At 38.3% G+C, this 59,016-nt stretch overlaps 2 protein-coding genes and 1 pseudogene across 2 annotated transcripts; 1 reads left to right on the top strand and 2 right to left on the bottom strand.

The window, feature by feature from the left end:
- Positions 1 to 11,952: 11,952 nt before the first annotated feature.
- On the bottom strand, positions 11,953 to 12,897 carry LOC103276136 (olfactory receptor 51I2-like). Its single transcript, XM_008073542.1, has one exon. It carries the CDS (start codon positions 12,895 to 12,897, stop codon positions 11,953 to 11,955), a length of 945 nt encoding a protein of 314 aa, XP_008071733.1.
- Positions 12,898 to 34,820: 21,923 nt separating this feature from the next.
- Positions 34,821 to 35,877, top strand: LOC103276135 (olfactory receptor 52D1). The gene has a single exon (XM_008073541.1). It carries the CDS (start codon positions 34,837 to 34,839, stop codon positions 35,791 to 35,793), a length of 957 nt encoding a protein of 318 aa, XP_008071732.1. The 5' UTR covers positions 34,821 to 34,836; the 3' UTR covers positions 35,794 to 35,877.
- Positions 35,878 to 39,322: 3,445 nt separating this feature from the next.
- Positions 39,323 to 40,171, bottom strand: LOC103276140 (annotated as a pseudogene).
- Between the last annotated feature and the right edge of the window lie 18,845 nt (positions 40,172 to 59,016).

Below are 59,016 nucleotides of genomic sequence, written 5' to 3'. Positions count from 1 at the left end.
TTCTTAGACCTAGAAAAAACAACACAGGAATTCATATGGAAACACAAACATCCATGAATAGCCAGAACAATCCTCAGCAAAAAAAAAAAAAAAAAAAAAAAAACAAAGCAGGTGGTATCACAATACCAGACTTCAAACTTTACTATAAAGCTACAATCATCAAAACAGCTTGGTATTGGTACAGGAACAGGCATATAGATCAATGGAACAGAATTGAGATTCCAGAAGCAAAACCTCAATTTCTCAACCAACTCATCTTCGACAAAGCCCCCCCCACCTACCACTGGGGAGAGGAGAACCTATTCAGTAAATGGTGCTGGGAAAACTGGCTGACCACATGCAGAAGATTGAAACAGGACCCCTATCTATCCCCATGCACAAAGGTTAACTCCAAATGAATCAGAGACCTAAATGTAAAACCTCAAACCATAAGAATCTTAGAAAAGGAAGGAAATACCCTCATGGAAATTGGAACTGGCATCCAATTCCTGTACAAAACCCGAAACCCACAGGACTTAAGAGAGAAGATAGACAAGTGGGACCTTATTAAACTGACAAGCTTCTGCAAAGCCAAAGAAACCATCAAGAGAGCAGAGAGACAGCCTACAGACTGGGAAAAAGTATTTGCCAACTCTAGGTCTGACAAAGGCTTAACATCCTGGATCTACAAGGAACTGAAATGTACTGAAAAGAAGAAAACAAACAACCCCATTATAAAATGGGCAAAAGATATGAACAGACACTTCACAAAAGAAGACATCCGAGCAGACAACAAACACATGAAGAAATGCTCAACCTCACTAATCATCAGGGAGATGCAAATCAAAACCACACTGAGATACCACCCAACTCTAGTCAGAATGGCAATTATCAACAACTCAAAAAATAACAGCTGCTGGAGAGGGTGTGGTGAAAAGGGAACACTTCTACACTGTTGGTGGGAGTGTAAACTAGTACAACCTCTGTGGAAAGCAGTGTGGCGATTCCTAAAAGCTCTAAAAATCGACCTTCCATATGATCTTGCGAAATATACCCTGAAGAACTCAAATCACTCTATAAAAAAGATACCTGCACACATATGTTTATGTCAGCATTGTTCACAATAGCAAGAACCTGGAAACTACCATGCTGCCCATCAAAAGAGGACTGGATTAAAAAAATGTGGTACATATACACGATGGAATACTACGCATCCATAAAAAAGAACAAAATCATGAATTTCGCAGCAACCTGGATGGAACTAGAGTCTATAATACTGAGTGACCTCTCACAGCAACAAGGAGCCGAGTATCACATGTTCTCATTCATATAATGGACCTTGAACATCCAATGTAATACTATAAGAAAATGACTGACGGTACTGGGAAACTATGGGGGAGAAGGGGATGGGATTAACAGTAGCAAATATCTGTCTGGGGATGGGAAAACACCTCTTATCAACAGGGTGCCTAAATGAAATGTAATTGTACACCTAACCCTTAACTGTACCCCACAAAACCATAATAAAAAATATCGATTAATTAAAAAAAAAGAAAAAAGAAGAAAAAAGGAAAAGACTAAAAAGAGGGAAAAAAAAGAAAGAAAACGTATTTGCTCAGACCAAACCTGTACCAACAAAATTTGACTCTCTTCAGGTAGGTCTCAGCATTTGTTTGAACATCCAGGAAATTTTAACAGGCTGCTAAGTTTTAGAATCAGGAGTTTAGATCACTCTTGTCAGTATTCAGACGTGTCTTACAATTTTTTTCGATCTGAAGGATCAATTTCAGGAGTTACTGTCATCGGAAACAAACAAACAATAACAGCAAATTTCTTTACTACCCCCTCATATTCTTATAGTAATCTCCCATTTCTCTGCTCCCTTTCACAAATGATATTCTCAAAATTATTTTCTACTCATAATTTACCCCTTGCCTCTCTTCTATACTTTAATGATTCCAAATTTAAGTCTCCTACCCAGGCTTCCTTTCTTGCTATAGATTCACACTCTCAATTCCTTGCTTGACAATCAATTGTAAGAACTCAATGGCATCTCAAGCATAATGTAATGCAAAGTTGAATCTTTTGTGGATCACCATGCTTGATGCTCTTCAATAGCCATCATCTCATTAAATCCATCACCATCTATTCCTGTGCTCATGTAAAGCGTACACACAGACATACACACACACACACACACACACACACACACACACACACACACACACACACGCAATCTAGGAGGCATCCTTGACATATCTCACCTTATCCCAGTCACAATCTTATTAATCTATTGTCACCTTTCCAATATATGCTAAATCACTCCCCATCTCATTTCCAACTGTAACACATCCCTCAGCATCTTTAGCCAGGATGCCTTCAGAACCTTCCTGATTGGACACCTGGCTTAGTGTCATGCCTTTCCCTAATCCATCCTCCACAAAGCAGCTAGATTATTTGTTCATAATATAATGAAATAAAATAATGTTATGCTTCTACTAAAAATTTTTCTGGCTGGGCTCAGTGGCTCAGCCTGTTATCCCAGCACTTTGGGAGGCTGAGGCGAGAGGATTGCCTGAGCCCACAGGTTCGAGACCAACCTGTGCAACTTGATGAGACCTCATTTCTACAATAAATCAAAAATTAGCAGGGCACAGTAGCACATCCCTGTAGGTTCCAGCTACTTGGGAGGCTGAGGTGGAAGGATCGCAGGAGCCCAGCAAGTCGACACTGGGTTGGCCGTGAGTGTGCCACTGCACTCCAGCCTGGGTGACAGAATGAGATTCCAACTCAAAAAAAAAAAATTCAAATTCTTACCATGACATACAGAAGCAGCAACACTACCTAGGAATTTGTCATTTTTCAATTATTCTAACTGTTCATTATTTCTCTGTTCATGGTTGTCTCTCCTATGTATCCCCAAACATATTTTTCTTTGTGGCTCTTCTTATCACAACTCTTTTTTAGTTTGGGTCTCACAGGCTGGAATACGTAGCATGATCTCAGTTTACCTCAGTCTCCACTTCCTGGACTCAGGTGGTCCCACCACTTTAGTCTCTCAAGCATCCAAGACTACAGATGTGCCATCACGTCCAGCTAATTTTTTTATTTTTTGAGGTCTCACTATGTTGCCCAAACTAGTCCCAAACTCCTAGACTCAAGTGATCTTCCCGCCTTGGCCTCCCAAAGTACTGGGATTATAAACATAAGCCACGATGCCTGACAGGCGCACTTTAGATTATAGCACATTATTATATGTGTTTGGTTGTTTTATTAGTATCTTTCTCCTCCAATAAATTATAAGTTTCCAAAATTGTCTGTGTTTCTCCTCATATTATCCTCAGTGATTAGGCAAGTGACTGGGCAATAGACCCCTGGATCAGGACTCAGAGTTAATTAAAAAAATACTCGATTAATTAGATAAACTATCTTACAAAGATGGTATTATGAGCTACATTTTTAAGAAGAAAGTAATTCGGATAAGTAAAATAAGTCCCCTAACATCTAATAACCGAGTTTAATCTCAGCTTTGCCACATACTATCTGTGAAGTTAGTTAACTTTTTTATATCTTATTTTTATATCTATAGAATAGAAACAGGTATACAGAGTAAGACATAGAAAGTGCATATTCAAGTTCTTGGTACAAGGCATGTACTGAGTAAGTGACAACAAAAACAGTCATGGTAAAGAGAAATATTTAGGGACTGAGGGTCCCTGGCTATGTCTACAATCTGTCTTTTCATTTTCAGTTTCCCAATCAAAGGCTCTTTTCTTTTGTCTCAGTATTGTATTCATTGTCTAACGAGAATCTTGGAGTATGGGTTAACCACACCAAACAAGTACTTCAGAAGATGTCCTTCTGAGCCAGGTTGACGCATGCTAGGAACCCTAGAGAAAAGCTGTAAGAATGAGTCCAGGACAGTGGGACTTCAGGTACCGTGTCTATACATGGGGAATATGTGTGTGGGGACAGAAATGGAGTGCAGAGAAAATAAAATCTCTAAACATAAATCATAGACAGTCCTTCTTCCTGATATCTTAGTCAATATAGGAATTTGAAGCTATGAATGGGGTTCCCACGGGGCTCTGTGGGGTAAGAGCTAAGGTGCCCACTTACCTGTTCAGGTAGCTCTGGTGAATGGAAGAAAATAAGTAGGTGATGTGTCCACTGAAAACAGAAACACCAAGCACTTCACACACTGCACACAGCCCCACTGCCAGCCATTACCTACTCCCTGCACTGAGCTCTATAAAGCTGCATCTTAAGAGTCCCCTGGGTCTGTTAAGTCCAAGGGCTCCAAGAGGTAGGTAGGCAGGAAATATGAAAAGTCTTGAGTGGGTGGATCCTCAGGGTCTGTCATTTTTTCCCTTTAGAGGTTTTAAAGAAATTAAGAGTGAAGACTGGGTTGCACTTGAGTGATCAACATATCCAGCTCTTCTTTTTATAAAGGAGCTGAGACCCAGAAAGATCCCATTCAACAAGTCAACAAAAGAGCTAAATTGAATAGCAGACCCACTGATTCTCACTGATTTTGAGATTAGGGCTTTTTTCACTAACCATGCTGCAACTCAAATTAATTTCAAAAAGTAAAATAGCATAACCACTAATTATTTAGAGTCAGCAAATAATTCTGGTCTGGCCAGAAATTTACTTGTTTTAAACTTGCCAATTTCTCATCTGCCATAAAAGAACATGAATAGAAGTTAGAAATGCCACTTGGCTCTCAGAGATCTGGGGCATCTGAGGGCAGGCTGATTTTTAAAACACTAAGTCTTAAAACTAAAAGTGTTTTTGGGTCATCTTATTTCACATCCAAACTTTTGTAATGAATAATTTGAGATTGTAAGGGGTAAGAAGCTTAGTAATGTGCACAGAGAAATTATTTACAGAGTTAGAACTTAGACATAATTATCTTGATGCAGACCCAAATTATTCCCAGTGTTCATGCTATCTCTTAATATCATGACTGGGAAAAAAGAGAGAACAGCTGATAATTACTGAGCAGCAACTAAATGTCTGTGACTCTGCTAGGTTCTTTGATAAAGGTTAGCTCATTTAATTGTTAGAGAAATCCTTATGAATATATTTCATCATGCCTAAAATCAATACTTGATTATTCAATAAACTGAGTAAGCATATACATTCAGAGCGTCAGAAAAGTCAAGCATTCAAGTTCATTATATATGGTGTGTACATAGATACATTTACGCATATATACAATATAGGATTTATTTAAACATAAAAGTCTTCCTAATGAAAAACTAGAACTTTATTAATCTTCTTTAGACCTATTTAAAGTTTAATTTTAAAAATTGTTTTAAAAGCTATGTAGAACAATACCAGAATTGTTCAGTATTTAGTGCCTCTAAAGGCTTTTGTTAGTGTCTGCTTGTAGTGTCCATGTTTGTGTTCATTAGTCGTATATGTGTATGTGTAAATGTGTATATGAGAATGGGAAAAGTCTATGCAGGGGAAATTATCTCCCATTACCTGGAAATGAAAAAAATAGGTCTGTCTTCTTAGAATTAGTTAGTATATTAGTCACAAGAGATCAGAAGAGGGAAATAAAAATGGCATCTTTATAAAAGATGATTTCCAGACATTTAAGATTTAACTGATTTAACCTGATTACAACAAATACAGAATACAAAAAATAGTTACCACTTATTGATCACCTACTGCATGAAATATGAGCTATGGCCACCATGTTTCTTAGCTTTGGCCCCCTCCCCTACTTTGGGGAGGTGAATCTCCAATCTCTCTCTCTCAAATTTACTTTCTAGCTATTGTTTTGTTAAGCACTAGCCAGGTCATGTATTCTCTGAGCTACGGCTGCCATGTTTTCTTTGCTTTGGCCTCCTCCCTTACCTTGGGGAGGTGAATCTCCTCTCTCTCTCTAATCTATTTTCTAAATAAACTATATTTTCTAATCTAAAAAAAAAGCAGGTGCTGGTCAAAGGGTGCATAGTTTCAGTTATACAAAATGAGTAAGTCCTAGAGATGTACTGTACAACATACATAGAGCCTGTAGTTAGCTATACTGTATTGTATACTTAAAAACATGTAGAGAAGGTAAATATTAAGTGTTTTTATCACCAAAAATAAAGAAAGAAGAAAGATGGAAGGTAACTTTTACAGGTGATGATGGATATGTTTATGGCATAGATTTTGGTGATGGCTTCATGGCTGTATACTTATTCCCAAACCCATCAAGCTGTATATACTAAATATGCAAGCTTTTTGTATACCAATTATGTACAAAATTACATACTAATTTACTCAATAAATTAGTCCAAAAAAAGAAATTTAATTGTTAGTATTACTTTGCACCTGTTAAAATGAGCATCAGAGATTTTAAATGACTAGTCAGTCCAGACAGATGAAGAGATCAGATGAGATTAGCAGTACTGATATCAGGTCTACCCTACCCTATTATCAAATGTTCTGTTACTTTGTTTCAGATTAATCATCTGATATTCTCCTCCAACTACACATGAAATATTCTGGTGAGCAAGACTTCTGATGAAGAGGAATTTGGGTAAAGTATAATATATTCCCGATATACTGCAAACTCTCTGAGTGTCAGGAGGGCTGAGTCTCTTGGGGCCTAGAATCAGGGCCTCATAGGTACTGATGGTGGGCCCTCTGCAACTCATAGTCACGACTGGAAGGGAATGACTTTGCTAGCAAAAGGAAACACTTGTCCCTTGAGACAAGAAAAGCAGTGCACTTGGAAAGCACTCAGTGGGGTCTATTAAGCAGGGCACCAACACTCAGATCTTTCCCTTTGTGGCTCACCTCCTTGGAGCTCTGTTCCAACATTACTTGGTTGCCTGCATTCCTCTCTCTTCCTCTCTCACTCTTTCTTTCTCTTTCTCTTTCTCCCTCCTCCTTTTCCCTCCTCTGTCTCTCTTTTTGGCTGTCTCTTCTTATTGCAAATATAATGTATATATATAATAGATAAGTAGAAAATACATCTTCCCAAATCTAATCAGGGACTACTAATCAAATTTCTGCTACTACTTCCGAATACTTTTTCTAGACAAAAGAGCAATTGTTTAATAATAATATGATATGTATTTTATTCAAAAAGTCAGAATCTATAATGATTTTTGATAATATGTATCTTATTTTTAGAAATTTCTTTACAATGGTTTATACATTCTTCTCAGTGATCCTATATTAGAAACCCATTTTAGCAACATATCTTCTATTTTAACTAGTATAGCTTTTTTTGTTTGTTCCTTCACATTTTAACACTTTGGAGGTCTACTATATTTCTGTTTCCATTTTCTCATTTTTTTGGAACATTTTTCTTTATTTTATTATAAAGATATGGGGAACAAATCATAATTAGGTACATAAGTAATCTATGTGCAGGTGAAGTTTGGGCCTCCAACGGGTCTTCATTTCCCCCGGTTTAAAACCAGGTACCTTTTGTGTTGTTACCAGTCCCGCTTCACCCCCCTACCCCCACCTTGTGCTATTGGGATTAATGTTCAGGTCCCACTTAGGAGTGAGAACATGTGGTATTCAATTCTTTGTTTCTGTAATAGATCACTATGTTGAAAGAAGACAATCTTGCTTGTATAAGACTTGTAAGTTAGCTTTAAATTTATTTTGTTGTGTTACTAAAAATATTCAGAAGTAAGTAATTTTAATTAGGAAGAATTGGTGCCTTTATAATATTTGTTTAATTTTTCTATTTAGGCACATACTTTGTTTCCATTCATTCAATCTTATTTTTAAATCTATCAATAATATTTTTAAAATTTTTTTCTATAACATTTAGTATTAAAATGTGCGTGAAAAAATAATTTTTTTAATTTAAAAGTTGAATTATTTGTTAATTAAAATATTTTCCAATATTTTGAAAATTAATAGTTTTGTTATATTTGGCATATCATCTCAATTTTTAGTAATTTTCCATTTAAACATTTACTTTGTATCTACAAGTTAGATGATTTGATTTGTTAATGAAAATAAGTTCACATTCATTTATTTATGCAATCTAAAAGAATTTAATGAAATTTTCTATAGATGTGTTATAATGCTAAGCTCTGAGTACAAAAATCTGGTTACCATAAGAGTTTTCCATTATCAAGTACTATTATATGCCAACTAGCATACTATCCATTTTGCATACATTATTTTTATATTTTATTTAAAAACTCAGCAATCTTTTTTAAAGTCAATGTTACAAGTGAGTAAATTGAGTCTTAGAGATGTTGAGATTTTTCCAAGACCATAACTTTCACAAAGTTCACACTTTTTAATATTAACAATACAATCCATTCTTTCAAGAGGCTTATGATTCAAACAGAAAGCAATATGTAATAAACAGAAAAGGACAGAATAGTAACTAGATGCTGTGATATAATACTACACAAAATGTTAGAAGCATAAAAATAACAGAACACTTGTTTTGTCATTGTTGAAGGCAGGGGCAGCCAACAGGCAGAGGATAAGTAGTAAACAAGTGTCCATAAATGCTTCATAGAGTAGAGAACCCAAAAGATGAGTCAGTGTCTGGCCTATGGCATCTATCTAATAAATGTGATTTTGATGAATAATTAGAATGATGTGCAGTTTCTGGGCATATGAACATGGGCAAATAGAGGCTACTAGAATAAAAATACAGAGGCATGAAGCAGCCTGTTTGTCCAGGAACCACTTGTGGTTCAGTATAGCAAGAGCAAATTATTTGGGGATGGGAAAAGTAATTAAGGATAATAAGACAAGAAAGATGGGCACTTACAGTGATTATATTATTAAGAGATATGTTCAAGGTTTTGGACTCAATCCTTGAGCTATATATAAGAAACCTTTAGAGAAAAAAAAAAAAGGTAAACAATGGGATCAGATTAGAAGAAAATGTGATATGAAGTGAGAGGTAATGAAGGCCCAGGATAAGGTAGCAATCATGGTAATGTAGAAGCAGAGAGCTGCTAAGTCAAAATCTTGCTATGACAGTTGTCAGGATTTAAGGATTTAGTGTTCAATTATAGATAAAGGAGTAAGTCAAAACAGCTCATTTCTGTTAAAAGTTTCTCTATCCCCAGCTTGTTACTAATTAGCTTTTCTGTTTCAAGTATTTACTTGCATCCATAGGACCCAGGTTAACGTAATGAGTCCTTAGTGACCTACATGAAACAGACAGACCCCACCATGGCAATCATGTGACTAACCCACCCATCTGCTTATCTGCCTGCTGTCCATCACCAGTGGACATCAATGCTTGCACTTACCTGCCCCTTCATGATGATGTGGAGCAGGCTATTACCCAGTCACCTTAATGACCATCCCCCATCAAAGAGAAGGATTAAAAGGATTCAACAGCCGGGCTCGGTGGTTCAGCCTGTAATCCCACGCCTTTGGGAGGCTGAGGTGAGTGAATTGCCTGAGCCCGCGGGTTCGAGACCCGCCTGGGCAACTTGGCAAGACCTCATCTCTACAATAAATCAAAAAATTAGCCGGGCATGGTAGCGTTCGCCTGTAGTTCCAGCTACTTGGAAGGCTGAGACGGAAGGATCGCCAGAGCCCAGCAGGTCGAGGCTGCGGTGGCCGGGGGCGGCCACTGCACTCCAGTCTGGGCAACAGAGTGAGACTCCAACTCAAAAAAAAGGATTCAACCACAAGCAGCTATTTGCCATTGCCTTACTAGATTCTGGTGCGTCCATGTGCTCTTTGAGCTATGTCCGTTGCCATGTTTTCTAGCTTTGACCCCCTCCCCTGTCTTTTTTTTTTTGAAAGTAGAAAGAAGTAAAGTTTATTATTCACCTTTCACAGAGGCAAGAGTGGACCACTCCCCTACCTTGAGGAGGTGAATCTCCTCTCTCTCTCTCTAATTTACTTTTTAAATAAACTTTATTTTCTAACCTAAAAAAGAAAGTTTCTCTGCATTTGTCAGAGTCCTTTAAAAAATGATAAACAGTAATGGTTGTTTTTTTTACATTTTTCCTTTTCTTTTAATCAAAAAGTATATTCAACAAGTTAAGAAAATATACAGGACTAAATTGCTTTATTTTTATGTAGAATTTTTGTTGTTGTTTCATTTCACCTTTTCTGAAGTCTATTATTTACATAGTTATTATTTTGCTCATTAATGTAGTGAAATATTTGAGGAATTCCTGAAAAATGAGTAATTATTTTAATACTAGAAAATATATAGAAAGATAAATATGACATTTTGTCTAAGTTTAATTGTTTTTAACAACTTTTAGTATTTACACATATTTTTATTAGTGCATTTAACTTTACAATTTTTTTACTGATATAATTTTTTTCTGTATAATTTGTAAACACTATATTTGCCCTTTTGCATAGCTTTGCAGCTTTTTGTACAATTTAAGAACTATATAAGAAAAATAATGTTTCCCGTAATTTGGGGAAAAAATGAGAAAAAGGTTCTTGTACTACTGTTTTAGATGAATGTGGAAGTATAATTGTTTGATAACTTGCAATTTGTTTCTCAACTATTACTAACCTCATCATTTGCATTTTGTACTTTCCCCCCAAAATGCCAATTCAATCAAGATTTAAAATTACTTATAGAATATTCTACTGTTTAAAATATTGATCTAGTAATATATATTGTATCTAAGTTGTATTTTTTCATTTAATTACATTTTCCAAGAGAGTGGTCTATTCTAAGAACTTGTTAATGAATCAGTTACTAGATTATTTTCACTTTTTAATTCACATTAATTTAATTCTTTCAGTTTACCTAATATAAATTATTTTTATAAACTATTTCATTGTTTTATACTGTATAATCTAAATTGAATAATTTAATTACATGATTTATAACTTATAATAAATTAACATATAATTTAAATTGAAAGATTTGTACCTTAACTTTTTTTTTGTTAATCATAAAAAATACCCCCCAATCTTATAAAGCTATGAATTTACACAGAATATATCATTGTATTTCATGTTTTACTACATAGCCTTCCTATTTTATTATTTTTAAATTGTATTTAAATATGCACACAATTCAATTGTATTATACACAATTTAATAGTTTAAATTGTTTTCAAAACAAGATATATACAATATATATAGCAATACAAACTTTAACAAAATTTAATATTATTTAAAGTTAAATCACAATATAATTTATATGCAATTACTTGTATCTAATTTTAAACACTAGGTGGACAGTGTGTGTTATATGAAATACATATTGTCATGCATAGCTATGATGTTTATGTGTATGTATGTGTATGATTTTATATATCTCCTTTACATACTATTTGGGAAAAACATCCCTTTTCCATTATGGCAGCGTATCCATGGTAGTAAGTAATTTCCTTCGGGATGATTCACTTTAAACAAGGATAATAGCAACATGTAACAAAATAAGGAATTGATTATGCATATTTTTGGATTTTTATTATTTTTGAGTTAGAGTCTCACTCTGTCGCCCAGACTGGAGTGCAGTGGCCGCTCCCAGCCACCGCAGCCTCGCCTGCTGGGCTCCGGCGATCCTTCCGCCTCAGCCTTCCAAGTAGCTGAAACTACAGGCACACGCTACCATGCCCGGCTGATTTTTTATTTTTATTGTAGAGATGAGGTCTCGCCACGTTACCCAGGCGGGTCTCGAACCCGCAGGCTCAGGCAATCCACTCACCTCAGCCTCCCAAAGCACGGGATTACAGGCTGAGCCACCGAGCCCAGCTTATTTTTGGATTTTAAAAGAAAGAAATTGAACCATTATTTTTTACTAAATTATGACCCAGTTTACCTTGGCAAAACCTGTTGGTTTGAGACTTAACCATTGTGCCAGGCTGCCATCCAACAACATCTGTTGAAGGGAATTCTATTGGTAGGTTATATGCCAGATATCACCTTTTAATATGCTAAAGGGATATTAAAAACACCTTATCTAAGCAAGTCTTGAAAAATCAAATTGTTGGAGTAAAAATAAACATCTTCTGAATCTTGGCTTTTCAACATGTCTCCTGCTCAAAACTTGGTTCCCAGTAGTATTTTGCAAAGCCTCCGACGAATCTCTTTGGTTTTAATGGAATAGATGACAGGATTGAGCATCGGAGGCACAAAGAGATAGATAAAAGACATGAGCGTGTGTATATACTGTGGCGCATGCCTCCCATAGCGAGCAGCCATGGATACACTAACCATGGGCACATAGAAGATGAGCACAGCACACATGTGTGAAACACACGTGTTGAGTGTCTTTAAACGTTCCTCCTGGGAGGCGATGGCAAGTACAGAGCGGAGTATGAGCACATAGGAGAGGAGAATGAATGTAGAATCCAGGCCAAAGGTAGAGATGACAATGAATAGACCGAAGATATTATTGATTGTGACGTCACCACAGGGCAGGCGGATCAGATCTGGATGCAGGCAGTAGGCATGGGAGAGTATGTTGTCCTTGCAGAAGGGTAATCTTTTCAGAAGGAAAGGCAGTGGTAAAACCATGCAGAAACTGCGGAGAATAACAGACATTCCCATAAGCGCCACACAGGCATCAGTGAGCACTGTGGCATAGCGCAGCGGGTTACAGATAGCCACATACCGATCAAAGCTCATGACCAGCAGGATCCCAGACTCCATGAAGGAAAAGAGATGAATAAAGAACATTTGGGCCATGCAAGAATCAAAACTGATCTTCTTTAAGTGAAAGCAAAACGTGGTCAGTACCGTGGGCAGTGTGGAGAAAGACACACCTAAGTCATTAACTGACAGCAGGGACAGGAAGTAATACATAGGTTGGTGTAAGCTCCGTTCTTCCTTGATAATGAAAAGAATGAGAGCATTTCCCACAATGGAGACAATGTAGAGGACACCAAGGAGCAAAAATAGCCAGTGCTGGGTAGTCTCCAACCCTGGGAGTCCTGTCAAGATGAAGGGAGGCAACCCTGAGCTGTTGTGGGGTTTACCTCCCATGTTGGGACTCCTGCTTAGATTCTAGAGTCACTATGCTATAAAGAAGACAAAAAAGAGTTTTATGTATAGTCTCTGCCTAACATTGTAAGACTTTTATATATTACACAGAACCTCACTTTATGGCATTAATTAATGTTGTACACTAAATCACTCATCCTTACCTCTCATTGTTACCAAGATTTCTGGAATAATCTGTTGTCTCAGTTTATCTGGCTGGCATGACAGGTGCCTTTGCTCTCCTTTCCACCTTTGTCTATTACCACCATGCTCTTTCTCACATTTAAAGCTATGAACTCTTTTCTTAATCAATCTGTGGATATCAATCACTTTATTTGAAACACAAAACAAAACTCTTCTTTCGGATCACTACTATTTTGCTCTCTTTCAAAGCAATCCACTTATTCATTGAAACATAATCTTTTTTCCCACTCTTACATGTTACTGAACTTTCACTACTCCTGTTTTTCTTGCTTTTGTGTAGTTTCTCAGTTCTTTCATCCATTTATTCAGACAGGTGATAAACAGAAACATTTAAATTCATAGAAATAAACTTCTAGGCATTCATCAAAGTGCACTAGACCTTCATATTTCCACCCACCTTTTCATTCTTCTATCTATTTAGCTTAAGACACCACTATTGTCCACAGATCATTTAATTTACTAGAAAGTAAGTTTTTCATAATTGTTTACAACCAAATCGCATCTAGCTCCTGAATGCCATGGGATTAATAATCAGTTCTCTGTTTCAAAGGATGGTTTCTCATTGGCATTCTCTATCTCTTTGAACAATGCAATCATTATGTCCAAGAATGAGACTCAAATATTGATTTGACTTCTTATCCTTTATCTACTACATTACACCGTGTAACAGCCAATCAAAACACCAACACCAAAGTGTCTCTGTCAGCACCTTTCTCCACTTCATTCTAACTGTAGTAGTTCACCTTAGACTCAAGAAATCACATTAGTAAACATAATAACAGCCTCCTAATAAACATCTTGCCTCTCTCTATTCATCTCTAATCTGAAGTAGAACTAATATTTTAAAAATCAAATCTGAAAAACACTGTTCTGATTAGAATCCTTAAATGGTCCCTCATCAAATTAAAGGCCCTCTATGGTTCTAAATTAGTATTTATGGCCTCAATTCCCCAAATTCTCTTTCTTACACTTCAGGACACCCAGATTAGTCTACTTGCCATCATCCATACTTGATCTGCAGCTTCCTAGCTCTCCAAGGTTGCTCAGCCTGCATGAACATAACCATTCAATCGATCTTCCAGGGCTGAGGTCCAAGAATGCCCTCCTCCAGGAATGCTTGGCTGGTTTTTACCAACAGACGTAATGCCCTCCTACCACTCACAGATCTGTCTTATATCTCCTCCTGTGTCTATTTCCCTGCCTAGCTTGCATTACAGTTTTGTAAATACTATGTTTTCCTCTGCCTCACGAGCGCCAGGAACTTAACCCTGACTCTTATTCAGTCCTTGCTAAACTACGCTTAGTGCAAGGGCTTGTTCCAGAGAGTACTCAGTAAGTAAATCACTCACCTTTTCTGGGTATTGATTTCTTTGTTGTAAATTGGAGAAGCTAAGAAACTTTCCCAATGTGATTGTGAAAAGCCCAAAGTCAAAAGTTGTGAAAACTGTTAGGACCCAAGCTTTTGCACCTATAGACTGCTCTACCACCCTCACCTTCCGGCTTTCTTCTGCCTTCACTACTCCATTTACATCCTGGACTCCTCTACTCTTTGTTCTCAGGATATAATTTGTTTTCATTTTAGATTCTTAAGAGCCCCTTTCCCTACCTACAATCTCTTCCTATACAATATGCAGTATAAACACACTTATGATTTGGAGTCTTTTAACACTAAATAGGGTACTACCAAGTGGTTTCCAAAACAGCCCAGGTCTTTTTATATACCGCCTGACACCAGAGTTTTCTAAAAAACATACAGCAGTGATTATTCACACCAAGGCGTCTACATGCAAATCATACCCTGATGGGGTATCTTTCCTTAAAAAATAAGTTGTGAAGCAGAAAGCACAATGGAAGTTCAGAGATCAAAGGCAAAAGACAGAAAATATAGCACTGAGAAGGTGATGAAGGCAAGAGTATGTGAAGGGGAAAAAAAGAAAGCTGATTCAGATTAGAAAAAACCTTTCCTCCTTCAGACGGCTGTATTGTAGCACTCAGGAATTTCTAAACTAAGAAAGTAACACCTTAGGGCCTGAATTTGGAGTATCTGACTCCCTAACTTACCCACCTGAATGAATTCTATTCATAGAAGGTACAGAGGAAGGCAGAGCAGTGCTGGGGACACTGCATGCTGTGCTCATATCCCTCAATTCTCTCTACCAACTCCCTGACCTGAGCAATATATGGTTGCATCCCAGAAGTCCCTTAAGTTGTTATCAGTTAGGTTCTCAAGGACTAGGGGGAATATGGAACATCTGGAATGCTCCACACCTCCCTTACTTAGCATTTCATTGCTCATAAGGGGTAAGCTGGAATGATCAGTACTGGAAGGTACCTGCATAAACATTGTATCTAGCCTCTCATTTTACATAAGAAGCAGTCAGAGTTAAAAAAAAATAATGTCTCATATTTCTACAGTTTGTAAGGCACAGAGTGATCATTTAAACCTAGGTCTCCTAAATCAATTTATGATTTTTCCACTATACAACTATAATTATTATCCATAAGCTATGCTAAATGTTATAGAGTACTTAAGCACCATATAAATTAATTTCAGCATTTACATTAATTAGAATATGTTAAACTCAAACCTGGCATCCATGAAATTAAACTCAAGCATAATAAAAACCTGGGAGGGACAGTGTGGCTGAACATATGTATACTGTAATTATAGATCAAATTATATAAAATATTTACTCTGATTAATAAAGTGTTTAGAACATTGAACTGTGCTTCCTTTTCACAAATATTTATTAAATATCTACTAGAGAGACAATAAAGATAAAAAAGACTAGTTGATAAATTTGGAGCTAGATGGACCTGAGTTTGAGTCTAGGTTTCACCATTTGCCTTGAGAATGCTTTTTTTTTTTTTTTTTTGAGTTGGTTGGAGTCTCACTCTGTTGCCCAGACTGGAGTGCAGTGGCCGCTCCCAGCCACCACAGCCTTGGCCTGCTGGGCTCCGGCGATCCTTCCGCTTCAGCCTTCCAAGTAGCCGAAATTACAGGCATGTGCAACCACGCCCGGCTGATGTTTTTGAATTTATTGTAGAGATGAGGTCTCGCTGCCCTGGCGGGTCTCGAACCCGCGGGCTCAGGCAATCCACTTACCTCAGCCTCCCAAAGGCGCAGGATTACAGGCTGAGCCACTGAGCCCGGCTGAGAATGCTTTTAACGCACATAAAGTGTAATTTTTTTACTTGTAAAATAGGTAGTAATCATATTTATGTCACAGAACAATTGAGATGATTAAACAAGATAATACATAAAATCATTTAGCTTACTGGCTACCATATATCTCTCATGGGATGTTAGTGGTTAGATTTAAGGTCCAAATATTAATTCCTAAAAATAAAATAAATAGAAATAGATATTGCCCTTAGTGTACAGCATAATAGAAATAAATATTTAAAATAGCTTAAACAAGCCAGGCTCGGTGGCTCAGCCTGTAATCCCGCACCTTTGGGAGGCTGAGGTGAGTGGATTGCCTGAGCCCACAGGTTCGAGACCCGCCCGGGCAACTTGGCGAGACCTCATCTCTACAATAAATCAAAATTAGCCAGGTGTGGTAGTGCGCGCCTGTAGTTCCAGCTACCCGGTAGGCTGAGGCGGAAGGATCGCTGGAGCCCAGCAGGTAGAGGCTGCGGTGGCCGGGAGCGGCCACTGCACTCCAGTCTGGGTGACAGAGTGAGACTCCAACTTAAATTAATTAATTAATTAATTAATAAAATAAATTAAAATAGCTCAAACAATTATTTTTTAGGAAAACATTAGCAGACACATCTAGATGAAATAGTGTTTAATAACAGGAGACACACTTGAACTAGATCAGGGAGGACAACGAGGAAGCTGGCATTGGAAAGAACCTCTCACATATCTAATATTCATCTGAGACCAACCAGGATGAAAATACAATAGCTTTTTAAGAATCTCACTCATAGCTAAATCAGACCAAAGGATTCAGTGCATTACCTAATAAACTCCTAGATCTTCTCACAGTCATACTGATTCTCATAGGAAAAGGTCAAAAACTCACCTGAGCCCTCATCAATACAGATGGATTTATCAAAATTCTGCATCCATTATTTCTTTGCCATATGTCTTTCTCTTCAACTTCTCCTTTATGAAAAAATAAACTGTCTGTTCAGTTATGACAAGGTCACAATTCCTACCCTCAAGGTCTGTAGTATAAGACAGGAGTCCCCAGGCCCTGGGCCATGGACTGGTACTGGTCCGTGGCCTGTTAGGAACCAGGCTGCATAGCAGAAGGTTAGTGTTGGGCAAGCCAGTGAAGCATCATCTGTATTTACAGCCACTCCTTGTCACTCGCATTATTGCCTGAGCTCTACTTGCTATCAGATCAACGGTGGCATTAGATTCTCATAGGAGCATGAACCCTATTGTGAACTGTGCATGCAAGGGATCTCAGTTGTGCCCTCCTTATGAGAATCTAATGCCTGATGATCTGAGGTGGAGCTGAGGCAGTGATGCTAGTGCTGAGGAGCAGTTATAAATACAGATTAACATTAGCAGTGAGGTTTGACTGCACAAAGACCATAATCAATCAATTGCTTGCAGACTCATACCAAATCCCTATCAGTGAGTAGTGAGTTGAGGTACTTTCATTGTACAGCTGCATCTGGTGGCAGGTTTCAGGTCAGAATCTGACACTGATTTTAATCTGCATGTGGACCCACCCATTATTTTATTTACTATTTCTGTCTATGACTCTTTTTTTTGTAAGGTGATTTATATAATTATTTCATTATGTATTACAATGTAATAATAGTAATAAAGTGCAAAATAAGTGTTATATGCTTGAATCATCCAGAAACCATCCTCCCCCTACTCCCAGTTTGTGAAAAAACTGTCTTCCATGAAGCTGGCCCTGATGCCAAAAAGATGTATATTAACACAAGTATAAATTTAGACACTTATCCAACGTTATACATAATTTTAGTCATGCGACTGTATAAATGGATAAGTACACCAGTTATAATCTAGTTTGAGAAACTCCAAAAGAATTAAAATTCAGTAAATAAAAATGGTAAAAGATACAGGGATGGTTTTAGGTGACAACAAAAGAAAGGGATTTGCAATATTCTAGGGCAGTCTGAGACGATGTCCAGGTACATGATAGCTCTTTTGACTGCCAAAGAATAACCAAATATTATTGGAGAATATTGTAGATAGAATGTCTCCCAAAAGATGTTCATGTTTCAAATCTATGTTATGTTTCATGGCAAAAAAAGCTTTGCAGATACAACTAAGATTATAAACATTAAGTTAGGTTGCTTTTTTGGTGGTGGTTGTTTTGTTCTTAATGATCCAGGTTGAACTAAACTAACCACATGAACCCTTAAAGCATATAACTCTCTCGAGCTGGTAACAAAAAGATGTGGCAGATAAATCAGAGCCTTGAAGCATAAGAGGCATTCAGTCCACATTACTTGAAGGAGGACAAATAAAAAGCATGAGAAGTAATGTGAGCAGCTATAGTACTGTTGTTAGGAAGAAAGACCTAGTCACAGCAAGGGAATCGCTAACCCAGCAAGGGAATGGAAGCCTTGATCCCACAACCACAGAGGCATGAAATGAACCAACAACTTAAAGCAGTCCTGCCAATACCTTCATTTCAGCCTTGAGAGACTCTACGCATTTAGGGTTTTAAGCTGATAAATGTTTTTTTTTTTTTATACTAGCAATAGAAACTAATACAATGAGTCTTGGGCAAAGGAAGAGGACAGGCAGAAAAAAAAAACAGAAGCATCATTACTGACTAATAATAACAATACAAACACAGGTATGAAGGTTTGGAAGGGAATGCTGGGAAAGCAGAACGAATGGCAGAGCAAAGAGAGTTTCTAAGGTTTATCAAGTGAGTTAGAAATGAATAGCCTATGATAACTATAAATAGTGACCATGGTTGGGCCAAGTAATTTGGAGGATAGTGATATCTCCACCATTTCTATTAGTAAGGGGGAAAATGACACATTCAGACTCAATAATAGAAAGTTAAGAGTTCCTGTCTTATCACATCAACATTAAAAAAATAAAATAAAAAGTGAGATCATAAGCTGAAAGTAATAGAAGTGAGTGATTTTAGAGGAAAGAAGATGTAAAATGGGAAATATGGAATCACCTATGACCAGTATCTAGTGTCCATTACAATTGGGCTAACTAACAGAACCACTGAGTTTATGATTTCTCCAAATCTACCCACCCTGTTAATCACACTACTCTTCTATTAAAAGCTTTTTAATTTTTTTGACCACTTTGCAGCTTGCTATTCTCTTGCTTCAGTCTGGATGATCTGCTTCCCAGACCTGTTATGCAGCTGTCATCAAGAGATTTGCCCACTACTCTTCTGGGCTGAAATCCTGTTTCCTGGATCCTCTCTCTCTCTCTCTCTCTCTCTCTCTCTCTCTCATCTTTTACAGTTGTTAGCTAAAGGTTTTCCTCCTTCACACTTTACTTTAGAAGTCTATTTTTAATTGAATACATTGTTTTTTGTTTATTTCTATGCAACCCTGTTTTTCTCTCCTTTTCTCAACTTTTCTATAAAAAACTTTTTTTTTGTCATACATTGTGCTAGGCACCCATTAAGAGTTTATTTTATCTTGAGATCCTTAACTGTAAGAGGATTTTATGCAACAGTGATGATTCTCTTTTTCATCTTGGGATGAAAATACAGTCACTTACTCATCAAGGGACTAATCGCAAACACTTCCTCATCTAGAAAACAGAACATAACCAGTAATTAAGACTATGTGTCTAGGTTTCTCCGTTTCCCTGAAGTTTATTTTATTTTACTTTATTATATAAATGTGGGGTACAAGCTCTGAAGTCTTTAATTTAAACCTGACCTGGATTTTTCTATATCCACCATTAGATTTGTTAGAAGTAGGGATGGAAGAAATAGTCTATAAATGAATACTCCATATTGGAATCACTTCCTGCTGTGGAGTGGAATGGATGTGAAGCCCCATACACTCTTCAAACTATAGAGTGACACAAACATATGGTGTGAGGTGCATGTGTAGACCAGACAAAGTTCAGCACAGAAGAGACTTTTTGAATGTGTAGATGTGAACCTAGAAGGCAACATGCCAAATTACCTTACATAGAACCAAATCTCATTTAGTAATACCTTCTAATGTTGTAGGTCTATGAGATTTTCTATTTGCCAGTACTAACTTGAAAAATGTCTTCTGCTCTTCCACTGCATAAATATACTGGCATTTGCTTCCAGCAGCTCAAGCAGACACACACTGAATGGTCCCTGGACTTACTCCCAGCCCACAATAGGTGGGTGACTCTGGTCTTGCTTAAAGAGACTAGGTGAAATTCATGACACAATTTTAGAAAAGTGGGCTATGAAACCAAAAATACTGCCTGAGCAGTGGAGATTGAACCATAAGAAGAGGTTACAGAAGCCAAGATTTCAGATCAGAGGTATCTATGACCTTGAAAACCAGAGTCCTGTGATGACGAGAATACTAGAGTAATACAGTTCTCATCAGTGAACTAGGGAAATAATCTGAGATATATCTACAGGTGTAAATGACAGAATGAGACAGAGCCATGAACTTTTTAATAGACTAAATTGAAGAGGACTGTCAGAAGCACATGTCTGATGAGTTCCTTTTAGATTGGGCAGATTTCTAAGACCAAGAGACAGATTGTGAGCATTTTTATTTATGAAATGTATTGGGGAAACATTAGTCTAGATGTTCCTAGACAGCTTTTCACAGGTACATAAAATAACCAAATCATTGCTTGAAAGTCCTTTAGATATAAAGGATCAATCATATTTCCCACTTATAATAGAAGCAATTTTTTAATACATTATATTTGTGGCAAATCCAAAATCATTAAACAACAACATACATTCAAAAATATGTATTAAACATTCATTGAAGGCCAGACACAATGCTGTTACTCTATCAGATTGCTTTGGGTATGCTCATAAGATCTAAACACTATTAATATGCAAGGTACATTTATGACACATTTGAACATTTCAAGTACAATTTATTTTTTATTTGTTTTGGTTATATCCATAATGTATATGGCATTTAGACTCTGATCAATAGCAAAAGTTTTATGTAAAATTCTTCTTTCATAAAAGTATAATATATTTTAGAGTAAAACATTTTAGAATGTGATAATTTATTAAAGTATAAAATATTGCCACTACTTAAATATGTAAAAATATATAATTATCTATTAATTTATTTCTCATTTATTTTTGTGTGTGTCTGGTATAGTTCAGGCTTTATTCTAGAGGCTAGAGAGTACAACAAAGTTAATAAAATGTGACATTTGCCCAAGAGTTGCTTACAATCGAGTTAAGGAGGCAAACTAACCAAGCAAATTGGCATGATTACATCTGAGTACAGTGGGAACACAAAGCAAGTGTTCACAGTCACTTAAGGCTCAGGAAAATCTAAGACAAAATATTTATTTAGACTATAGTCTATGCACCTAATGTTTTTTTATTTTATTTTATTTTATTTTTTTTGAGTTGGAGTCTCACTCTGTCGCCCAGACTGGAGTGCAGTGGCCACTCCCAGCCACCACAGCCTGGTCCTGCTGGGCTCCGGTGATCCTTCCGCCTCAGCGTTCCAAGTAGCTGGAACTACAGGCGTGTGCTACCACGCCCGGCTAATTTTTTTATTTATTGTAGAGATGAGGTATCGCCTGCCCAGGCGGGTCTCAAACCCACGGGCTCAGGCAATCCACTCACCTCAGCCTCCCAAAGGTGCGGGATTACAGGCTGAGCCACCGAGCCCGGCTGTTGTATTATTCTTGCTGAATAAAAGTTATATGAGCAAATAAGCTGTGCACATATATTTCCATATAATTTTTATTTACTTTTCAAAACAAGTCTATGAGGTAAATAAATCAGAGTTTGATGTTCTATTTTACAGGTGAGAAAGTGAAGCCTTAGAAAATTTTCTTCCATTTATTCATCTTTGCTCTCATCGATATTTTCCCTCATAGTGAGATTTATGGGGCACAGAGGGAGAGGAAACATTTTCTGCTATGAAACTTTGATTTGAGGAAAGTCATTATTAGTTCATATGTTCACTCATTAATTTGTTTGTTCATTATTTCCTTTTCTTGTCCATTCATTATTATTTATTCATCCATTTTTTCCTCTTATTCTTTCCTTATTACTCTAGCACCACCAGATGCTATTTGAATGGAGGGCCCATCATAACACTAATGTGGATGGACAGAATAGAGTAAGATAAGATTGCTGCCATAGAAAGCTCAGATTACATAAGATGAAAGCAGTCACAAAAGAGTAAGAAAAGTGTCATAGGAGATATAAGCAAAGGACAGTTGAAATCAATTGTGGTTGGTAGAGCCAAATGCCTAGATATATCAGCATCTCCCATGTGAAAAAAAAAAATCAGAAATCCTAAAATCTAATTTTGACTCTTCAAATACTGTAAGTGTCAAACTCCAAAATTTCACAACTTAGCAAACATCAGGTTGATAAAAGTTCTGGCTTCTGGCAGCATCAGAAATCAACTATCCATGCAACACTTGCATATTGGTAATTATGCACACTCAGTTCATAGTTACTCCTGTCTTCTTCTCCATGTCTTTCAGAGTTGTGTAGATCCATAACCAGAAGTCCCAGCATGTCACTAAGATCCCGAAGTTAGTTCCCAGCTCCTCCAGAAAATAATTCCACCTTACAGAGATGCTCAACATTTTGAAGAGTGACCTTTTTTGAGGGGGCGGGGCTCCAAAGGACACTGACATTGTTTGTTTCTGGATAAGACCCAAGATGATCCTGACAGGTGCTGGTTCAATATAATACACTACATTAAATGATAGATTATGGATCTTAGAACTTCAAGTGCAGCACTAACATCCCCCTGGTTGATTCATTTCTACTATGGTATCTGGCTGGCTATACCCTCAACACTAGATCATCCAGGGCTTCTAGATCTGCCAGAGTCAGAACTTGACCCTGAAGAGCATTTTGGGAAGCCTACATCGTATCTCCTTTGTCTTAATGAAGTAAATGATAGGATTTAGCATGGGAGGCACAAAAAGGTAGAGAATAGACATGAGGATATGGACAGCATGTGGCAAGCCAGCCCCAAAACGATGCACAATGGACACGCTGACTATGGGCACGTAGAAGATGAGCACAACTAAGATGTGGGACACACAAGTGTTGAATGTTTTAATGCACTCCTCTCGAGAGGCAATGGCTAACACTGATCGCAGTATGAGCACATAGGAGATGAGGATGGGTACAGAGTCCAGGCCAAAGGTGAACAACACAATGGACAGCCCATAGAGGCTATTGAGGGAGACATCAGAACATGCCAACTTAATCACATTCACATGAAGGCAGTAGGCATGGGAGAGGATGTTCCGGGGATGACAGAAGGGCAGTCTGTGCAGCAGCAGTGGGGAAACCAGGATGAGAGCAAAGCTGCGGAGGACAGTACCCAGGCCCTTCACCATGATGCAGGCATTGGTGAGTACTATAGCATAGCGCAGTGGGTTACAGATGGCCACATAGTGATCAAAGCTCATAGCCAGAAGGATGCCAGACCCTGTCCAAAAGAAGAAATGGATGAAAAACATTTGGACCAAGCAGGCATTAAAGGTGATCACTCGGGCATGGAAGCAGAGGGCAGCCAGCAGAGTCAGCAATGTGGAAAAGGATACACCCAAATCATTAAATGAGAGTAGGCACAAGAAGTAGTACATGGGCTGGTGCAAGCTCTGCTCCTCCTTGACAATGAGAAAGATCAGGTTGTTGCCCACAATGGAGATGGCATAAAGTAGAAGAAGAGGGATGGATAAACAGGGCTCCATGGACTCCATTCCTGGGAAACCCGTCAGAATAAAGCTGGGAACATCAGAGGCATTGATGCTGAAGTTGCCCATGAGCGACTGAGGAAAACTGTCATCTACCAGCTTGATTGTTTGGAGAACTACACCGTGTGTCTAAAATTATTACTGTTCCTAGGTTGGAAAAGGCAACATTCAAGTTTAGAAATTGAAATTACACATATTTTATTACAAAAAATTACTGAGAGAATTGCCAGGAAGTTATGAAATCTCAGCTGTTGAAAGAGAGTTCTATTTCTTAGATTTATTATTTTTTTTTTGAGTTGAAGTCTCACTTTGTCGCCCAGACTGGAGTGCAGTGGCACGCTCCCGGCCACCACAGCCTCAACCTGCTGGGCTCCAGCGATCCTTCCTCTCAGCCTTTCAAGTAACTGGCACTACAGGTGCGTGCTATCACACCTGGCTAATTTTTTTATTTATTGTAGAGATGAGGTCTCACCAAGTTGCCCGAGTGGGTCTTGAACCCATGGGCTCAGGCAATCCACTCACCTCAGCCTCCCAAAGCACAGGATTACAGGCTGAGCCACCGAGCCCAGCAGGTTTTTTTTAAAAAGATACATAGATTAGAACTTTTTCAGAAAAGTTGGCTTAGCTCATTCATCCTCTTTGGTAGCCTTCTGGATGCCACTTAGGTTTCTTTCATATGCCTCCAATTCCAAAGTCATGGTCTTAGCTAATCCACAAGAGATATTAATATTTATACCCAGTCTGAAAGATGAGGAAATTGCTTGGCTAGAACTCAAACTTTGTCATCTATTTTCCATCCGAAGTATTTGCCCAGACTACAATCTCTAATTTATGAAAAATCCTTGCAGAAACCTGGAAAATCAGGAACTCATGTCAGGCATCATAGAATACTACTTAAGGGCTTAAGTTCTAATGCTGCCACTTCATAACTATATGACTTTAGACAAATTTTTGAATTGTCTGACTGCTTTACTTTTAAGGTAGAGCAAAAATATATATATATATATATGTATATATCGTACACACACACACACACACACACACACACACACACACACACACTCAGATGTAAGGAGAAAGAGAAAAAAGTTGGACTTGAAACAGGTCCTGACTATTCATAAGAATTATAAGTGTACTGCTGTTATTGTTAAAAGTATGTTTAAGGCCAGGCATGGTTGCCGACACCTGTAATCCCAGCACTTTAGGAAGCCAAGGATTACTTGAACCCAGGAGTTCAAGAACAGCCTAGGCAACATAGCAAGACTTCGTCTCTACAAAGAATCAAAAAATTAGCTAGGTGTGATGACATGCACCTGTAGTCTCAGAAACTTGGGAGGTTGAGGAGAAAGGATCATCTGAGCCCAGGAGGCTGAGGTTGCAGTGAGCCATGATTGTGCCACTGCACTCCAGCCTGGACAACAGAGTGAGACCCTGACTCAAATAAATACATAAATGCATGTTTAGATTGCAAATTGATTGTACATTGTATTTCTGTGACAAAAACCATGTCATATATATATATAAGCCTTAAATATATAATTTTAAAATCACATATTATTGCATAATAGGTGATACAGACAAGCAAAAGTAAACTATAAAAGACTAAGAAAAATTAAGAAAAAAATTAAAGCATTTAAAACATTCTACCCATTACCTTATTTTTCTTATGAATTGCTGAAGAATAGCATTCCTTCGTTTCCATAGCAGTTCTTGTTTTTCCTCTCATAGAACATCAAGTTTTCATAGAAATAGAAATAAGAAGTTTTGCCTTCCACCAGCCCCAACAAGGCTGTGAAAAGTGGTGACAAAGACGTAACACAATGCATTTTACACCCTTCTCCTTGCTCTCTTGCACTGTTGAAGTAGCCACTGGGGGAAGAGCTGCATGTTAAAATATTTCATATTATTTCTGTAGTATATCCAAAAACCCATGCATACCCTGTTTATAAGTAGCTTCACCTATCATTTCCATGACCTAGATATAAGATCTCCTTTGATTCCTATGAATAATTCCTAATGCTTAAGTGAAATTATCCACCATTGAGTAATTTATTTAACCACTGTAATATTATTTTATATGATCTTTGAGTGAAAAATTATTTTTCTCTAGCATAAGTATTATATCAATGAATAATCAAATTAGACATCAGGACGAAATTCTCTACCAGAGGAATTACAGTCTGGGGAAGAAAAAGTTTCAGGACCTACTGCTGAAGGATGAGATTGCTGCATTTGATCTGAAGAGGTAAGGAGAATGACTCAGATAAGCCCTGGAAAACCTGTAAAATTATAATATTTTCCCATTAGTACCACACAAAGAAATGGACACTGAGGATTTTAGAGGAGATGAATTTAGGAGACGATTAGGTCACCCAGTTCTTCAATGCATCCCTGAGTTCTATTCCACCAAGTCACATGCTCCACTGCAAGGAAGTCTAGAATATTCTTAACTAATAACCTGCTGCTGCAGAAAAGCTCAGTTTTAGTTCCGATTTTATGTCCTCATTGGAGATGATAGTGTTTAGCTGAGTGGTTTCTGCTGATGCTAGCATATTCTCTGTTTCATATTTTTTTCACGTTGATGCCAAACAAAAAGTGCAGGCAGAAGATAAAGAGAGTAGTGACAAAGAGTCAGAGAGAAGGATAAGGTAGCAGGAAAGGCAGAGAGTAAGAAGGAAACAAAAAGAAGGGGATTTCAAAATGTAAGGAAAATAGTATGTAAATGAGAAGGGACAGGTGTGGGAAGAGAAATGGAAGACCAGAGAGGGAAGTTTAGAGAGATAGGGAACACGGAGCATGAAAAAGAAAAAGGCAAAGAAAATTAAGACGAAGAACAACTGCAAAGCAATGTCCTAGCCTGCACCCAGGTGCTTCCGGGAGAATGAGCTGTGCTTTCAGCAGGTCTGGCCAAGGCTGTAAAAGACCCTGTACTCATATCACATTTCATGGGAGTAACCTCTGAAGCTCTGAGCAGTGGAGAGGCTAGAACAAGCCATTATATTCACCAGCCAAACCCTGTGGGAAATAGGTTTCTCACAGCAAGCCTTTTGCTATCTATTCCTATGGTGGCTCGGACCTCTATACAAAGGACAAGGCAACACCCCATCTTCTAGCCGAGCAGGGCTTACCTGACCCCGCAACCACATACTTCTGGTTCCTGAGGTCCTATGAGGAAAGTGTTCTAAGGGTCCTCTGGCAAATGAGGAGTCTGAGTAGCAAGCAGCCCAGTGCTGGTAAATGATTAACCAAGAACATAACTCATTCTTCCTGACCTTTCTCTCCAGGGTATCTTTTCCCCAAGCCAAGTTTCCACTTCAAAGCCCTCTTCTCAGGGGACTTTCAGAAGCCAGAGTGTAGGATTGGCTAAAATCAAAGATGATCGAAATATAATCATCATCAGTGATATTCAGTGTTTTCAATGTTTCCTAAATCCCATAAAGAACTATATGAGCATTGTCCCTTTCAATTGTAATGACCAAATTTAGAGGAAGGAAGGAACTCTCCATTTCACAGATGAGAAAACCGAGTGCTTAGGAGGTCAAATTAGGTTCAAAATTATAATACCACTAAGCAACAGAGCTGCGTTCAAATAAAGTTCATTCATTTATTCACTAAACATTTTTTAACACAAAGATCAGAAAAGTTGATTTTAGTTTATCTTTTTTTCTTTTTCTATTTTCTCCAATTAAAGGGAGATTGTGCAGATATAGGCAAAGACAAAGAAACAGGCAATAAACTAGGAAAGAAAGAATATGCAGCACAAAAGATAAAGACGGCAGTGACTATTAGGTGGGTGAGGTATGTTCCAGGATCTTTACTGGATAAAAATTTTATCATGTGCTCAAAAAAAATTGTGAGTATAATTGATATCTTACAGGTTCAATTGTGTTACTGTATATATCAGTACTTTATTTCTGATCTATATTCCATTGTATGAATAAAGAACATTAGTAATTGTCTATTAATCAGTTAATTGGCATATGGGTTGCTCTCACTTTTTGGTTATTATTAATAATACCTGTCTAAATATTTGTGCAAAGCTTTAGTATTAAAATGTGTTTTCAGTTCTTTTAAATATTCCTAGGAGTAAAATTACTGGGTTATTGGTAACTCTGTTTAACTATTTGAAGAAAATCTGAGCTATTTTTCAAAGTTGCTCTACCAATTTTCATTCCCACCAGCCAGCGTATGAGAATTCATGGGTATTGATGAGGATATAAAGAAACTGGAATTCTCCGTGTTTTTGCCACTTTATTCATACTATATCTGCCTATTTAGATATTTACCATCTGAATTACCAAGCAGAATCCTAATTAGCTCCTGCAGCAAATCTGCCTGCACCCAATCACCTCTCCCCTCTGTTGACAGAATGATTGTTAAAAAAATGCAATTCTTCCTGCTGAATCTTTCAAAGTGGATAGATTGGCTTTTGTTTAAAATCTGAACAACTGAGTATCCTTCAGGAATTATTCAGAATACATGTCTCTACCTCTTCTGTCCTATTAACATTTTGATTTGTACATCTAATCTGTGACACCCCATCACAGAGTGGTAACCTAGGCATACTCAACCTTCAAATGCATGGCACTCACACAGGTATGTTCTTGAAAAAATATTCCCAAAACCATGTTCAAAGAAAGATCTCAGTTTCAAGTACTGAGGTCTAGGTAGGTTCGAAAGGAGATCTCAAAAACGTAGCCATCATAGTAACTCAGAGATGAGGATGAGTGTGACAACTTATGGAGGCTATCCCCATTTTGACTAGAGTGGTACTCCAGCTCAATGTCTTTTTCCCAACTTTTCCCTGGAATATAATCTTGATTGTACCTAATCTTTTCAGTACTCACATCCACAGATGCTCACAGCGTAGCAGCCTCCTTATAATAACCACGTGAAATATTCCTTTGGAGGCAAGAATATGCTGGGAAGAAGGAGAAAGAGAACATGATAGTGACTCTTGCTCTCCAGACTCCTCCACCCAAGGTTCTTTTCCCTAGGAGCTGGGGCATCATTGAAAATCTCCACTCAAAGAAGAGGCTCTGTACCTTTATCTGTCTCTTTAGAGCCCAGTAAAGTGATTGCAACCTTAGGTACTGATGTTCAGCAAAGTGCCTTGCCGTGGGCAGCAGATGGCCACAAAACTGTGACTGATCAAGGGTATACCCTGCTGCTGTTGTCATCTTCCTTGAATGTTTTGTGTGGGGCCTATTGATGACTCCATTGCTGACTGCTCTACAGACACTTCCTCAATGTACATTCCTAATGAATGGTCTCATTCAATGTTATCAAGGGCCTGTTCTCTTCTGAGTTGCTGGCTCATACGTGCCCTGTCTTACCTGTGCCCTTTCTCCTGGCACTGACTTCTTGACCTGCTTCCCAATCCCACTGATGAGTATCAGTCCATGGTAGTATTCTACAGTGATTTCTATGTCTGGAGACCTAGTCACATTCTCCTGATATTTACCTAGATAGCTGATGTCACTCTGAAGCACTAGGGAAGTCCTGTTTATATCAGTCTCAGCCACCTTTGCAGCTAGTCTGGTCCACAGCCAGGCCATTGGAACATACTTTTCTGCCAGCTATTGAAACAGCCTCATTGTGCTGGTGACCACAACAGGGGCTTTTCTGGACATCTTCATCATTTTTAGGCTGTTCCAGAGTCTTTAGCTGAGAAAATGAGACCCACTTCTCAGGAGGTCAGATTTCTAAGAAACAAGTAGGTACTTTCATATCATTGAAAAACATTGGAAAAGATTCTACAGTCTTACTACTCTGCATCACCATATTTCTTTCATACCTTCCCAAAGTTGGACAGTGGTCAAGTTTTTCTCTATCTCAGGCAAATCATAGGTTGTGGATCTGTTAAAATTGTAGTTTGGTAGGAATTCTGTCTACTATGGGTCAGACAGTTTTCTTAACATCTTTCTGAGATAATTAGGCAGTAAGAATACCATCCTCCTTTGCTTTGTTTGGACTTTTAGATGTTCCAGATAGCCTGGTCCAGTTTGGATGTCAAGCCTGTATGATGTGGGCAGTAGGGACCATAGCCTCACATTCTATATCACATTTTCCAGCAATCAGTATCTTCATCTCTAGGAAGGCAGTCAGATCAGCAAAAAGTTGCCCAGGGAATCATAACTGGAAAAAGAGAGTTATGCAATGGACTGGGGCCAGTACTTTACGGTTTTAAATTCACATGCTCCAAGTCAAACTGAAAGAGTGCGCCTGAAGCCGAATTCTAACAATGCTGCCCTGCAGGAAGCTGTCATCTTGAGCATGCTGTTTATACTTGAGACATGCATAGTTCTAACATCTTTTCTGGTTGCCTTATTCATTCCTGAATACAAGAAAGTCAGCAGAATTCAAAAATATAGCAATAGCAGCAGCAGCCTAAACAACACGCCAGAATGGGGCAGTGATTAGGACATGGAACCACTGCTGCAAGATAGCAGCAACCAGGAGATAGCTTCTTTCAAGGAACCTGGGAATCAGTGCACTGAGCTATAAACTTGACAGAAAATAGGATTCCACAGCATTAAGCTACTACCTCTCTGTTCCAAAAGCACCATTCTATATTGGGTATTATGATGCCCATACTGGGACAACATTTTTCCTCTGCCAGCTGGCTGCCTGTTAGGTTCTGAAAATAGGAGACATTAGAGTCCAACTGGAACGCTGGAAGAGGAATAAGAGATTTGATTTTTCTATTCACATTTTATTTCTGTCATTGTCACTCAAGCATTTGTTTTTCTCCTTGGCAAGAGTAGTTGATTCTGATAGAAGCAGTTGGTTTTATTTTGTATTTTTTATTTGTCCCGTATTTTTAACCAAATTCATCATATTTCCTCATTTACACCAGCACCACTGGGCTGGACCCTCTTTCCAGAGGCCTGGGTCCCAACTTTGTGAATACCTCCTTTGAGTTTCAGATAAGCAGGCGCCGCCTCTCTTAAGACTATTGCTGTTTACAGCAGTCACTCTCAATTATGTTGTAATTCCTACATTGCATAAATAAAAGTCCCTCCATTCCTAACTAAGTTATTAATACATACAAATGTTCTCAGAGCTCACTTTTTTTAACAAGTAAAATTAAGAATAACTGAGTGTAAAGTCTATGTAATTCTCTCAATATTGGCTTGAATAGAGACATAAAATAATTGGGAAGAAAAAAAGTCCTATCAATCTCATTAAAACATGTAGTTCCAAAATAATTAGGCCTTCACTTAATAATTAACAAAATTTAAAGATTCCCATGCAGCTTTTGTTAATGTATCCTTATAGTAATTGTAATAATCAAACATTTTAACATTTGAAGCCTATTATTAACAAATAATTCTTACTTATGTTTTATATTGTATGTATATTATTTATAAGTAAGATAAAGTGAACATGATGACAAATTTAAGTAAGAAAATGTATATATGGGATAGTGGAACAACTTTATTAAGACAAATCTATAATATTAAATTTCTGACAGTTAAGAAAAACTTGCTCACATATTTTTAAATGGACAACGTTAAGGTGGAAATTTATAGAGTATAAAGATCTCATAGGATACATTTAATAGAAAGATATGAAATTTTTATTGTAAAATGTGTCAGTATTCACAATATACTAGACATTACATTTTTTTCTCTATTTACACTTTTAATGACAATTTTTGATGTCGACTTAAAATTGTTAAAACATTATATACTGTTTTGAAAATTCTTTTAGGAAATAGCTATTCAAAAATTCTGAAGCCCACTGCTGATTTTAAACAGTTTGAGAGGAAAAGAGAGTGCAGTACTTCGAAATCAAAAGGAGAAATTAATCCTGGGAGGAAACTTATTTAGAAATGACCTTTGGTGTAAGGACCTGATAAATGATTAATGTCATAAAATTCTAGTGACTCTAGCTAAAGTGTTGATGTCATTACCGAAAAGGACTGGCTGCATGGGATACAGCCTGGGCAGTGGGCCATACTCAGAAGGGACCTATGCTTTGCTTGATGCTTTGTCATGAAATTCTTAATATTTTTATCTTTTTATCTTAATATTTTTATCTTTAAGCATGAGTATAGTAAGTGAAGTCTGATGGCACAATAGTGAGTGTGAGTGTGTGTGTGTGTATGTATGTGTGTGTGTGTGTGTGTGTGTGTGTCTACCACCATATTTGCTGCACCATTCACATAAATCTTTCCCAATACCCCATGAGCACAGAATTCTTATGTCCTCACAATGAATGGAAATTCAAGGAAATGCCCAGAAGTAACAAGAGGAGGGAAAAAAAGAAGAAAAGAAAATAAGAGAAAAAAAACCAATATGGAAGATAACACATACAGACTAGATGTTTAATTTTCACTTTCTTTGAAAAGTCACTAGACAATTCCCCTGCATTTTTCTTTTTTCAATTATCAACTGCTTCTTCTCTTTCTTTCCTTCAATAGATGCACCATAGATCTAATCCCTAGAGGAGGCCTCCTGAGTTTTCACACCTGAGCATCACATAGAGTGTCAATAAATAACCTCACTTAACAAGCACCTTGACCAGAGGAGGCTGAAATACAAAGCAGAGCTGAAGACATTCAATGATCCCAGAAGACTGAGAAAGGATCAGGCATTTCAACACAGATTACACATTTAGACCCTCCACTCTTTCACACACCACCTCCCCCTCCCCCCCACCCAGGACCTGCAAAAAAACAGTCTATACTTTAAAAAAAAATTGCATTCAGGTGTATGCCTCCTGCCCAAGGTCCTGTACCACCACACTGTCACCCACACAGCTTCACATTTATACAATACACCTTCTCACAAAGTTCCAACCTCAGCACACTACACCTGCAATGCATGTCTTTCATGTAGGTAAGTACTGGAAATCAAATTTCCCAGCAATATTCAGTGAATGAGTTCAGAGTTAATTTATTGACATCTAGGTCTGAGAAGTGGGCCTTAAGAACTCTGTGATCAAAGTGACTCAGAGAAAAAACCTGGAGACAAGTTTTGGAGGGTACCTCCATTGTGGACTAGAGTGGCACTCCAGTTCAATATCCTTTTCCCATTGTTTCCCAAAGTGGGGTGGGGGAATCTGCTCTTACTCCAATCTTTCTAGTCCTATTTCACTTTACCTCTTTGGAGTTCAGAAAATGAGTACAACTATTGCAGCATTAGGACTCGATATTAGAAAAAATGCCTTGTTTGCAAGAGATAAGAATTTAGTATTAGAGTATTAGAGATATCAATGGACAGTAAAAAGAAGTGAAAACACCAAACTTTGAATTAGGAGACAGACTCAATTTCATTTTTGCAAGTAATATACCTGGTTATCTAAATCATATCAGTGTACGTCTCTGTATTTGTTCTTCTGATTGTTTAGGGGTATAAATTATAATTATATTCTGTTTTGTTCAAAGTGTATGTTGTTGTTATTTTAAAAAAAAAGCCTTATTTTAAAAATGACTGAAAGAATGATTTGGGGCATCCAAACTTACACTTCTATGAATATTAACCTTTGCTCAGCCAAAGAATATTGTGAAGTTAGGGCAAATATTCTGATTGCAATTTAGACTCAGTGAAAACTGAGGCACAGAAAGGTTTTGGGGATATATTCTAATGCTACAAATTGAACAGATAGAAAAGTAGAGAATAATAACAGTCATTGCTCCTCCTTTATTGAGGTTGCCCAGAGAAGTGAGGCATTGATTCAAGGTGTCACATACATCTTGTTGCAAAATCAGGACAAAAATTCAGGTTTCCTGGTATTCCTCCTCAGAATTTTTTTAACACATGTTACAGAGACAATGTATATTATACTAGCTATCTCTATAAACCAAAACCAAACTCCCACTCCAGCATATCTTTACGAGTGACTCTAAGACACTCCCCTCTCTCCCTCTGTCTGCCTCTATTGGCCCTTGGCATTCTGATCTGGCCTCAGTCCAACCGTTATGCTGGTGAACTTATAAGACGATGAACTAGCTTTGCTATACTTGAGAGTGTTGTCTTCTCAACATGCTTATCGGATTTATCTCACACTTCTTTCTACAACCATATGAGTGCTCAAATCACTGTAAATAGATAATCATGAAATATGGAAGAATATTCACATTGCCTCGCCTCTTTTTAGGCACTTCAGGTGACACATATACAGAAGGTATTTGGTATATATTTGGGAAGATACATTACAAACAAAGAAAAGAACATGAATACACTATTAAGTCAAAAAGTCAATATAAATCACTGTTACTAAGAATTTTCAGAATTCTTTATTGAGCATTGATCAAAATGTCTAGGTATAGACAGAGTCAAGAAATATAGAGGCTAAAGTAAATAGAGTATTAAAGTAAATAGAGTATTGCTTAAAGGCAGAATCCTATCCCAATATGTCTTTATATGATAGTGTAAGAATGAAAAATATAATAAAGATCACTAAGGACAAGAATAAAAATGGAAGGCCTCTGAAAAGTGAGAAACCTTTCTCTGAAACTTAGAGGAGAGAAGGAAAATAAAGAAATGAGTCCCCCCACGTAGAAGAAAAGGTATGAATGAAAAAGAGACAAGGAATATCCTAGATGTAGGTGGACTATTGGTGCAGGAAGTGGTGGAATATAAGTCTGGAAGTGTTTTATTTGTACAGATGAATAAATATTTAGCTTGGTGCTTTGAATATAAAACTCAAAAGCATCATTGTTGAATATAGGACTCAGCAGAAGCTTTAAGAAATGGATTATATGAGGTAGAATCTTTCCAGATTTGTTCAAAAGTAAAAATAACAAATATTTCTTCTCATTCAAAATAATTATTTCCCAGAAAGCTGTTTATTTTATGCGAATCAACATCATATCTGATGTTACAGGGCAAGCATAATATCACCACTTGGCTAGAGCTCTTCATTTTCCAAGAAGTATGTCCGCTTCCAACATTAGTGATAACAGTCTCCCAGACACTCTCTTCCTGACTGGGATCCCAGGACTGGAGGCTGCCCACTTCTGGATTGCTATCCCTTTCTGTGCCATGTATCTTATAACACTGACTGGAAATGCTGCACTCATCCTGGTCATTGGCATGGACAATGCCCTTCATGCACCCATGTACTTCTTCCTTTGCCTTCTCTCACTTACTGACCTGGCTCTCAGTTCTACCACTGTGCCCAAGATGCTGGCCATTTTGTGGCTCCATGCTGGTGAGATTTCCTTTGGTGGATGCCTGACCCAGATGTTCTGTGTTCATGCTATCTATGCTCTGGAATCCTCAATTCTTCTTGCTATGGCCTTTGATCGATATGTGGCTATCTGTAACCCATTAAGATACACAACCATTCTCAACCATACTGTCATAGGCAAAATTGCCCTTGGTGGGATATTCCGTAGTGTTGCTATTGTCTCCCCATTCATCTTCTTGCTGAGAAGACTCCCCTACTGTGGTCATCATGTAATGACACACACATACTGTGAGCATATGGGCATTGCTCGACTGGCCTGTGCCAATATCACTGTCAATATTGTCTATGGGCTGACTGTGGCTCTGCTGGCCATGGGCCTGGATTCCATCCTCATTGCCATCTCCTATGGCTTTATCCTCCATGCTGTCTTTCATCTTCCATCCCGTCATGCACAGCATAAGGCTCTGAGTACCTGTGGCTCCCACCTTGGTGTTATCCTGGTTTTCTACATCCCTGCTTTCTTCTCATTCCTCACCCATCGCTTTGGTCACCGCCGAGTCCCTAAGCATGTGCACATCTTCCTGGCTAACCTCTATGTACTGGTGCCTCCTGTGCTAAATCCTGTTATCTATGGAGCCAGAACCAAGGAGATTCGTAGTCGACTTCTAAGACTGCTTCATTTGGGGAAGATCTCAATATAAATGCTAAGCAAAAGTTGGCGATAAGAAAAATAAGTGAGCACCATAGCTCCCTGGATGCATTTATGTGAATGGACACCTTATAATGTGAAAAGACTGATTTGTCATGGTTTCCTCCATGGAAAACTCTAAAAAACCCAGAAAGGTGATAATATTTTCATACTTGTCTCAAAAGTAGATATGGCTTGCTACAGAACAAGTCAATTCTAGATCTTGAGAGGAGGCTAGGTTTGGTGGTATGAATATTATTCTGTGGGTCCAGGTGAAACAGAAAATGAATGTTTGAAGTGAATTTGAATACGACTTCCACTATTTGAGGTATAGTTTAAAAACACAAAGTATAAAGCCAGAGTAGTTGGGTTTGAATCCTGCCTTCTCTAGTTTTGTAACCTTGAGTGTGTTGCTAACTGTTTCTGTGCCCTGGTGTGGCCAACTATAAATGAGGTAATAAATATCTAACTCTAAATATTGTAGTGAGAAATAAACAACTTAGAAAAAGTAATAAAATGCCCAATATGTAAAGTACACAATAAACAAATATTATTAGTCAAGTTATTTAACTTATCTAAGACCTTTTCTTACAACATCTCACCTCACAGTGTTATTGTGATAACTATATTACACACCAACTGTATAATATTTATACTGTGCTTGTGATATGATTAGAACATAATAAAACTGTATTTTCTTTTATTGTTCTTCCATCCTCCATTTTGAGGACCCTTTTCTTTAACTAAACATAAAGTTATCCCTTAAGGTTACAGGGAGCCACCTCAGGATCCAAGTTACTTTCTTAATGGTAATGTTTTAGTAATCTCCATTCTAAAATAAATAAGTTCATTTATACTCTCCTAAATTGTTCAAAAAGATGACTGTTATCTGCATTTTGAATTAAGTACCTGTGATTCAGAGATACTAACAGTGTAAGGTTATGCCATTTGTCAACAATATCTCTTTCATTATCTGGTATTTTATAATGAAAAGAATATGAGATCTGAATTCAGATGGCCATGGGCTTAAATCTTAGCTTTAAAAAAAAAAATCTATAAACTATAAGAATGCCTTAGGGCATCCTATTAAATTGCCTCTTAGGCCTTAGTAATGTGCTTATTATAGTGTTCAAAGCAAAGAAATCATTCAAAACAGGTTAGTGGTAGTTGATAGTATTTGATTAATCATCCTTATGTATATAAAGTTAAGCTAGATTTCATTATATCTGAATGACTTAAAATAATCTATAATGTTGATCTATTTCTTTTGGATTGATTCACCAAACTTCACCACAGTAAACATTTCATTGTGCCTTGTACACAATTGATAGTACTCAATAAATATCATTTTAAACATATTAAAGATCCTACTGGTAGTATATTATTTGCTGAATTAATGATAAATAAATGATGTCTTCATTATGCCAACATGTTGAATAATGACAATGAAAGTCTAAGATAGCAATGACACAGAAGAAGAGATTCATTTAGATTATTTAATCCTTAAAATAACCCTAAACTGCAAATACCATTTCTTCCCTCTACCAGCTAGGGAAACTGGAATAAACAGTTCAAGCAACCAATATAAGGTCATTCAAATAACACAGAGAGTACCTGAAATTGAAGTTAGATCATCTTTTTTTTTTTCTCCATTCCTGATGCTCTAGAGACTGAAAAGTTAGAAACAGATGTTTCTCTCAAGATTTTTATCAGGGGAACCTATGTGTGTTACAAACTGGAAAAGGTATATGACTTTTGGTAATCCAGCATGTGTGAGGAGTGAGAGAATTTGGCATCAGACTGAAGACCCATTCTTGAGGCAGTTGTACTCTGACTCTAGTATAATAACCCCTCCAACCCTTATCCATGATTTTTCCTTTTTGTAGTTTCAGTTACCAACAACCAACTGCAGTTTGAAAATATTAAAGGGAAAATTCCAGAATTAAACATTCACATAACTTTTATTACAGTACATGTTGTGATTGTACTATTTTATTATTAATTATTGTTGATCTCTTATTGTGTTCAATTCACATATTAAGATTTATCATAGGTACATATAGAAAAAACATAGCACATATATGATAATATATAATACTATCCACTATTTCAGCCATCCTCTGGGGGTTTTGAAACATATCCTCCATAGATGGGCAGTGGGAAGCTACTGTATTTCACAGGAAAGATATTGTGTAAGTCTGTGTATAAGGCATTGTAGCCTGAGTAAAACTTAGCAGATGCTACTGGAACTGAAAGCCAGCCTATCTGTATGTAGGTTAAATTTTCAGTTATGGTTTTCTTTAGTTGCATTTAGGAAGAATCCACCACCTCTTCCAAAAGATTGCAACTGTGTCTTTCTATTGATCTACCTACCATCAATCATGCTAATTTCCAATCTTATTCTTCAAATTTATGATTAAAAATAGATCAGAATATGCCACTCCCTGCTTAAATCCTTCAAAGGTCCCTGCTGTCCTCAGGGTATATTCTCAAACATGCCAGACAGATATATAAAGTACAGCTCTTATTATGAACTCCCAGCCATAATGATGGTATAGTTTTTCAACACACCAGACATTTAAAGTTCTTTGTTGTTTGTTTATGCTATTTCTTCTACTTGGGATACCTTCTGGCTTGTTCACCTGGCAAATGCAGACCCACCTTTTAAGACATTGGATAAAAATTGCCTTTACAAGATTTCCTCCTTTGTGATCTGACTATACTTGGGACCTTGGGACTAAGCCTGAAATATAGTAGGTGTTAACTGTTGAATAAGTTAGTGAATACATGAACAAATTAATGCATGTTTTTTTCCTTAGGATATTAGCCTGCAGGAACACACAGCAACAAAGTGAAAGCCCTCTGCTTTTCAACGCAGTAAATGCTAAAGGGACCCAGTAGCACAATAATTTTAGGAAGAGAAAAACATACAAAAAAACTGGAGGTGGGAGTGGGAGTTAGTGCTCAATGCATTTGTAAATTTTGTTCTGCTCTAAAACACATCTTTGTACACCCCTTGCCTTGTCCTCTAAAGTCCTGCCTTCATTTGTCCAAAAAGTCCACCCTACAATATAGCCCCCCACCAAACACATTCACTCTAATCACCTCCTGCTGTGATCCTCACATTATTTTGGAAAGAAAGTGAGGATTGGTGACACAAGAAGATAGCACAAGGAGCAGGACCAGGATTCAGAACTCTGGTCTCCCACAGCAATATTTAAAGTGAATGCACCTGTGTACTATATTTATGAGTGCATAAAGTTATGAGACATGAGATAATGGTAAAGAAATCTGAGTTCCTAAGTGTCCAAGTAATATGTCCAAGATTAGAACACAAGTACTATAGTTTTCAACATAGATCTTCTCCATTCCACCCATAATCATAAATATATCAACTATCAACTATCCACCACAGCGCTTATACTCTCCTCATCTTCTATTCCAGATTCATGGGTAAAACCAAATCATTTTTCAAGTGACTTCAAATCTCAAGTTCCTAGCCCCATAGGGTTTAGCAAAGTAGGCACCAGCGATATTATTAGTCAGAAACACATCCATACATTTGGGGACTCAGTGGTGACAAGTGGTGATGAGAAAAAAAATAAGATAGGAATGTAGAAAATAAGAATGACACCAAGGTGGCAACCACAGGTACTCAGAGACATGTACAGGGCATTATGGACTCGAAGACAAAAGACAGCATGGAGGATAAAGCCACAGAAGATGGCAGTGGGGATGGAATCCAGGCACATGGCCAGCAGAGTAACAGTCAGCCCATAGACAATACTGACAATGAAATTGGCACAGACCAGTCAAACACTGCCCAAATGATCATAGTATGTGTGTGACATGACACGGTGACCACAGTAGGGAAGTCTTCTCAGCAAGATAACAAAAGGGGAGATAATAGCCATAATATGGACTATTCCACCAAGGGCAATTTTGCCTATGACAGTATCATTGAGAATGGTGGTGTATCTTAATGGGTTCTAGATAGCCACATATCGATCAAAGGCCATGGCAAGAAGAACTGAGGACTCCAGAGCATAGATAACATGAGCACAGAACATCAGGGCCAGACATCCACCAAAGGAAATCCCACCAGCATGAAGCCACAAAATGGTCAACATGTTGGGTACAGTGGTAGAACTGAGAGCCAGGTCTGTGAGTGAGAGAAGGCAAAGGAAGAGATACATGAATGCATGAAGGGCACTGTTCATGGTAATGACCAGGATGAGAGCAGCATTTCTAGCCAGTCCCACTGGGTACATGGCACAAAAAAGGATAAAAATCTAAAAGTGGGCAGCCTTCAGGTTTGGGAATCCCTTCATCATGTTAAATGTCTCAGGCACACTGACATTACTGCTGTTGAAGGCTATCAGGATCCCCATTTGATGTTGCAGACATTGCAGCTACTACTACTTCTAAATACATAAATAAGTAAGTAAGTAAGTAAATAAACAGTTCCATGTTAAATCTCTCTCTAGGGCAAAAGACGCTTCACAAGTGTCTTCATTCAATTTAATTAACCACTAAACAACAGTTCTGCTCCCATCACCTCTCTTTGACCATGACTCTGTTTAAGAATCTAATATCTCTCCCAAACTTCTAGTTATTTTATCTTTCGTTCTCCTTCTCCCCTTTCTCACACTGACAAAAATGGGCAGAGGCCAGAACATAACGTCATCATTCCACAGACCAAAATCAGCAGCCCATTGAAGGAAGAACTAGATGCTTTTGCCCACAGTCCAATCTAAGAAGCTGAATTAATGTATAAAGGACATCCTCTTCAATAATAGCAATTTGAGGAGCCTCCCCTGTCCACTTCTTTTGTCCTACATTGCATCTCCCCCATGCATGTTTTAATATAAAGGGCCAAGTTGAAAGATATTTAACTAGATATTATTTTTCACATAGAGCAGATAGAGGTAAACTTCAGGGAACTGGGCACATTCTTAGTGCTTAGGTTGCTACAATTTTATTCTTGGGATATATTCCTTCACTTATATACCCACATACAGTATTTTTCTTTTTTCTTTTTTCTTTTTTTGAGTTGGAGTCTAACTCCATCTCCCAGGTTGGAGTGCAGTGGCACACTCGCGGCCACCCCAGCGTCAATCTGCTGGGCTCCAGAGATCCTTCTACCTCAGCCTTCCAAATAACCAGAACTACACTACCATGCCCAGCTAATCTTTTATTTATTGTAGAGATGAGGTCTCATCAAGTTGCCAGGGATGGGTCTCGAACCCCCGGGCTCAGGCAATCCACTCGTCTCAGCCTCCCAAAATGCTGGAATTACAGGCTGAGCCATCGAGCCCAGTCAGTACTTTTCAATGAATCAAATAGACATCTATTTCTTTTCCTGTACTCCCCTGAGTAGGACAGTATCTAGTCATCTTCTGAAGCAGTTACCTCCACAGGCCTCCAACTCTGATGCCACGGTTCTGTCCTCTATAAGATCCCATCCTCTAGGCAGACTTTTAAGCTTTTCTATCATAGTGTTCCAAATCTAATTCTTTCCAGTCTGACCAGATCCTGTTTCCTTAATGATCACTCTGCATTTCACATACTCATGACCTGAGTACATTGGAGGGTGTTAGAAACAGAAGAACTAGTTTGAAATTTCAGCCACACCTGTGGAAAATCACTTACCCTCTCTCTGCCTGTTTCTCCATCTGCAAAATGAAAATAGCACCCCTATTTTGCAAGTGTTTTAAAAGAGTAGCTGCAATATCTCAAAAGTGAATGGTTTCTAGTGCTTAAAGAATAGTTTCTAGGATTGTCCTCATTTCCAAGCTCCTTGGCTTTCCCTCAAGTGTCTCACCATGGATATAAATTAAGAAACCATGTTCTAAATTTCTATTAAAAAAAAAAAAATTCCAGTAACAACTGATAGTGGCACTTAAGTTTTCTAAGTGTACTATATTGAGCAAAACAAAGTATTTTTATTTCCTATAAAAAATTGTGAAATCATTGTATCATTCTAGTTTGTGGTTTTCATTTATTTTTTACATTTCTGTGTGTGAATAAATGTCTATGTGTCAACTATCTATCTGTGATTAAAGTTTCATATGGTTTTGTATTATGCATCTACAAATGGCACATAGTAGACATTTAATAAGTAGTTGCTGCTAAGGAGAAGTAGTTTAATGTCTATATCTCTAACTCTGATCCTATATGACTGTTGAAATTTATGTATGTGACAATCAAAGTTTATTTTCTACTATATTAAATTCCCTGTAGGCCAGTTTGATATCTTCCATATTATCTAGTCTTATTCTAGCTTATGATTCTACTCCACGTCCCAGTGACTATGTTTTTATTGTATATGATGATGTAGGTTGATACATGTAGATATGATTATTTGGGGATTCAACACACCTATTCTTCCTAGTATCCTTCCTCATTTCTTAAACTTGTACTCCTTCTCCGACATTGATTTCACAGAAGAGACTTATTTTAACACAGATCCTTAACCTTTTCTCCAAATCTGGCATTCCCAGGAGTTCTTTGCCTCCCTTTGCCCTGCCTAGACAGAGAATCTGGGATGCAGGGACCACACGTTTGCTAATACCTTGATGGGTCTAGCTACAGCCTCTAAGCTGGACTGATACCTTACGAATATAACAAAGGACAGTTCTACCTAATGACTTTTTCTTGCTGACCAAAGCTAAAGCTTAAACTTACCATAGATAACAGATAGATAGAGGATACTTTAGTCCTGCCAGCAAGCTCCACTCCTTAAAGTTCTGTTTTGGGCTCTTTAACATTCTGAAACTGTAATGCAGTAAGTTGTGGGATGACGGGAAGTGATTTATATAAGCCAGTAGGCTGCTATCAGCCAGGTTTAGCAAGGTCCAGAACTCAGTAAAAAAACAATAATGCCAACAGTATCTCTCACTCCATTCAGTAGTCTCACCACTGAGGCCTGTGTGATGGAGAAGGGGGATGAATACTTCTAGGATCCCAGAATACTGCTTTCTCATCATCTCCACTCCACCCCAAGAACTCCTACTTCTCCCTGGGACCAAACATGGATCACTGATCTCAGAAATTCAGATCAATATTTTGTGCTACAAGAAAATGTAAACTATATACCAGGCTCACTGCTGGTATGTGAGGCCCCAGATATATTTGGTCCACAATCCCTGATTTCCACAACCTTCAGGTCTCTAGAATTAAGGAGAATCACCGCACATTTAAGTCACATTATCTGCCTCCGAAATGACCATCCTTCCCAATGCCCAGGAAGCATGAGACTCAGCTGTCCTTCAGCCCAAACTCAACTGAATACTGAGGTTGGCTCTAAATCTTTAGTCCCTAGTTTTCCATTTAGTATCTTCTCCAATATGATCTCCTTCATCCCCCCATCTTTCTATAAGCTTTATCCTGCATTTAGAAAATGCTTCATCTGTCTACTATATGAGTCACATCACTAATAGATCAGAAGTTTACATATAAGGTAATTGAGTGAATGGAGCAAGTATTGATGACTTTTGCTGACACATAGGAAAGAGCATTTAGAGTAGAAACAGGCCAGGGGAGATTGGGCGCACTGGCTCATGTTTATAATCCCAGAACTTTGAGAAGCTAAAGCAGGAGGATTACTTGAGCCAGGAAGTTCAAAACCAGTAGACAACATAGTGAGACTTTGTCTCTATAAAAAAATCAAAAAGTTATCTGGGTATGGTGGTGCACACCTGTAATCCAAGCTACTTGGGAGGATGAGGTGGAAGGATCACCTGATTCCTGGAGGTCAAGTCTGCAGTGAGCCCTGATTATGCCACTCCAGCTTGGGTGACAGAGTGAGACCCCTACTCAAAAAAATAAAATGAAATACAGGCCAAGGAAAAGCTGCTGAACGATATTTAGATATGCTGAGCCAGAGATTCTCCTGAGACAGCTAAGGGGCAGGTCAATGGGCTATGGAAGTAAAAATATTATTCTTATAAATTTAGCTGCCATGAGTACAGAAGTAAGAGCCAGATCCATGGAAATAGCCAAACTATTTTTTAAAATTAGTATTACATACTCTTGGGCAGCACCTCTTTATAAGAAAATGGATAAGAAACTAGATTAAAGAAAGCAGTATAAAGAGGCTGAGATCAGTATGTCCAATTCTGTAGACAAATTTGGGAAGCTAAAAAATGAGTAAATTTTAAGAAAGCGTCTCAACCTTACCAGGGAGAAGTCCTTGTCTGCAGAGAGTGGCATAACATCAGCACTGAAAGGAGAGACACTTTCAAGAAATTCAGAGGCAAAGGGGAGATAATAAAGTCAAGTACCTGATGAGGTGGCAGAGTCAATATTTTGCAAGATAAAAGAAGTCTGAATAGGAGAGGAAGTTGCTTGTGAAGTAGGAGAGGTTGACATCATAAAGCAGGATCCTGGCTGAGACAGTTTTCAAAGAAAAAGCCCAGCTGATAAGGAAGTTAAACATCTTTCCTGTGATATCAAGAAACTGGGCCAGTAGACAGAAAAGCATGAAGGTGAAATAGTGAGAGGCTTAAAGAGGCCTTAAGGAACGTCACAACTTCTTGGGAGAGCAACAGGCAGGCTTCCTTCAGGGTTATTCCAGAGTTGGAATCGAGGTGGCTCATGGTGATGATGGTGACGCTGGTGGACAGTTGATTTGATGATTGAGCACAAGTGCAGAAACCAGACTTAGGATCTCCCCATCCCATGTCCAAACTTTTAAAAGACTCGTAGGTTAGGGACATGAGAATAGGTGAACTTCAGTCTCAAGACCATATAACATGATCAATCTTTTCTCCAAATACTATTCCCTTTACCTACCCACTCCCAAATTGACATCACACATGTGATCCAAGCAAACTTTTTAATGTGGACCAGGCTTGGGCAGTGAGAGAAGGGCTATCCAAATGCTCACGTGATCTGAGTAAGAGGGATTCCCAAAACAAGCTACTTTCCTTCCCCTCCTCTTCCCCTTTCTTTTCCTCCCTCTCCACAGGGTGGTGCATCAGCTAGAAGGATCTACACTTGCAGCACCCCTATCAGCTTCTCAATGGCAGCATGGATATCTCCGCCTGTGGCCATCAGAGCCTGCAAGTTGGCATCACGATCTTCAAAACCTAGGGCATTCAGCTGCTCCAGTTCTTGCTGGTAGCGTCTTTCAGTGAGGAGGGTCGAGGACAGTGAGGACTGGGTGAACTGAGAGCAGGCATTGCCTGGTGCATGGAGGAGATGAAGAGCAGCCAAGGTGGATTGCCCAGGGTCTGGTCTGTGGCCTTGTCTTCCACCCCTATTTTCAGGGACTCCTCTAGTTCCACGGTGTCTGACTGGGTTCCATAAAAAAGGTGCCAGCCCAGGCACTTCCTTGGACAGTGTCTGTAGGCCTTGTCCTATCTGTATCAATGCCTGCAGTGCTCGAGGATTAGTGAGGATGGGAAGTAGTGGCATATAATGTCGCAGGGGGCTACCAGTTGCCAACTGATGCAGCAGACTTGGATTCTGCTGCAGTCCATGCAAGGTTCTACGCAAAACAGAGGGTGAAGGTCTCAACTGACTTGTTAGAGTGGCTTTCTCCATGGGCTGTTGGCTGTCCTGAGAGGGAAGCTCCTGTCCTGAGTATAAGTCCTGCATGCCTGTCCTGCACCCTGAATTGACCTGATTTGAGGTGGCACCCCTGACCTGGGCAATTACTCCTGCACTGACCTCTTGTGCCAATGGCCTGGCTGGTTCAGAAGGAGTGGAGATGATAGTAGTGGTGTCAGTACTGTGGTGATCATTGGCTTTCCCTCTGCAAGACTCTGTACCTGGGATGTGGTATTTGAAGGCAACTAGTAGGGCCATAGTGAAGAGCATGATCTGCTGGATATCAGAGCAGACTGGACGCATGACATTGTCTCCACCCGGCACTGCCTTTGATTCCTCCAGCCTCTGCTTGTCTGCCTGCAGGAGCTCCTGTTGCCGGGCTAGGTTCTGCAAGGTTTCCAGAACCTTAAGAGCTGGCTCACTTCTCTGCACTGGCCTCGAGGATTCAGGAACAGGGCTAGCATTAGCTGCTTTATCACTTACCAAGCCTTGAAACACAGGGTCTTCCAAGAGCTGTACTACAGGCTCAAGTACAACCATCAGGGGCTGAGTCATTTGGCCAAATAAGTTGGCTAGATCAGGTAAGCTTCGGGCCACCTGGCTCATCCTGGCTAGCATCCCAACACCCTCAGAGGCTGATGGTTCAGAGCAATGGGTGTAGTGGCCTGTGGGACCTGCCAGTGTTCCAGGATTGGCTGATTCTTTCAAACGGTTCCTCATCACCAAGTGAACTGTAGTACCATCATGGATGCCACACTGGCTCAGAATGTCTCGATCCCGGAGCAACTTTCCAGTGAAGATGAGTATCAGTCGGTCAGTGTCACAATGGAGGCGTTTAGAGATTAGTTTCTTAAAGTGGCGGATGCTGCTATTTTCTGCCAGTATAAATTCCTGGTGATCCTGTGGGGTCTTGACAGACACTCTGATGATGCGTGATGGTGGCTCCCGACCAGACATTAACTGACTGTCCCCTGCATCTTCCCTAGCTCGAGACATACTTCCTTGAGAACAAAATGCAGAGCTATGAGGCACAAACTTGTAGAAGCCTAGATGTGGCACTGAGCACACCTGGGTGCAGGGACCAGTAGGTGTCCAGGGATGTCCTCTCACCCACGTCCTGCAGGCGACACCTCCCAGTGTAGCCCTGCAGCCACCTGGCTCCCATAGAGGTGACAACTGCTCTTCTCCTGGCTAGCCTTAGGGGACATGAGGTCACTAATGAGATCACAGTTGAAATGTAGACCTGAGTGGGGGAAGGGCAGGAGTCTCTACCACCTTCATGAGGTTGAACTCTTTATGATTTGATTTAAGCAGCAATTTTTAAAAATAACTTAAATTTCTCTAGCCCACTTTCTATGGACAGCATGATTGGTTCTATGTTTTTGCTATTTGTGAATAGTGCTATAATAAATATGTTCACGCAGTTACCTTTTTTATAGAATGATTTGAGTTCCTCTGGGTATATTCCCAGAAGGGGTATTGCTGGGTCATATGGAAAGGTCGATTTTTGAATGTTTTAGGAATCGCCACACTGTTTTTCACAGAGGTTGTACTAGTTTACACTCCCACCAACAGTGTAGAAGTATTCCCTTTTCCCCATATCCTCTCTAGCATCTGTGATTTTTTTTTGAGTTATTGATGATGGCCATCCTGATGAAAGTGAACTGGATTTTAAAAATGTGGTACATATACACACATCCATAAAGAAGAACAAAATTATGAACTTCGTTGCAATTTGGATGAATTTAGAGTCTGTAATACTCAGTGATCTATCACAGAAACAAAGAACTGAATACCACATGTTCTCACTCATAAGCAAACCCCGAACATTTATCATAATACTGTAAGAAAGGAATTGGCTGCCAGGGGAGGGAGGAGGATGCACAGAACATCAGTAAGAGTACCTGATCTCAAACCAGGTGAAGTGGGGATCGCAGGAGACCCAAACTTTACCTGTATGAAGACCACTTATCTACCTAATCCTGAGTTGTTCCCCACATCTTTAAAATAGAAAAAAAGAAACAAAAACTTAAATTTCTCTGTCTAAAAAGATATTTCACACCAACCTGCTCTACTATTAAAAATTCTATCATTTGAGTTTGATAAATGAATATGGCTGAAAGGACAAGACACTGATGTAGGAGTTAGCACTGACCATGGCCAAGCCAAGGTCTCATGCCTCTGCTTCCACAGGAATAGAATGAAGATATGTATAATTAGTCCACACAGTTTTACTGGATCCGTAGGCAGTTTGCACTTCTGAGACCCTCCAAGTTAAGTAATCCATCTACATGTTCTTAAAAAGACATCATAATATTTCCCCAAAAATGTGTAAATAAGGTGACTCTCAGAGAAACAGACTATGATCTCAACTCAGAGGATTAGAGCTGAGACATAAGAAATCATAAGAAAGTAACAATTTGAATTTAGGTCTGTATAACTTAACTATTTTTTTTTAATTTTTAATTTTAAAGATGTGGGGTACAACCCAGGGTTAGATATACACATGTTCATTGTGCAGGTACCCTTGACTTCACAGTGATTAAATTTAAGGTACTAACATACTTGAAGAGGAAACTTAACACTTAAGAGAAGACAGATACAAAAAATAATAATAACAAATACTAAATAAAATAAAATAAAGATTGGGGAAGGACATTTGAAGAATTACAGGAGTTAGGCACTACAGAAACAGTGGGGAGAGTGTGTCTTGAAGGGAAGGTGGTTCTGAGACCAGCAAGGTGGCAGTGTGGTGCAGGCTCCTTGGGTGCAGATTGTAGGCCTGGTCCAGTGTGTGTGAAGGGCATGAGTGAGAAAGAAATGGCTATGTAATAAATCAGAGAAGGATAACACGGGAGCAGCCCCTTAGGGCCTTGCAGGCCATAGCAGGATTCGGCTTTGCTCGGAATGAATAAGGGTTCTGAGGGAAGGAGGGATATAATCTGACTTCCTTTTTGAAAGATCACTCTAGAAGTTGTGTTCACACTAAGTTCTGGAAACTGGTAGAGAGACCAATGATGCTGCCATAAGAAAATGGAATGACAGAGAAGCCTGTCTGGATGGACCTGAGCCATCAAAGTAAAAAAAAAAAAATAAAAGGAGAGAGAGAGAGAGAGAGAGAGGAAGAGAGGACATAGTCCAGTTATAAAAGCAGAAAATAATGAGTTTCTAAGGCACTGTGTTGACCACTCTAGGAAAATGATGTCTTAAGGTAAAGACCAATCTCTACATCAATTATTTTTACTGTGATGAACACATCAGGCTGTATTAGGTTTATGTCATTAACTCTTGCCACTTATACTTAACAGCAGGTAATCCTCTGAGACAGTCCTCTGAGACAACTCCAGACTGCTAGACGAAGTATGACACCCATAAAATTTTCTGTCAAGAGTGGCATTAGCAAGATAATAAAGCAGAAGTTTTCAACTCTCATCCCCTGAGAATGAGATAAAACGGAAACACAAATTTTGGTAAGAATCCAAAGACAAGAATATCTTTGCAGGAGTTCTGGAGTCCAGATCAGAGGTTCTGACAACCTAGCGGAGCAAAAATTTCAAGAGTAAATACATTAAAGAAGGTAGGAAGAGCAGTTTTACAGATTGATGCTGAGAGATCTCCTTGGCTCACAATTCCTCCACAGAAAAGAAAGCAAAAGCCTGCTTTGTGGGATGCCGCCTTTGAAACCTGCTTCTGCTTTGCCCCTTCTATAACACCAAGGGAATCAGCACAAATGAATAATCTGGGGACAGTTAGGAGCAGGGAGAAGGGTAGGGGCACACAGAAATTGGTTCACAGATTTCAATAACCAGCAATGGATCTTGCTAATTGACTCATGTACTCCATCAAGAGGCCCACCCACATGCACCTCAGGACTACTTGCCTGAAGATCCTCCCAAACTAGCCAGTGTACATCTCTCAAAACCTCACCAGCACTTTGTGCACCCCTACAGAGGGTGTGCATGAGATCCCATAGACAACATGCAACTTAGCAACCAGTTCAACGGCTGTGATGGAGAAGACACACAACCTAGAACATCGCAAGGGACTGCTGTAAGAAAATAAATTAGAGTGTCTCAGCAACTGGCTTGACATTGAGGAATTGAGAAAAGGCACACAATCCTAAACCTTTCCCTCTTAAAGAGAACAAAAGTAGTGGCATGAGTGTATTCACAGAAAAGGTTTAAGGGAACTCCAAAATCTCTATCCAGACTCAGTAGCGAAGATCTTTCTTGCCCATAACCAGTCACTAAAGACTAAAGCAGATGACTACTTCTTGACAGTCAAAGTCAGCAACATAAGTCTACAAAGAACATGAGGAATATGCGTGTTTGTGTGTGTGTGTGTGTGTGTGTGTGTGTGTATGTATATACGTGACATCACCCACAGAAAAAATAAAGAACCAGTGGCTGACTTCAAAGAAATGAACATCTAGAAACTGCCCTTAAAGAATTCAAAATAAGCATCTTAAAGTAGTTGTGTGAGCTACAAGAGAATACAGATTGACAAGAAAACAAAATCAGGAAGGCTAATACATAAACAAAGAGATAGAAAGTGCTAAAACAAACAAGCAAACAAACAGAAATTCTGGTACTGAAGAATCAATGTCTGACCTAAAAAAATTAACAGATTCAACAGTAGACTCTATCAAGCAGAAGAACAAATTGGAAAACTCAAAGACAAATCATTTGAAATTATCCAAAGGAGAAAAATGAAAAAAAGTAATAAAAAAAAAACTAAAGAAAGCCCACAGGACTTTTATATAGCAAAACTTAAAAAAGAAAAAAAGAAAAACGAAGAAATAAAGTCTTAATCTAACAAAGCAATATACACATTATGGAATTCCAGGAGCAGAGAAACAAAAAGAGAAAAAAATTTATTTAAAAAAATCATGCCGAAAACTTTTAAAATATAGGAAAGAAAATGAAGATCCAGACCTATGAAGCCCCAAACCCCAAATATGTTGAAGATAAAGAAGTCTTCACTGAGATTTATTATAGTTAAATTGTCAAAAGTTAAAAGACAGGCTAGGCATGGTAGCTCGTGCCTGTAATCTCAGCACTGTGGTAGGCTGAGGAGGGAGGCTTGTTTGAGGGTAAGAGTTTGAGACCAGCCAGGACAATAAAGTGAGACCTCATCTCTTTAAAAAAAAAGGAAAGAAAGAAAAGAAATTTTGCTGGATGTGATGGCACATACCTACATCCCAGTTGCTTGGGAAACTGAGATAAGAGAATCACTTGAGGCCAGGAGATGGAGGATGCAGTAAACTGTGATCATGACACTGCACTCTAGTCCCTATCTCAAAAAAAGATCAAAGACAAAAAATTTTTAAAGCAGTAAGAGAAAATCTGCACATACAAGGGATATTATCTCATACAAGGAAGAATCCTCTAAAACTGTCACATTAATACTATCAGATTTTCAACAGAAAACTTGTAGGCCAGGAGAGAAACCCATGCTGCTTGGCACAGAACAGATATTTGTTATATATTGAATATTTCATACTATGTCCAAAATAATTAATGAAAATAACAGCCATCCAAGACTACTATACCTGACAAGCTATCCTAATGATAGAAAAAGAGTAACTTCCTTAAAATTAAAGTGTCACTTTTATTGCAGCTCTATTCACAATAGCAAAAACATGGAACTAACCATGTTGCCCACCAAAGCTGGACTGGATTTTAAAAATGTGGTACATATACACAATGGAATATTATGCAGCCATAAAGAAGGAAAAACATATGGATTTCAGAGCAACTTGGATGGATTTAGAGTCTATCATACTCAGTGATCTATCACAGAAAAAAAGAACAGAGTACCATATGTCCTCACTTATAAGTGGACCTTGAACAATTATCATAATACTATAAGAAAGGGATTGGCAGTAGTGGGAATCTGCCAGGGGAGAGGGGGTGGGATTGGCATTGGAGGGAAACTGCCAGGGGAGGGAGGGGCACACCTCATCAACAAAGGTAACTGTATAATGAACATTTGTATACCTAGCCCTGAATTGTACCCTACATCTTTAAAATAAGTAAAATAAAATAATTAAGGTGTCACAAAAGCAATGATTTAAAATACAAAACTGAAGCCTGTATTCTATCCTGAATGTAAACCCCAGACCTTCTAAATTTGACTGGACATCCTAGATGGTGTCCACCAAGACACTTGGAACTACCAGGAACTTGTCAGGGAAACATTCAGAGAGAGATAAAGAGAGAGAGAGCGAGAGAGAGAGAGAGAGAGAGACTGCTATTCTAAAAGATTTGCTTAAGAGATTAAAAATTAAAAATGAGTTGAGGAGTAAAGGGACTGATTATCTTGCAATTGAGGCTATTGCATGGAGACATTGGCTCCCTTTATTTTCTCCCTTTGTCTCTAATCAGCTAAAGACAGAAACTGAAGACCACAGCTTCAGGTGACTAAAATCCTGAAACAAAAATTGGTTTTTGAAAGTAGGTGATGGGGAGAGGAAAGACTGCTGCTTTAAGTGGCTGCAAGACCAAGAGGGAAAAAAACCCAAAAACTTTAAAACTTGTTTGTAAAGTACTAAACAAATGCCAGGTCTAGAAAACATAATGCTAGCCCTATATTACTTATGAATTTTAAAAGCAACTCCTAGATACAGGAGAAGAAAATAAAAGTTAAATAAATCATGTATGCACTATTTTAATATAAATATGTAATAAATAAATTGTGGATATGTATATATGATACATAATTAAATTAAAATGTTGTATAATATGATATTGTTAGAAATCCAAAATAATTTATATTGGCCAGGCACAATGACTCATATCTGTAATCCCAGCACTTTAAGAGGCTGGGGCAGGAGGATCACTTGAGCAAAGGAGTTAGGGACTAGCCTGGGCAATAGAGTCTTTTGTCTCTGCAAAAAAGTAGAAAAAATTAACCAGATGTGGTGTGCACCTGTAGTCTCAGCTACTTAGGAGGCTGTGGCAGGAAAGTTGCTTGAGCCCAGGAGTTTGAGGGTGCCGTGCTGTGGGCTGTGATCATGCCACTGCTCTCCAGCCTGAGTGATAGAGTGAGACCCTGTCTCTCTCTCTCTCTCTCTCTCTCTCTCACACACACACACACACACACACACACACACAAATATATATGTGTGTGTATAAAGATTAGAAGGCCACCAATTGGTTTTTGTGCCTCTACCACATAGGTTCTAACTTAAATTTATGATTTATAAATGCACAAATTGACAAACTTGATGGATTTAGTCAAAACTGGGACTTGAGTTATACTTATGCCTGAGAATCCCGCTGAAGTTAAACTACATGCTCCTATAATATTAAGGGGTCACTAAATATAAAATAAAGGAAAGACAGGTATGCCTCACTTTAACAGTAGCCTTGTATAAATTTTCTATAGTCATACTATCCATTACCTCTAAATATTCAATATTGGGCAGAGATGCTCTAACATGATAAATAATAAGTTAAAATTAAAATAAGTTTTTGACACTTGCAGATTACTTTGATAAGATGGGACCTTATGAACTAATAATATATTAAAATAATATTGCCCAATGTAAACTAAAAAGAGAACTAAAAGGGGGGTGTCAGGGAATAACAATATATGAAACCTAAATTAATGAAGACGTAATTATCTCCACGGCTCCTCCATCTGATAGTCAAATTTTGTCTATTTTTAACTCTGAAAAAAATAGTGGGTGCTTTATAATAGATTACTACAGTCATAATTTTGGCCCTCCCTCCTATCCAGTAAGGTTCTTATGCCCAATAACCAATGTTACTAAAATTACTGATTCTATTCAGTCGACAATCAGTAAATATTTCACTCATAGATTTGGCTAATGTGTTCTATTTAGCATTATTTCAACAGAGTCCTCCACCACAGTTTGCCTCCACTGTCAAAGAGACTCAATACACCTTTTCCAGGTGCCCCGCAAGGTACTTCAACAGCTTTGCCATCACATACAATCTTTGCAGACAAGATCTTAACTATATCCTTCTTACTCCAGGAGCACAAGTATGACATTATATTGATAATATTCTATTCCAAGGAAATGCAGTTGACATACTTATTAATGGCACAAAATTCTGGTATATTTTGAGAGTTCTGGTAGCAATATATTCCTTATTTACAAATTGACTTACAAATCAACAGACACTCTTGTAACTGCTTTAAATAACTTCTGCACTGTAGAGGTTTTGGCAAACTTCTTTTATGCCTCCTCAGTTCCTGGACTACTCAAGATGGTTATAAGTTACCACAGGGTTTCTGATGCAAAAACGTCCCTTATTCTCTGATGATCAGCAATAGTGAGCAAATTAAAACCACAATGAGATATCACCTTATACCAGTTAGAATGACTATTATTAAAAAGTCAAAGAACAACACATTTTGGTACAGTAGCAGAGAAAAGGGAATGCTCATTCACCATTGATGGTATTGTAAACTAGTTCAACCTCTATGGAAAACAGCAACTAAAAATGAGATTACCATTCAACACAGCAATCCCACTACTAGGAATTTACCCAAAGGAAAGTAAAATAATATATTAAAAAGACATACCTGTACTTGTACGTTCCCTGAGCACTATTCATAATCGCAAAATTATGGAACCAATCTAAGAGACCACCAAGGATTGACTGGATAAGGAAATATGGTACATATACACCATGGAATACTATTAACTATAAAAAAAGAATGAAATTATGTCCTTTGCAGCAACATGGATGGAGCTGGAAATCATCATCCTAAATGAACTAACTCAGAAACAGAAAACCAAATAATGCTTGCTCTCACTTATATGCAAGAACTAAAGGGTCACAAAGATGCAAATAACAGATACCAGGTACACCAATAAAAGAGAAGTAGGGAGAGGGGTTATGGTTCAGAAATTACCTATTGGATACAATGTTCACTATCAGGAGAATAGGCAACCTGAGATTCAATTCCCACTACTACACAATATGTCCATGTAACAAACATGCACTTGTAACGTCTGAATCTATAATAAAAATGGCAGAGAAAGCAATTATTGGGCACTTAACATGTGCCCCAAACAAAGTAAGGCTTTGGAAAACTTTCCCCTCTTCACCTTGTGCTGTTCATCATTAAAACAACAGATGACTGACTACGACTGAGCTCGCTTGGAAACAGAAATTCTTACAGATGCTGAGCCGATGACTCTCCATTTCCATCTGCCCATTATTCTTTGAGTTATGGAAACAGACCTTTATAAGCTTGGCACATCTACCAAGGCCTCACTAAGACAAAATGGAACTAAACTTGAGCCCGCTGGCATATTTCACCTGCAGACAGGGATCCTTTCCCTGTTCTTAGTTCCTTGTCAAATGCCAAGATGCTGAAGGAGGTCACCCTTTCCCCAAACCCCTTGGTTACCTGGGGAGATTCTTGGGATTAACTGAGTGAACAGCAGTGGAAGTTTGTGAATTGTGTGAACAGCACTGTTAACCATCAAAGGTGATGGAGCTTTGTGGAATGTTGCTGCTTTCTATCCATTAGCCAAGATGTCTCTAATAAGGACACAAGAAACACCATACTTAGCCAAACTTAAGGCAGTTGCCTTAACACTAAATGCCCCCTTCAAGATAAAAACAGAAAACAAAACAAAACACTCTAGGAATTTCTTTCTTCATGAATATAGCCAAAATATCAAAATCATGTTTTCACATACAGTAAAGCCATGATTCAAGGCATTGCCAAAACACTCTTTATTTCCTTCAAAGGTACAGACAGTATTAACAGTGAACAGCAGTGACGTCAGCAGTACTAACATCAACCAAGACATACATTTCACTTCTTAAAATACACCACGCTGGGTCCTTGAAAGAGGCATTCAATAAAACTTTCATTTCCTCATAGGTCCCAGATAAGTGGTTTAATGGAGAGACATAATGTTCTCCTCAAATAACTCCTTTTCAAATTTCAGTCTGTCAAATAAACCCCTACATGAGTTGCTGTTCTGTCCCAGGCTTTACCTTGTTTTTATACATTTTAAATCTTACCCCCATTCCATAAGGGCTGAAGGCTAAATCAAAGGCTTATATTTTCCTGAGACTTATTAAACATAGATTGTCCCATAGGCCAGGGACTGCTTATGAGACATGAGATGCATTTGAGCATGAACTTTCCAAGAAAGTGCTAAGTTGCAAAAGCAGGTCCTGAACTTCTACAGTGAAGTGCAAGTTGAGAGGCAAATTAGGGGCTAAAAGGGCACAATTGTTCAACCACTTGACCTTTTGACCTAGGTTTCATTATTCCTATGAAAAATTGGCCCCTGTGCCTCTTTATCCATTTTAATGGGGAAATATAAAAGAACAGCCACTCCAAAATTATTTTAAAATATAACAATAATAATAATAATAAAAGCTTAAACCTTTGATTACTTTGTGACCCAAGAATAATTCTATTTGCATAAATTTACCTTATGAAAATAAATAGTCAGTCATACAGTAGAACCATCTTCACTCTTTTTTTTTTGTCTGCACAATCTGCCTAGAAAATCTTCTCCATGGTTTTCAATAACACCCATGCATGCTTAAGAATCTCCAGTCTCGACATGTACCCAGAAATTAAACTTGTCATCTACACTTAAAGTCTAATAGAGACCTCAAACTAAGCATAGCCAAAACAGTATTTTTGATATTTCCCTATAAACCTATCCTTCCTCACTCTTTCCAGTTATTTTCCTACTTAGTTATATGATCACTGTCCTTTTAACTGCTCAAGTCAAAAACCTTTTGTCCCATGTTATTTCCATCAGGAAATCTTGTCCACCTAACTTTAAGATATATATCCTGAATCTATCACCCTATCTGTACTATTACTACATAAGTCTACACAATCTGTTACCTGGACTTCTGCAAATCCCTGCACTAGTCTATCAGCTTCTACCCTTACCTCTCATGATCAACTGCCAACTTAACAGCCAAAGGAAATCAGTTATATCACTCTCTTAGTTAAATTCTATTCTGTGGTTAGGAATGCCATGATCGTGATGACAGTGTAATGAGAACATGAAATATGCAATCTACTCTGAAAAGAATCATCTTTAATTTTGGTAAGTAGGCTCTTGTAAGCTGATGTGGTCCCTGCCTAGCCTAGTGGTAAAAGAGGCAGTAAGCCCACAACTCTGGACTCTCTTGACCTGATAGACTATTTTGTAAGGATGCACTGACCAATTCATATATGTACCTTTATGAGAATTATGGTGGTAATGAGGAGCTATATTCATCTATTCTTCTGTATCTTTGATTTCACATATCTGTTGCCCTGCTTCTTTTCTCTTACAGTGAAATGCTACATGAAGCTACCTAAGTGAACTCTACACAAACCTCTTCTAAATCATCATGCTCATTAATACCTATTTCAGACCATGGTGCCATATATGATCTGACATATATGGGTAAAGAGTTAAAAAGTCTGCTTTTTCTGTTTCATAAGAACCTGAGTTTCAGTTAACTTACTGGTTCTGCTATCCTGACAAATCAGTAACTGTAAAGTGTCAATCATATTGCTAGTGTGAAGTTGTCAGTGACAAAATAGAGTTACTTATGTCAAAACCAAACTAAATGAAGCCAGAAGATTATGAAGGGGGTTCCTCACACATATGTCTGATAACAATCATTATCACTTAAGACTCCACCAAAGGCACAACATTGAAGTTAAGGACACTTCATTGAGGACATATTTCTAATAACAGCCAGTCCTCACTATAACCTTTCAAATAACCTTAATAAACTGCAACCTTGTAATCAAGTCACTTCTATAAAGACCTTCTAGGCTGGGCTCGGTGGCTCAGTCTGTAATCTCGCACCTTTGGGAGGCTGAGGTGAGTGGATTGCCTGAGCCCGAGGGTTCAAGACCCGCCTAGGCAACTTGGTGAGCCCTCATCTCTACAATAAATCAAAAATTAGCTGGACATGGTAGCACGCACCTGCAGTTCCAGCTACTTGGAAGGCTGAGGCGGAAGGATCGCCGGAGCCCAGCAGGTCGAGGCTGCGGTGGCCGGGAACAGCCACTGCACTACAGTCTGGGCGACAGAGTGAGACTCCAACTCAAAAAAAAAAAGACCTTCTTCTAACAATGGCCTATACACATGTCATCACCTGTGATAAGCACCTATAGCCAATAAACTTTTGTCTCAAAACAACATTTATGACCTTCCCCTTTCTGTCTTTAAACGTTTCTCTTTGTATTAACCTTCTGGAATATGCGTATAATACATCATTGCACACATATGCCAGGTTATATCCCCTGTTTATTCCCAAATAAACTCATTTTAAGAGCTTCTCTCCCGTTTTTATTTTAGGTTGAAGCTAGGCAACATTGCTTGTGATAAAAAAGTAACCCCTGGTTGGCAAACTGTTTCTGAACTGGAAGAAATTATAATGAATCATAAACATTTAATGGGAGCTCTGTGTTTTAGGCTTCCTTGAGAATGGGGAAATTATAATAGGGAATGTTACTTGCAAAATTCTGGAATATGGGTGTATGGAGAGATTAGCTCCTGTGGGTTGAGAATAATTCTCTGTCTACAACATCTCTTTGACTTGCCTGATGTAGATTTTACCTGAAACTGTCACTTGGGAGAAGCTGACTTATGGGTGGCTATACTAACTTGTGCTTGGGTTGCTATAAAGACCCCACCAAATGAGAACTCTCTCATTCTGCCCTGCTGGTGACCGGTGCTTCCCTTCCTGTACTCTATGATTTGAACCAAGTGTTACTTATAATATATTTGCTTAATTAAACGGAATAAGATCCCCCTATAGGAGTACCAAGGCTACCTTTTTATCATCCTTAGAATAAATTCCAAATTTTTTGACCAGTTGCAAGGCCTCTTATGATTAAATTCCTGAATGTCTTCTAGACTTACTGATGATGACGATTTCCCACTTGCCTACAAATATTGGCCACACTGGCCCCCCTTTTACTTCCCGAACTCACCAAGTGCCCAACTCTTCCTTAAGGTCATTGTGTTAGCTGTTCTATAAGCCTTTAATGTTCTTCCATCTAATCTTTACAAAGCTGACTTTTTTTTTTATCATTCAGATCACCTTTTTACCAAGATCTTCTCAATCATTCACTATCCTATCAGTCTATTTTGATCATATGCTCAAAATTTCTGTTATATTTTTTTATTTGCTTACTAGTTTTATTTTCTGTAATATATAGGCCCCTTATATTACAAGCCCCACATTATAGGCCCCATAAAAACAGGAATATTACCTTATTTGCTACTACAAACTCATTGCCTAATATAGTAGGCACAAAATAAAATATTTGTAGAAAGGAAGAAAGAAAAGGTGGTAGACAGGAATAATACAGGGAGAAAAAAAAGCCAAGGATTGGATTAAAGACATAGACAAGTCTATTGTCATTTATGTTTATGATTATTTACTCACCTAAATGTCCAAGAAGAGGATGAATGTGGAGCACTATATAATAAAATCCTTTGCCATTATAAGTAGGATTGCTCATACTAGTGAATGTATGTTGGGAGCCAGCCATGGAGGCCCACTGAGTGTTAGGGATCAGGAAGGGCCGTTGACCCAAGACCATTAGGATGCGTTTGGGAGCTATTGACCCCATTTCCTCCCCCTTTCTGCTCAGCACTAACCAGATTAAGCTCTTGTGAGCTCAAAACATAGAAACTCTGAGATCGGGA

Source organism: Carlito syrichta, unplaced genomic scaffold (genome assembly GCF_000164805.1).
Source record: "Carlito syrichta isolate Samal-C Ts95f unplaced genomic scaffold, Tarsius_syrichta-2.0.1 Scaffold315939, whole genome shotgun sequence".
Taxonomy (NCBI): Eukaryota; Metazoa; Chordata; class Mammalia; order Primates; family Tarsiidae; genus Carlito; species Carlito syrichta.
The sequence above is the reverse complement of the archived record's forward strand: the minus strand, read 5'-3'. Positions and strand labels throughout refer to the sequence as shown.

Excerpts from the sequence above, each read along its gene's own strand:
- LOC103276135 (XM_008073541.1), top strand. The coding sequence starts at position 34,837 with ATGTCCGCTTCCAACATTAGTGATAACAGTCTCCCAGACACTCTCTTC.
- LOC103276136 (XM_008073542.1), bottom strand. The coding sequence starts at position 12,897 with ATGGGAGGTAAACCCCACAACAGCTCAGGGTTGCCTCCCTTCATCTTG.